Source organism: Cyrtonyx montezumae, unplaced genomic scaffold (genome assembly GCF_038088225.1).
Source record: "Cyrtonyx montezumae isolate F1298 unplaced genomic scaffold, pur_monq_1.0 scaffold_4, whole genome shotgun sequence".
In the NCBI taxonomy this organism is placed as follows: Eukaryota; Metazoa; Chordata; class Aves; order Galliformes; family Odontophoridae; genus Cyrtonyx; species Cyrtonyx montezumae.
The window spans coordinates 5285306-5357001 of NW_027072045.1; the positions used below are offsets into that span (position 1 = coordinate 5285306).

Here is a 71696-nt window from a genome sequence, read left to right on the forward strand (position 1 = left end):
CTCACCACAGTCAGTACTGCAGTAATGGACACGCTTCTTGGAAGTATTTTCTCTTTTCATACAGTGTTTATGACCGGAGCTATAAATCTGGGAGACACTTTACATGCTGCCTTAGGACTTGATTAAAATTCTATTTAACTCATTGAAAGCTTTCTTATTGACCTCAGTGGGGTGGGTGCTTGTGAAATAAGGAAAACCCAGTCTATTTTAAAATAAGAATTGTATGTATGTCATCGTGTTTAGCAGGAAATAAAACAGCCTGCATATTGTTCACCAGCAAGTTTCACAGACCACTCAGCTGCTGCCTCCATGCACCCAGCTCTCACAGAGTGCAGAAACAGCTGCTCAGGGATACCTACTCATCCCAGTGGTGTTTAGAAACACAAGTATATGAGGAAGAAAAAAATATCTACACTTGAGTGATGTGACTATTCGCATAAAATGGAAATTACACAAAAGTTTTAAACAGCCAGCAGGAGCAAACATCACAGCCTGCTTCTGAAAGCCTAGATGGAGAAGCTCCCTTGCAGCCTTATTTCTTCACATTTCTGCATAGAAAATACTAATTTTTTTTAATGACTCACGCTTTCTATGGATACTGTTAGGAAACCTTGATCTTCCTTTTTAAACTGTAATACAGCCTGTGGCTGTGACCTGATTATCAAAAGCACTCAGTCAAAAAGAAAAAAAAAGGTTATGAAGATTTAACAATGACACTTGTCTAGATAATTAAATATGATTCAAGAGTCTGAAACTAAAGTACCGCTGCAGGTCTGACATCTGCATGTTACTTTGTGGGCTGAAGCACTAGAGTCTACTGACTGCAAGCCTTAAGTCTCCAAGGGTTTTATGGAGATGTGAGGACATTCAAGAAGCTCTTGTCAGAACCACGCGTGGAATTGCCAATTAATACTGAAAATAATTACAGCTGTGCTACTGCAAAATATTATTTTGCAAAGACTGTGTTTCAACATAATTCAGATTTCCACATGCTGACGAGGAAAAGAGGAAACAGTGCGGGCGAGCCTGTGAAGTGCATGCAGAAACAAGTGCTTCATTAATGATGAAATATTTGATAGTGCCTTTATCGGCACGCAGTCATGTGTTTAAATAGTGTGAGCTGCAGATGACTGTTTCAGCTTCTCATTTGCCTTATGGGAGGCAAGAAAGGACTCTTTGTTTGATTTGTAAGATGAGACAGCTTGTTGCACAAGGCAACAGAGGACACTGTATAGAGAATGCCACAGCCAAGTGTTTCTTGAGCTGCTTTGGACTCCTGCCACAAGGAAGTGCAGTGGGTGCAGCCACCGTGCAGGGAATGTTGTGAAAGGGGTTAGAAAGGAAACATAACTCTAAAAGAGTGCTGCAAAGAAAAGGAACGACCCCACCTGGTCAGTAAACTACAGAGGTGGTAACATGATGGATGTCTCTTACTTTTTTTCTTTCTTTTTTTTTGGCTGCTCTTAGATGTTAAGGTAAGAGTTTCTGAAATGAATCAAGCACAGATAAATCCCTACTGATAAGTTCCTGATTTCTTCTCAGGTCACAGTGTTCCTAAATGCTGGCAAACAATCTGAGAGCTGCTCCGGGGGCCATGGGAGCAGTGAGTGGGAGGCACAGGGGAGCTGCTCAGCAGGTGGAGAGCACAAACATGTTATCTTTCTGGAAGCTGAGATATGCAAACCTTATTTATGTTTCTTCGCGATTATCAGAAAATTGCAACACCCAGCCAAACCCAACCCCAATGTTTGAGAGCATTGTCTGAACGCACCCTGAGCTCCAGCATTGAAGCTGTGCCCACTGCCCTGGGCAGCTCTTCTGTGCCCACCGCCCTCTGGGGCAGACTCTTTCCCCAACCCCCAGCTGCCCCTGCCCTGGCTCAGCTCCACTCCGCTCCCTCAGGCCCTGGCACTGAGTGCCATGTGAGGAGCCATGGGCTGCCATAAGAGCTGCCCTCAGCCTGCTCTGCTCCAGGCCCAGCAGACCGAGGGAGCTCAGTGCTCCTCACACCCCTCTTGCTCTCCGGACCCTCCACCATCTTTGCTACCCTCCTTTGGGCACTCTGTAGCCGTTTTCTGCCCTCTTTGTATTGTGGCACTGAAAACTGCACTGAGTACTTGAGGTGAGGCCACAGCAGTGCAGTGGGGACAGGACAGCCCCTCCAACGACCGTAGGGGCAATCTGACGGAACAGCGCCTGACGTGGACATGAGGCAAAAGTGCATCAGTGAATTCCTCCATGTGGGAAAAAAAATGGCACACACTGATGTTCATTGGTTCATTGACCAAAAAGCACAGTGAGGCAGCAGGTGGTGCGCTTCAATTTCTTATTTATTTTCCAAGTAGCAAAACCCACAACGTAGAAACCTACACCTCCCCCGCCCCAGGCGCCCTCAGCCCCTCCCATCGCCGCGGCGGCGGCGCCGCGCTCCGCCCGGCCATGTGCCGCGCGCCACGTGAGTGCGTCCCCGCCCACTTCCGCTCCGCGGCCCAATCACCGCGCGGCTCCACCGGACTACGTTTCCCGGCGTGCCCTGCGCCGCGGCCCCCGCGCCTCCTTCCGCCTGCCGCAAAGTGTCGCGCCGCGGCTCTCAGGCTGTACCGGTGGCCGCGGGCCGTGCCCGGAGCGAGCCGCGGCGGCGGAGTGCGGGCGGCATGGGCGGCGGGCGTTGACACCGTCCCGCGCAGCCGGCGGTGGCGGCGGCATGGAGGAGGAGAGCATGGAGGAGGAGGGCGGCGGTGGCGGCTGCGAGGCCATGATGGACGACCAGAACCACAACAACTGGGGCGCCGGCGGTTACGGGCGGCACCTGCTGGACCCCGCCACCGCCGCCCCTCTCGGTGACCGCCTCCTGCGCGGCCCCGCGGGGCCCTCGGCCGGACCGCTGCTGCCCGTGGAGCCCGACGCCAACGGCGTGCTGAGGGGATGCGACCCGGCGGGCGCTGCGGGCAAAGGGGGGCCCGGAGCCATCGCCGCCGCCATCAACATCAACGCCTCCACCTCCAAGTTCCGTGAGTGAGCCCTGGGTTGGGCCGCCGGCCTCCCTTCTCCTTCCCATTGCTCGTGGCCGAGCTTCGGGGCTGGGCTGACCGTGGGGGGGAGGCCGGAGCCTTCGTGAGGCGCTTTGTGGAGGGAGTTCTGTGCTCAGCACTCTGTTAGGAGGGAGAAGTGCCTTCCTTGTGCCTTCCCGAGCAGTGCCGTGGCTGCTGAGCGGTGTCACGGGCCCGTGGGTCAGCAGTGCGGGGTTCCCGTGGCTTGGCCTGGAGCTCGTGGCTTGGGGAGTGCCTTCCTACAGGCTTTCTGGCTGGGGGATTGAGCCCTGCAGCAGGGGATGGTACAGGCTGGTGTGAAACACGTTGGTTTAGCAGTGAGGAAATTCGTGCAGACCTGTCCCCAAAAGGTTATGTATTTCTGTAGAGGTTCGGGGAGAGAAACAGGGAGCTTCTACCGCAGAGGTAGATTGATTGATGCAAAACTGACTTTTTATCAAGCTTTTAGCAGCAGTGGCAAATGTAGACGTTTTTCTGCCTGTTGGCTAAGCTAAGGCTGAGGGAAGGGAAGGGAAGGTCATTCTGTGCTTTTCAATTCCACTTTTGTTCCTAGCAGTCATATCTCTGGGCAAAGCATGCCCTTTTCTGTGATGTTTTTCTCTGATGGCTTTCACAAACCTTGATTTGGCGAATAAATTCCTAGAACTGTAGCAGTGTAATTGCCATGATGAAACTTCGATGGGAAGTGCACTTTTTTTTTTTTCTTCATCCCTGTGCCAGCTCACCTGCATAGCTCCCCAGCAGCTCAGAAGCCAGAAGTTCAGGCTCCTGGATCCCTGCAGCCCCAGCTCCGTGGCTCTCGGCACACTGCCAGGGCTGGCTGCTTTGAAGCCAAGGCTCCCAGACTCCCCAACCTTGTTGGCTCACTGCCTGCCCAGCTGTCAGGGCCCCAGGTACCTCAGGGTGGCTCATAAATGCTTGGGAAGGCTGCAGAGAAACGGCACTTGGCCTCACTAAACCAAGCCCTTCAATTCCCAATTCAGAAGTTGAGAACCAGAGTTTTTCTTTCTATTTCAGAATGAAAGTACTTGCAAAATTTGGATCTTACCCAAGTGGGAAGGACGTTGCCTAGCTAGTCCACAGTGTGTATATGAGGGGGAGGAGAGGCAGCTCTGCATGATTTTGCTTAGCATGTGGTTTTTGACTTCTTCAGTTTGCTTCTCCAGCATTAGTATCCCAAGACAATAATTATCGTACTGATATTCAGATACTTCTAAAAAGAAAATCAGGAGTTCTGTAAAATATAAAACTGTGAAATATTTCATTCAGTAAAATTTTTCTGCACCTTTACATATTGTTGGTGATGTATGTATATGAACAGCAAAAATCCAATGAAGTAGTGGGGCTGGAGAAAGTAGAGGAGCTGAGTAGACGTCCTGGTGTCCTGCATGTTCCATTCCTCATGCTGATAGAGGACTCTTTGATCTTTTCTGCTTAATTCTCATGTATGGATAAAGGAAGAGAGGTTTCTTCAAAGGTAAACGTGCAGTGAATAGGGAGGCAGCATGTACTCGTTCCCCTCCTGTCTGCTGTGTCTTTGCAGGGGCAGAGCACGTGTGCAAAACTGCTTGTCAGTCCTGAGCTTGATAAGGAAGCTGTGTGCTCTCTGCTGCATGAAGAGGTTCTTCAGGGAAGGGCTGTTCTGTCATGAGACTCAGACTTCCTTTTGGACAGGTTGTCCTGCAGTGACATGAGTGGCTTACGGATTCCCGCAGTGCTGTGGTATTGGTCTCTTCTTCTGGATTCTTTCTTCCAAAACAAAACAAAAAATCATCACCTGTGTTTTAGTGTGTAATTACTTGTAGCTTATTGCTTTTGTTCATGTTTTTATTTGCAGACTAATGTGGTCTAGAAGGCCCTTTTTGGACTAATTCATCTTGTAGAGTAATGGAGGAAGAAGATCACACTTAGAAGTTTCTGTTTAGAGGTTGCAAGTAAAATTCTCCCTCCTTGAGATTCAGATAAGGCTGAGAACTTAGATGTAGTAATACACATCTCCTTCAATACCTTTTATTCAACTTAGAGCCATATTAGAGAATTTTCCTTGTCGTGGTAAACTTAGAAGTAAACCTATTTCCAGTTGATTAGATTCAATCCTAGCTAATGATTTGTAAAGCAATACTGCTATAAAAATGTTTTCTAAAGGTCATAAAGGAGGAAGTAAGAACTTCTATTGCTTTAAGAGAAACTTCTTCCACACTGGTACCTGGGACATACCCTAGTTGTGGGAATAATGTACAGTTTTTCTTGTTCATATTCACACTTGTTTGAAAAGAATGAAAATATTTAATCCCAGTCCCATTTTGGATGGGCACGTGGGGCTGTGAGTGTCAGCATATCCAGTAAGCCTCTGCCTGCCTTGTTGCATAATGTAGTTTAACACAGCACTTTGCACATGGCTGCACAGATAATAGTGTGATGAGGGGGGAAAAAAGGAGTTTAAGGTTACATTTACTGACCAGTCTTAGTGCAGTCAGAGAAACCTATCATGAAAAACAAATTAATTGAAAGCTGCTGTGATGCAGATCCATGCACTTGCTTTATCCCCTGCCCAAACTGTTGTGCTCTAGAGCAGCAAGTCTCTTGACATGCTGTGTGAGTACATAGAAAAAGAAAGGTGTGGGTCTACAGCAGTAGCTGCAGGTCCACCCATCGCTCTCAGGCATCTATCTGACATTTCTACTCTTGCACAAAGTGTTTAGGGTTGTAGTGAGCATTGCTGATTAAGTGGTAAAGCTTAATGTATTTCACTTCTGAGATGAAATAATCAAAGCTTCTTAGAGACATCTTGCTTCTTTCTTGCTTACATTTTTATTTACCAAGTAATTGACAGATGATAGACAGACCAAGATCTGCTTAACTGGCAGCAGGTTGGACTCCCTTACACCTTCATCCCCTCCTTTTTCAGCCATAGCTTTAAAAGAAGTTTGGCTTTTCTCTGTTATTATAATAAACTTTTGGAGTGGTTTTCAGATAAAGTTGCCATGCCTAAGTAACAGTCAACATCATCCATCATTACTAATATTGTTCTCTCTTTTCTGTACCTATGACCTTTCTAACACCCTTCTTGGGCTATGCAGAAAGTGTTTTTGTTATCACTTGGGAAGGTAATGTGTGTCTACTCCTGGATTTTCTTTTTTTTTTTTTTGTAACTATTTTAATGGCGTTTTGCCATCCTTCTGATAGTTTGGGGAAGGCTATGTTTCAGTTTTGGCTGTGGTACTGAAGTATCTAGGTTATGCTGTGAAGCTCATGCATATTCTTTTTCAGTTATGTGATTTCACTGCTGCATTTGACTTGCACAGTTTTTCTTTTGAACTTCCCAGTGTGTGGAAAAGCAGCAGTTGCTTTTCTAGCTTTACTTGTGAAATATAATTTGTTGGAGAGTATGGACATCCTTTTCACTGAGTCAGACTCAGGTAGGATAGGGAGAGAAATCAAGAATCCACCACTTCCCACAGACTTACCCAACCTCAAGGAAATCAAGCTCATCTTCTAGAATAGCCCTTTCCCTGCAGATTGGAAATGGAGGCTGTTGGATGCATGTTCTTTGAAGTCTTAGATACCCAGTGTAGGGATAAACCGTTAAGAATGGCATCCCAAAAAGATAGGGTTAAAGATAGCTTCAAAGGGGTTGTTGTAGTTTTCTTTTGGTGAATGCAGCTCCTTTCCTTCCTGGTCCTGAAGTTGTTCTTACAGAGTTTGCAGAAGTAGGATAGTACCTTCCAAAAAGGCTGATGCTCACTTGTGACAGTTACTGAAACCTGAAAGTGATTTGTTTTCTGCATTGGAAGAACAAAAAATAGTGAATGTTTGATGGGTTGGCCTTGGGCTCTTAGTGATGTAAATATTATGGCTGGCCTGTCTTCAGAACTGAAGGAAGTTAGGAAGTCAGTTGGAACCTATGAATTTTTCCTATGCAGTTCTGACGGGGCTTTTTTAGAAAGCTTTTTGTGCTCTACCTGTGTAGAGCTTCTAATGGGTGGGCCTCACTGCTGCTGCTTTCTCCTATGCGTATGTATCTATGGGATACATACAGGAAGTAGATTAGGAACATACATTAGGAAAGGATCCTAACTACAACTGAAGGCAAAGAGAATTGCATGATGCTTTAGGCCAGGTGAGCTGCTGTACTCATCTGAGAGTTGTAACATGGACACAGCTCCTGGGAAGGGCGTTGGAAGAGGCAATGTGTCCAAGCGTTGTTCGGCAGATTTGTTATCTTGATAAAAATTAAAATATGGGCTTTATTTTTAGGTAAGGTTATCCTAGAAGAAGTGGATTGTTCCTTTTTTTTCCTTTCTGACAGCTTAACAGTGTGATTTGAAACTGCACCTCACTCATTTGCTTCCAATCTTTAGCTAATGTCACTAAATGTAGTTTTCTTCTTTTTCTTGTAGTAATGAATGTTATAACGATTGAAGACTATAAGAGCACATATTGGCCAAAGTTGGACAGTGCCATAGATCAGCTTTTAACTCAGAGTCCTGGTGACTACATCCCTATCTCCTATGAACAAATATACAGGTAAGGAAATCTTTCCAGTGTTTCATGACTTCCTTTTTATATGCAAATGTTCTGTCTTGTGGCTGATGCATGTGTCGTATTCTGTATTTATGTGAAAGGAAGGGAAAGTTATGTAAAGTAGAACATTGTTTGAATCATTAGAATGGGTAAATATCAGGTAAACACCTTGATATCCCATGTTATCAGAAGTAAATACTGAAGGGTTAAGAAAAAAAAGAAGTGTGGAATGTCAACGTGAGGATAATCTCCAGCACAGTTGCTTAGCATAATATGTTATGAAATGTATTGCAGACTCAACATCCCTCTCCTCACAGGGGAGGAAGAGAAGGACATGGTAGGTGTCTGACCTAGTATTTCAAAAGGATTTTTTGTCATAGCTAGCAGGAGTCAAACTGGTGCAGTAGAAGAACAGGAGTAAACTGAAGCAATTGGTGCTGAGGTCCTTTCGTATAAGTTGTCATTTATGTGTTTTACATGAGATAGGTTGGGTCTGCTTCCTTTTTGACAAACCATCTTGCTGCTTGTGTGGTAGAGACTGACATGGTTCAGTCAGTCCCTTGCATCTGCTTTCCTGTCTGGAGAGCACCTGACTTGTGCCTGGTCTGGAGATTTGTCTTGCTTTGCTTAGCAAGGAAGCTCATCATTCACCGGTGCTTTTGACACAGCTAATGCATGGCTGGTTATAGTGGTTCGCTTTGAAGCTGTGCTAGTGCTCCAGACAAAAATACTAAATGCTTCTGTGACCTGTCAGTTTCTTAGGAGATTGACTAAAGAGGGCATTTTTGTTCTGTAGGTGGAAAGTATCCAATGTGTAGGTAAATGGGGCAGAAATTGGAGGGCTGCTGCTGTTTGCAGGTCCTTGCCTGCAGCACAAGCAGTAGCATAATGTTGCATGCTGAGAAATAATGCAGGTGTTTCAGTCACTGCTTGCTCTTTTCAGGAGGTTTCAGCTCTGTCTCCAGTCCATTTGTTCTTAGCTGTTTGGCCTGCTAGTTTGGAACTTTGGATTTAAGAGCCAGGTACAAGATTGGCAGATCTTCACTTTTCCCTCTTAGCTCCAGTTAAGAACTTCAGTTAAATTCCTCTGTCCTCTTCAAGCTTTTGGAGCTGCTTTTGTCAGGATTTAGACATCAGCACGTGTATAAATAATAATGACAGTCAATTTGACTTGGAGTGTGTTTTGCAACTTTAGTGTGGATAATGAAGCTTGAGATTGCATATGTGCAAACAGCCATCAGAAACAGTGAAATCATCATCTACTGTCAGTTCTCCTTAATTGACATGATCTATACCTATTTAAGATTCCTTTAAAATTATATATTAAAGGGATAATAGGTTTTAAATTGATCCTAGTTCACTCTTAGACATCAGAGTAAAGCTTATTGCAGTATTTTAGTGGTACACAGATATCTGAAGCATGTATTTTTGGCATTATCAAAACAAGATTGTACCTTCTCATTACTGAGAGAGCTGGCATGCTGCTTGTGGAGTTTTCTTTTAAAGTTTTCTGTAGATGTTATTACACTGACACAGCCTTTTCCAGCCTGGAGATTTATTTATTGTGGTGTTCCTTTGCCTGATTTACAATCTGGAGAAGATAGATGGAGGGTGGAAGGAAGCTCCTTTCTGTTGAATTTATTGATAATGCTTCATTGGGGTATCGTAGAAAGTAAGTGACAAACTAAGGATGTAGATCCTCTCTGCTTCCCTATGGTAGTTCTTTACTGTGAAAATTGAGGTGTTTTCTAATCTCAAGTAGCTACATTTATTTATTTATTTATTTTTACAGTGAAATTGAGCTGAAAATAGGCTGTTTTGCTCATCTTTGTGCTGAATTGAGGTTTCTACTTTGTGAGCTTGAGATGTCTTATTAGATACACCAGCTAGAGTATGTGGTATGGTCAGTAACTGTAGGTGACTGCTCCACAGCAGTGAAAGCTGGGAGATAACTCCAGAGGTGTGTATGCAGATATTTGCTGTGGATCGATTCACACGAGCTGCTGCAGAATGGTTAATGACTGTTCTCATCTTTGAGACTAAAGCTTGCCTGTTTATAGTTGCTTCCTCTTAAAGGAGTGAAGTTAAATACCAGTAGAGTTGTTACAGTGAGATGAGGAAAACGTGGGCAGTGAAGTTGTGCTTCTGACAATCATTACAAGTGTTTCTTAAGGCTAATGCAAGTGGATCACTGTTCTTCAAGAAGACTTGAGCTTGTAAGGTGTCATTCCTCCCACTAACTGTCCTACTTGAGTGGTGCTGAGCTATGCTAACAGACTAACAAGTCCATCACTTCTTTGGGGGTAATAGCAGGGCAAGGATGATTCACAGAGTCAGCCTGCAATCGGGAAGTGAAAACAGGATCTGCAAATGGGGAAGTAACATCTAAATATAAATGTTCAAATAAAGTATAAACATGTCCTACACATACTTGTAAGAACTGGTGTTTGTGTACAGGATATGTTGCAGAAGTGCAGTGATAGTGCATGTAGCAATAAGCAGACCTGCTATAATAGTCAGTTTAGTTCCAGAGTTACAAAAGAAGCTGTCAGCTTGAGGAGGCAGCTGTATACCCATGGGTGATACAGCAAACAAACATCAGATTGTTGCTGCTGTTGATGTGGTGGCTGCTTTCTAAGAGATCACAGAAGTCATTCTGGCTTTTCTTACCAGTGTTTATTTCTTTGATATGAATTAAATTGATACGTTTGCTGTTACAGCACCAAAATGAAGAACCTTCTGCTCTTGATTTTTCCAGAATAGGCCCTGCTTCTGTAGGCTTCCTGTGAAAGAATTTGTATTTTTTGACTATTTTTTTAAACAATACTGAACTACATATACTCAGTTGTTTTCAAAATATAAGAGAGGGAGTGGTATTGGCAGTCTATTTCTTTAAAAACAAACAGTGGCTTGCCAAATTAGAGGACTTTACAAAAGGGTGAACAAAGTATTTTTGGTGCTTTTGAAGTTGTCAAAGGGAGTAAGTATAAAATTGTAAAGGATAAAGGAGTATTAAACCTGTAACTGGTAATCTGCTTGTCGAACCTTCTTCCAGAAGGATTTGAGAGTGGCAGTTACTGAAGTAGAGTGCTCTCTTGGCCTCTGAAGTCCCATAGTTGGTGCTTTACCTCTCCCTCATGTCATAGAAATCAGAATAGCCCGGTGCTGTGTCAATGACACCTTTTCAGGTATTTTTTTTTCCTTTGAATCACTTGCTCAGTAAGGAATCACGATGTAATTATTCCCTTAGAGGGACACAGTGCTGCTGTACTTTTTCTTTAGTCTGTACATACCATTAAAAACATACCAGAATTATAATCGAGGATCTGGATTTCTCTGGATTTGTTTATCTGTGCACGGTCTAAGGAGCAGTCTCTGGCCTAAACTGCTTGTTCTCACAGTACTCCATGTGGTCAGGGAGAGATGGGTGGGATAGAGACATGGGGTGGAGGTTTGGCCTGCTGAGATCCAAGATGAAGGCTTACTGTGCCTTTCAGTTTTTGGCAGCTAGCTTTCAGGGAGCTGACTTCAAAGAATGCAAACACTGTATTGTAGCAGAAACTCCTTGTTGCTGCAGTGCCCTGAAGACATCTACCATAATGTTACTTGCTGCTTTAAATAGTGTGTGTATGTATGTATACATGTCTTACAACCATTGTAAATGTGCTTTGTGTACTTAGACTTTTTGCAGATAAGCTGTTATTACAGCATGAGACGAGTAAAATGTTCTTGAAAAGCAAAAGTGACAATGAAGAGCAGAATTAACACAGCCAGCCCATGAAATGGAGAGTAAAAGTTGCTTTGTTCTTTGCACTTTTTTTTGGTGTGTGTGAAGTACAGTTGTTTGTTGTTTTTTCTTTTTAGATTTTAAGTATCTGAAGGTAGAATGACATGCATAGGTCTTTATTTTTAGAACTTGTGCCTGTTTGGAAGTGCAGTGTTGCAGGAGTTCATTGTAAGTTAAGGTGTAGTTAGGTGGGGGTGAAAGGTGATGAAGACAGGAATGACTTGAGTCTAATGGAGTTCATATCAAGTGTAGGGCTGAATTTAGAAGTTCAGCAGTCATTCAGTTAAATCAGTTAGCATCTGAATTGAGACTTGAACAAAATATTTTGAAGTCTGTTGCCCTTCATTGCAAACTGTTGTAAGTTCATTGTTTGTTCCTATATTTGTTTCTGCAGTTGTGTGTATAAATGTGTATGCCAGCAGCATTCGGAACAGATGTATAGTGACCTAATAAAAAAGATAACTAACCACTTAGAGAGAGTCTCAAAGGAGCTGCAGGTAAGAAGCTGCACAATCTAATTCTATCTTTCCTGAGATCTGTGCTTATATTGGAGCAGTGTGTAGATGGCCTATAGAGGGTGTTGCTGTTAATTCTAACTTACACTAGCTCACTAAATTGTGGACTGCTTCACTCACTGTCTGACAGAAAACCAACTGCTAGGTCTGGTTATATGGCACCAATAAATCTTATAGATACTATGTGGACAGCAATGCCTAAAACTTTATTATATACAATCAAAGACTTGAGAAGGGGAAATTTGAAGCATAATCTGATGTGTAAACACTTCAATCATCAGAGCACAACACTGATATCTGCCATTGCTTTGTTAATCTTTATAAACTGCTCATGGTCTTTGTGCTTCGTAAGCAGCACAAAAATAAATCTAAATAAAGAAATTTAAGCGAATTAAGTATGCAGTAATTAATAACTGGTATTTTGTAATTCTTGTGAAGATTGTGTGCTACAGTTTATTCTGCATTTTTCTTGTCTATCTCTAGATGTCAGTGGTTTACAGCAGTCCTAATACAACTTGTATATACCCATCTCCTTTACATCTTATCTGTGCATCCATGTTTGTTTTCATGTCAGTTCCTCATTGAAAATCCCTTTCGGGTTAGAGTCTCCACACACATGCTTGACATTGTCATCACTAGTGGCAACACTAACTTATTTTCCTAGCTTTTGTCATTTTCAAAACTGATTTTTGAGTTCTGTACCGACTTGTGTTTAGTCAAGGAGAGATACCAAATGCATAGGAACCCTAAACTACAGCAGCTCTTTCAGTGCTTCTGAGATCTGATAGCTAATTCTAGTCAGTCAGAAGCGGTCTTACTGCTGACTGCATCTGGTCCTTCTGGCTAAGCTTGCATGTCCATCAAAACATACTTCACTGTAATCATTCTGATATTCTTTTCTCATGTCGTGCTTTTCCTCTTGTTTCCTGTTTTTAAGGAAAACAACAGAAACAAGAAACAACAATGCCATCCCATATTGTAGTGGATGTGATGTCTAGGACCGTCTTCAACTATGAAATATCTAGGTCATCTTGAGCTAGATTCCTTGCTGCTTTTCTATTTTATGATTTCCTTATACTTCATACAGTGACAGCCTCAGCTGTTCTGTAACTGCTTATCAATGCAGATAAACATAATGTTTGGAATGGAGTCCCTTGGGTCCCGCTGAACTGGTGCAGCCTGTACATTTTTCCTCTGATTGTGAGAAGTAAAAATCATTGCAGCTGTACAGGTTTGGCCAGTTCTTCTGATAACATTCTGTAGTAGAGTACTCCATTGCTTTGAATTTGGAAATACCCTGAATTCTTTTCTCTGTAGTAGTCCTTGATGGCTTCCTCAGTTCTGAAACTGCGGTTTTTGAAGTCTCTCCTTTGGCACATACATGCATTCAGTTCTGCCTAAAAACAAGGTTGTCTTCTGATCCTGAGTTGTTGAAGGAGTAATTGACAACAATATAATGCAACCTTTGTCTTGCAAAAGTTTTCATACGTAGTGTAGACACACCTTATGGCAGGTGACAGGAGAGTGGTAATATAACACCAGACCATTTTCAGGTGACTGTTTTTGGATAAATGGTAAATCCATCTTTTTGTGCTGCTTGAAGAAAAATGTGTATGCCTTAAACTGTTCCATAAAGAAACTGTTTTAGTTGTGGATTGTGAAATTACTACAGTCCGTTTTATTGTCTTTGTCTTTGCTCTTTGTACTTTTCAGTGCCATGTAGTCACATGGATTTAAGACTGAAGCATGGTGCTGGATCTTTACCCTACCGTCACCAACAAAAAACTACTTTGTAAATGTTGGTCACTTGGAAGTTTCCTGTTCACGCAATATAAATAGGATGTGTGCAAATCCTTTTAATGCACAGTATGTGACATTTCATGTTCTCTGACATAAACTCATTTCACCTGGCAACAGTGTTTAATCGGATTGTGGAGTTCTGTTGAGTTGGCAAGGTGTGACTTAATGTGAGATAATATTTTTACATATAGAGAGGCAGAGGTAGCTCTGAACCAGCCAGAGTACTGTTTTTGTGTGAGAAAGCAGATCATCGTGGAAACTGAAATGGTGGTCAGTTACGATGTCTTGTTCTGCAGAGTAGTTCAGCTTGTCCATAGTGCAGTGGTTTCATGGCAGGTGGATTGTCTTTGTGTAACCAGCTTGCCAGAGCAAGCCATTCTCTACTAGGAGTGCTTATCCAGAAAAAGCAGTAAAACTGTCAGTTACCAAATGATAGAAGTGGGACATTGAAGAGGAGCAGTCTGACCTGCTTTTGCTAGCTTCTCACCACACTGGATTTTGTCCTCTGTGGTGTTCATTGCAGGAACATCTTATGTGGTCTTTTTTCCTCTGCTTGTCTAGCAAGCCCACCTTTGGCTGAAGTTGGTGAAAGGATGGAGGTGGGCAGGGTGGGCCTGGGTGCCCCAGGTATGGCTGGGGATGCACTGGGATGGGCACACATTCCCTGCCCGTCTCCTGCTGGCTTCTGCTCTTGCTGGCTGGATGTCATGTGGAGTGACACTGGTGTTTGTTACCCTGAGCACTCCTGAAGGGCTGCCCCACTAATTGTCAACACAGCAAATTAATTGGTTGCGGAGAGGGAGGAGTTAGGAAAATATGAGTGGGCTGATGCATGCTCAGTGTGCTCAGCATTGGGTGAAAAGCCATGAATGTTACCTGCTGAGGAGTGCATTGAAATGAGATGAATTGCTTGTTGTTACATCATTGCTCCTTTGAGATGGAGCCTTTTGTATCAAGATGTTTCTAGCTCCCTCCTGGCTGTGCAGGTTGATGATCAGGCTCAGGCTGTTTCACTTAGGTAGAGGCTAAGAGCAAGGGTTGCCTTCCTTTCTCCCAGTGGACATTGGACCAGCTTTTCTGCATTAGTATGATTGAGTTTTGCTTCATGGAACTTCCAGTAATTAAGAAAATGAAGATTCCCTGACTCTTGAGTTGGTCAGAATTCTGGATTACTTGTGCTCTAAAGAGAGTGACTGCAGAACGCACAAATGAATATGCTTGCTATTGTCCTGAGGCCTATTACACCTGTATGCATACTGATGATTTTTTTTTTCCAAGGTCCTTTATTTGGAAACTTTTCATTGGTAATGGACATAACCCATTATGCTGTGGTTTAAAATAATGACAGCTGTTTTTGTGGGTATGTGCTGAATCATTCAGATGTATGAGATAGGGTGAATATGCAGACATACTTTCATTGTAAATACATTTCCTTTTAAAAATAGTAAAACTATTAGACAGTATTTGCATTAACGATGGGTGTTTGGCCAGAACATGTCTCTTGTTCTTTGGAGAAGTCATTTGAAATTAACTGCTCTGTCCATTACCTATCTCTTTAGGAAGTGACTCTGGGAAGTGTTTTGAGAATTGCCAGTCAAAAGGCAGGCCCATGACAAAGTGCAAGTAGTTAACTATGATTGGTTTAGTTAGGAAAATCTCAGTTTTCCTTTAGGACTGTGAGGTGAAAAGCAATAGAGTGTGTTTGATTCTAAGTCTATCAGAAACAGTTCAGTTCATTGACTAATTCTTAGGTTCAGCAAAGTTAATGGCTTTCTCTAAGTAAATAAACACTAGTTTGCTGGCATGGTGCTTATCTTAAACCAAGTAGAGCTACAGTGGCAGAATTTCTTGCTTAGTTTCCATCTGCTTACTGTATTGAGTTTGGAGCCAGTTGCTGATAGCCTGTTGACCCCCTTGAATGCCCTAGAAAGCTTGGGGTTTTTCTTCTGTTAGATGTTGTGTGGAGTGTGTGTTTTATTATGAACAACACTTGTTTTTATTATGAACATGCTGGTGGATAATATGCACAATTGTTGTGTAGACCTGCAGGTTGAGTCTTTGCTGTGCAATGGCAGGGAGTTTTCCTGCCTAATATTATTATTATCATGATCAACCTGGTCTAGAGGGAGGTGTCCCTGCCTACAGCAGGGGGATTGAAACTAGGTTATCTTAAAGGTCCCTTCCAGCCCAAAGCATTCTATCATTAATCCTTATAGCTTCTGAGCCTTCTTTGTTGCCAGCTTTCAAAGCAACTGGGTCTGTGTATGAAAAAATCACTCACCTTCAGTCTGTTGATTACTTGGAAGAATATGTTTTAGCATCTGGTTACTGTCAGAGTCATTCTGCTATCTTAAGGACTGTCATACCTTTAGGAACTGAGTGCCTTGTATTGTGCTGTTGTCTGTCATCTCCTGCCCTTAGGAATGTGCCTGCAGTATCCTTTGTGGACAGCCTGTTCCTTCCTTGCCTTTTCCTTTCTGTAACATGTTTATCTCCTGCTTGTTCCCTGTGATTTTAGGGGATTTTGCCTTCCAGTGATGAGTGGGCTGTTGTTTCCTTCCCCATTTTTTTTTTTCTGAAATACTAAACTGATGATTACTAATCTGATAAACATGGCAAGGCTGTCTGATGCCTGATTTGGAACTTCAGATTATGTTCTGAACTTTGTTTTTGTTTTAAAAACTGTTGTGTATCTTTCAATATTTCTGCTGACTACAGGAGCAGAGCAGGCTTTAGGTGGCTTGTTGTGTTTAGCTTGTGAGCTTTATATACAATCAATCATGGTGTTCTAAAATGCAACGAGGTAGTGCTTTGAGTGCATAGTGAAACTGAACTGGGCACTGTTAGGTACAACACAACTGTTCTTATTATTATTCCTTAAGTTTTAGCCCAAACTTGTATAGATGCTTAGTTTTCCTTCCAAGGCATGTTGAAAGTTACACGTGCCAGGCTGTATGATGGAACTTCTGACAATACCATCTCTGGCTACTTTTTGTATGTAGGGTCAGGCCATGCACACCACCCATGTGAAGAATCCCACTATTATTTCTTTGTATGGTTACTACTTGGCTTGCTGGCTAAATGTAGCAAGCCTTTGTGGTTGCTACAAGAGATGTAGCGTCAGAGAAGTAACACTCAAAGTAACTCATTAATTTAAAGTTGTTTGATTCCTTGAAATGCTTACCCTGGTTACTGTTGTTTCTCGACCACTGATTTAGGAAAAGTGCCAGAAAAAAAACATAAGTTGTGCTAGAAAACAGCAAGAACTTGCTTTTCTTAACTCTTCTTACCAAGTATACTAAATTGTTAGTGTTTCTCATCATCCTTCTGGGACAGATGTTAATATGTACAGCATATTTTTAAGAGGAAACTCAAACTGGCCTTTTATCTGATCAGTAGTATTTAAAGAGGGAGAAGAATACTATTCTGGTGCTGTAGGTGTGGTGTTCATCCATCAGTTTTACCGAGGGAACGTTGCTTAATTGCCTGTAAAACAGATTTTTAATGCTCTGATCACACAGAACGGAATCAGATCAAATGAATGGTATTAAAACCTTGTCAGAAACCAGATGTGGTAGAAATATGTGCATCTTGGTGTGTGGATCTGAAAAAAGATGAGGAGAGTTGCTAGTATTTCATGATGTATAGCTTGAGGGCGGACTTTTTAATAGGATGACAGTCAGTCTTTGAATTAATTGTACTTTGGCTTGATAAGTGTTTTTCATAAGAAGTTTTGATGGTGTGTTTGGCTGGTGAGGTAGACCTGGGAATCACCTATCTTCTCTGCAGGGCAAAGTCAACAAATGATGCTTTGCTGAGGTAGAACAAAAGCTGCTTTAGAAGAGTCAGGGCTCTTACACAAATAACAAGTTTGTTTGTGTAGTTATAGCTGCTTTCCCTTCTCACTTGGCAGGCGTGGGAGAGATGCTGTGGCACGTATGCTGGCATCCTGGCAGTGAGCATGTTCCCAGGAAAATGGAGCTGTGCATCAGTATAAGGATGCAAGCTTTACTGAGTGCGTTACTGATTGTGCCAGATGAGTATTCATAAACAGATTAGCTTTGTGTTCTCAAACAAAGACCTGTTGTCATTATTCCTCTCTTGTGAGCCAGTTTTGTCTTGAGCTGGCAGCCTGACTTCTGCTGCTTGTTCTTTCATGCATTCAGTTAAAGTATGATATTCAGATTGGGGGGGAAAAAATAACCCATATTTTTCATGAATATGCAAGTTCATTGAAATGACTAGATATGAGATTAGATGTCAGATTTTTAGGAAAGGGCACTTTAGTATAACTGGATCTCATTGCTTGTTAAAGATGTCTATATCTTAAATGTCATCCTTACTCAAACATTTTCTAATTCTCAAATCTCTTTGGTGCTGAGAGGTCTGTGATGTGGAAGGAGATTTAACGATGTCCTTACCATCAATCCTTAACAACAGCCACAGTGTTTTATGCTAGGGAAGTCATAAAAACAAGTTGAAGACATTAAATGACTGCAATGCTATCACAGTTTGAGAAATCTGACCTCATTTAGCATTTTCAACTTGTTTTTGATTGCAACTCAATCACAATTTGAGAAATCTGACTTTGCTTTCTCCTGTGAGCAGACACATTAAATGACTGTTGCTGGTAAGTGTTCTTAACTATGCGAGTGGTAGATGAGACCTTTTGTAGGAGAGGATTTAAGCTGTTTTTCTTTATATAGCCCCTTGAAAGAGGAAATGAGTTGTCAGATTGATGGGTTTCAGAATGTGGAGTGGAAGAATGAGGGTTCCTCTTTTGGGAAATCCTTAGGTTAGCAGTACATTTTTCTTTATATGAGTAGCTGCTTTAATAACATCCCTCAGGTATGATAAGAATGGTTTTTAAAGACTTAGTATTTTCTAGGGAGTTGTAAGGAATAAATGTCATTCTTATCTTTTTTTCTCCCTCAGTAATTAAAGCAGCTCAGTGGATGTGTTACTTTTTCTGGACTAAAACCAAGAGTAAAAAGTCATAGTTCAAGCGGTTTCTTTTTTCTTCATGAAATCACAGCAGATGATAGATCTTTAAGCACACATCTACTGTAATGTTGGCCATTTAATAGAAGAATCTTAGCAATGCTCATTTACTCACAAAAGCTCATATTCAGTTGACTAATTGCGTGCTTTTTTTTTTAATATAAATGAAATTCTCGTCCCATTACAGTTATTGTCATACTGATGTGACTGTAACTACATGGAGAAAGTTCTTATGCTCACACAAATAATTGCTATCAGTGTGGCTGCTGGGAGCAGCCATGCAGTAACGTGCAGTGAGCAGAAGGTGCAGAGCTGGTTGTGTTTTCCCCACACGGGTTACAGTGACTCATAGGTGACCTGTGGAAATACTGTTCTTGAGTTCTTTGGCGTGTTCTTGTGAGTGGTTTTCTTTAAGTTTACAAATCAAGTAATAATTGAGGAGACTTTGGTTGTTGAGCTCTTTGTTTGGAAACAAGTGGAATCAGGTTGTTGCTGCCCTTCTGTTAGTGCCTCCAGTGCTGAGCTGGCCTGAAATGATACCCCGAGAATAAGATTCAATGATAATGAGATGTTACTGTCATGATTTTGCTTTCTAGAGGTTAAGAACAAGGCTGAATGATTACCTAGTGCTTCCCATGAAGCTCATAGGGTTTCTCACACCCTCCTTTTGTTCTGACCTAGAGCGCTTATTTTTGCTTGGGTGGTGGTAGCCAACAAGGCAACAGCTTCCAGGTATTCTCTGATTGAAGACTTGAGGTTGTTCTCTGAAGGCAGTTGGGTATGCATTTGTTATTGTTAAATCTTTTTTACCTCTTAAAACTGCTCTCTGTGTGACACAGGTTTTGTGCGGTGAGCAAAAGGTGTTTTCTTCTTCAGTGCAGCAAAAAGATGTCAAGCCTTGACAGCACCTTTAAACAGGAGTGGCAAAATGTCCAAGCACCTTCCCTGTTTTCTTTCCGTGGAAAGTGTGGACTGTCAGTGTGAGAAGAGCAGTACACTGTGTCAGGCTGTTGTTTGCTGCTTGACGTGCTCTTTGAAGTAGAATTTTCCTTTTTCTTTAATCTTAGGAGTTGCTATACCAAGCCTTTATGAACCACGGAGTATAACCATATTTAAAGTTGAGGTTAAAAGGGACTGAAGCAGGAATATGTTTTGCTTAGAAATGCAGATTTCATTGCATGTTATTTGCAACAAATTATATATCTCCTTATATATATATATTATATATGAAGGAGTCCCTTGGGGTTTGTAGGCACTTCTGTACATTGTTGGCATTTTGCACTAAAATTTGTTTGGCTGCCTCTGAGAACAGCATCTGTAATAAGATTAAAAACTTATGATCAAAATGAGGAATAATGATACACAACCTTTGGCAACAGTGTATAGAATAGCACTCTTTATTCCTTTGCCAGGTTTACTTTACTTTCTGAAATGTCTGTTCTGTATCAGGGTTAGCTGTGAAAATTACCCATGTGTTCATTAAGCATCTAAAGAAGGGGAGCTAAAGGAAGCTAGCGCGGAGCCAAAAAGTTTTGTAAATGGAGAATACGTAAAAGCAAAACACCAGTGTGAATTCTAACTGTTCTTTGGGGCTACTGCTGAATGTCCGTGCAAAGGTTGAAAAATCTGCTGCTTAAAGATAAGAGCTGTAAGCTGTGATAAGTTAGTTGAGGTGCAGTCAGCCTTGAGCATTTCTAATGTCATGCAGGCTTTGTGAAAGATATTTGAGCTTGTTTTCTTGCAAGCTTTTTGTTGCTGCTGCATTTTTCACCCTCTTACATAGAGCTGTAGGAGAAGAAAATGGTGCAGGATTAAAAAAGCTGAGCTTCTTTAAGTGAACAATGCTTTGTCCTTGGGTGTGTGCTGGGGTGCGTGGCAGCACAAGCTCAGGGAGCCAGCCTTGCTCTTCTGAAGGGAGTGCAGGAGAGCAAGATGTGGCCAGTGGTGGGGCACTGGGTTTGGATGGAGTGGGGATGAGTGGAGGAATGCTTTGCCCCGGCTGTGCATGGCCAAGTGTGTCTGACCTTGGCTAGGTGCACTCTGGTGTGGCTCCCTGAGTCTCCTCAAATATTTATAAAGCAGGCAGTGGTTCCTATTTTCCCACTTCCTCTCACAACTTAACTTAGCTTTAAAAAAAAAAACCACAAAAAACTATTCTGCAATGAGCTTCCATATTTTTCCTTAGAGAAAGATGGTGTTTTGCACAGAAAATAGCAGCACTGTCACTGGTGCTGCAAGGCCTGTCGGGGAGATGGCACTTCCAGCTTCTGTGTGGCAGTTTTGCTTGGGGCTACAAGGTCGTGCAGTAGATTTTTGTGTAGGATCCAGATGCAGATCTCTCTGAAGATACTACTTCACAGTCCTACTGACTCAATGGTGTGAATATTTGCCTTGCTGTGTGACCCAGCTGAAACATAAAAATGCTTTCAGGGAAGGACAGTGCTTACTGAAGCTGGAGGATGTGCCCCATGCCCACTCAGGCACCAGGAGCTGCTCCTCACTTTTGTGTTTTGGAGCAATGGGATCAGTGCACACGCAGCAATGCTATGAAATCTGGTTATGGATCCTAGACCTGATGAGAGCTTTTTCAAAAAGAATATCTACACTTTCATGAGTGCTTTTATGTGCATATGCTAAATATTAGTTTGGCACAGACATAAGGTATTTCTTATTGAATGTGCCTGTTCTGACACACAGTCCTAAGCAAAATCACTTACAGGTGAAAACCCTTCTTGTTGGAGGGAGTGATAGTAGAAACTCTGGAAATATGCATGGCTTTCTTTGTATGGATTTAGTGAATCAAATACTTTGTAGTTTTTGAGTTTGCTTTGAAAGCTGTTTCAGATCTTTCTCTTGTTCAAATTACAACCTGACTTCTACGGTTTCTTGCAGGCCAGCCCTCCAGATCTCTATATTGAAAGATTTAACGTAGCTCTTGGACAGTATATGGGAGCATTGCAGAGCATTGTGCCTCTTTTCATATATATGGTAAGTTTTAGAAAATTATTTTCAAATAAGGTATGTCCATACACAGTATTCTGACTAAAAGTGTTAAAGGAGTAAAATGCAGCTGTAATGATTTTTCGTGTAGAACTCACTATTCATTTTTCAGGCCTGGTTTTGTGACCTGTATAGCAGTTCTAATAAGGGTGTGGGGAAAAGGAGGGGAAGCTGTGCTTCTAAATGCAGACTTAGAGAGTTGATTTTCTGCCTTAATATCCCATTATTGAAAATAGAAGGAGTTACTTTTATTTTGACTTGAAAATAGCCTTACCAAATAGGCTGTTATTTATATATTTTTGTGATGGTTTACTGACTTACTATGTGTTGGCATGGTAGTTTGGGCAGGTTTGCTTTTAAATTGCTTTTAAATTGCACAAATTAAGATAAGGTAGACATTTTCTGTCAAATACCTCTTTGAAATGTATTTATTGGTTGATAAAGCAATTGAGTATTGACTGAATGTATGTAAACTTACCTTCATGGCTACGCTAGGCATACTTGCAGAGATTCAGAAGGCACTGACTGTTGTGCAGATAATGTACTTTATGAAGTCTTCTGTATTTCTGAAAAAATCTGTAAATTGCATAACTGGTCTCAATGCCACATTTCTTATTGCTTTTTTAACTGAGAATGAATAATTAAAGCTTGGGTTACCTTCCTCCCAGAAATTATCCTTACACTGACATAGCTTAGAAATAAAAATCTAAATTAAAGGTTTTAGCAAATAAATTCTTAAGAAAAAAAAAAAGTGCTTTTGATTATGTAATGTAACCTCAACTTCTCAAAACTTATTTGTGATTGGCAGCATCCCAATGTTTGAGAAGCAGTCTCTTTCAGGATGACCTATGTTTCAGTGGGTATACCTGAAACCAAGTATTTTGCTACAGTCCTCTGGCATGGTTTCACTGTATAGATTTGTTGCATTAAAGAGAAAGCTGTTTTTCTTGAACAGCATTTCTTCTAATCTACTCTTGCTGTAGTTAATGCAAAACAAAATCCAGTTGCTGCAGCATCTTGTGTAAGCTAAGGGATGTGTTCATGGTGATAATTATCCTGTCGTGATTTAATACCTCATTGTAGTATATGCTTACAAATGGAGATAGGATGCTCAGGTATGTACTTTATTGAATGCTCACCTCTGTCTCAGCATCTCCTTCAAAATTAAGACTACAGTACCTATAACATCCAAAAACGTTTGCGGTAGACATACACTGTCTTCATCATTGTATGCCTTGCCTGTATAGATAGACAAGGTATAATTGAATAGATTTCCATATCCTTCTTTGTCCACAGCTTAGATGGCTTCCAATGAGAAGTGTTTATTTTCTAACTTATTAACTTTTAGAGTTTGAGTCTAACTGATACATGAATATAGTCAAAGTTGTTAGAGTAATAAACAGATCTGTAAAATGAGTACTTGCATGATAATTGTAAAATAGAATTCTTACAAAAAGCATTATAAGTACACTGACATTTTAAAGGAGCAATATCTGTAAAGAGAGAGTAGTGATTTGTTCAGGCAGTAAAACCATTCCTGCAAATGAGAGTAGGTCAGAGAGTGACTTCTGTGCTAGTTCCTCTATATTCCAAATGCAGTGCTGATTTGTCTCGGCTATATAGTTGCTTTTGAAGGATAATATCAAGTTAAGATTCAAACATTTTCCCAGGTATATTTTATTAAGCAGTTGCACGTGACGTGGAAGATGCTGCTGGAAAAGAAGGGATGCAAGTTGTTTTCTTTGTTCATTTGAGTATATTAGGAAGTATTTCTACATACAGCTAGTTCTGCAGTTTTGCATTATTGCATCTAATTGATTTTTTTTTCTCATGCAGCAGCAGTTTCCTTTATTCAGACAAGAAAATAAAATTACAGAACAATTGCAGGAGCTGAAAGCCTAGTTATTCTCCAGTATAAATTACAGCTTTGCAGTTTGTTTAATAGATACTTCCAAGAAGTATTTAATGGAAGTGGACTAAATTTTTGGACTCTGGCTTTTTATTGAAAACATTGGCATTTGACTTATTTGGTGGTGATGTCATTGTTTTAATTGAGATTTGGAATAATAAACTTTGTTCTGAAGGGATGGTTATATTAATGCTTTGGAAAACTTTAGACATGCGTTACATGTTTAAAAATCAAGGAAAATATAAAGGTTTTCAGTACAACTGGAATATATTTTTGCCTTTTGTTGGCCACAGGAGATGTAATTAGCCTTAGGACTCTGTTCTGTGCTTTTGAAATCAGCAGCAGTGCTTTTCTTCTCTTAGCTGGTCTGCACCAAACCATATTCTTGTGTGAATGGTGGAAACATAGGATGGGGGTTTTCTTAACCTGCTTTTTTTGATGACCAAGCCAGGGGTGACAATTAAGAGGTCTTTCTTTGCTAGAAGCTACTGGTTTTCTTTTCTCTAATGGTAATGCTACATTTGTTGCTACACTGAACTTTTCAAGAAGAGACCATGGAGAACCAGATCACTCTTTTCACTCTAAATTCAGTGGGTTTAAACTGTTTCAAACCTTCTGCTACAGGAATGCAGATGAAGGAAATGAAGCTAGAAGTCAGCTTAGCACAGGAGTCTTTATGCCCAAGAGTAATACCAAGTAAATAATTGTATTCCATATGCTCAGTAAGTCTAAATCATGCTATTCTAGATGCTTACAGCCTGTACATATGACAGCCTACTGCGCATATGAATGAATAAAGATCACGTACTTAAAGAAAAATTAAAATCAGTGTTCAGAAGATAAGTTCTTGATTGCTAATTGTAGTTGGGTAGATAAAAATCTGTTATTCTGTGGTATGAGGTGGGCCTAATTCTTGTGAACCCTGTGGATTTAGGTTAGTTGAGATTAGACCTTTTTTTTTGTCATTGCCTCTAGAATGTTCTTACTGAGTGGCTTTGCACTTGCTTATTAGCTAGGGGGCATTTTGTGTGTGTGCATGCACAGGGATATGTTTGTATACACGAGTGAAGGAGGTAATAAACACTCATGTTCTGTTGGTTTGTTCTCTCTGAAGTGTGTTTTCCTCTCCTTTTAATGATATTAACAGCATCATGTCTTCTGATGTTAGTCAAGATGGTTTGTAGAAGAAAAGCTTGTGTCATATCCAATTCTCAGGTGTTGGTATCTATTTACTATTTCTTTACCTGTCTGCTAAATCTTGCAGTTAACTTACTTTTTGAGCAATACTGATAGAGCCAAGGCAGTGACATTTTATGTGAAAAGTGTTCCTGGCTTTCCACTGACAAAAATGAGACACTTATTCTGCTGTCTCCTTTCAGCACTCTGGACTGGAAATGAATTACTTGCTGTAGGTTTTGTCAAGTCTCTAGCAAGAAAATAGCATCACTTTTTTGCACGCCTCTGTCAGCTGCATTTAATGTAAGAAGGTTTTGAGGCTATGAAAATAAAGAAGGTAGTGTCTCCTCTGTTGGCTCATAGGGTGCTGTGTTTAGCTAGATGTTGAGGTCAGTGGCTGCTGTAGAGGTGCTTTAAGAAGTCAGGCTGATGTAAGACTGAAGTACAGTGTGTAGCTTGGCGCTGCCTAGAAAACATGTAGGAGAGCTTCTTCTAGTGCTGTGAATTTTTGTTGCAGTGGCAGTTAACCATTGGTGGGAAAAAAGGCCATTCCTTACAAGGCAGATTATTCTGTGTGCAAAACCTTTGTTTTCATTTTTTCTTTAGAGCTTAAGTTTGTTGTCTTTTGCTGCAACGAAAACCTGAACATCATCAGGGGAATAAATTGACCATAGGTTTCTCTTTCTTCTAATACCCCCAAATGGGGTGGGGAGCGTTGACCTAACTCAAACCAAAGGCTGTTGCTGATGCAGAATTAAGTTGTTAAAAACATTTCTCCCTTAAGATATTCCCTCTTCCAATATATTTATCACTTAAATATTCTTGTACATAATTTTAGATGAAGTTGATTTTTGCAGTAGCATGGCTATGTAGTACTTTGCAAGTTGTTCAGATGGGTTTAGTTGGCCTATTTCCAAGTTGGTACTGAAGTGACAGGAGATTTTTCTTGAAAAAAAAACCCTACACTTTCAAGTGTTTAATGCCTACAAGTAAAATATGGTCAGGAAATCTTGCTAATAATTGAAGACCTGGAACTGGGGAGTAATGCCAAGTAGTGCATGGGGTTTAAAGTCTCTCATGGAACTCATGAATAGAATTTCTTATGAAAGTTGAGGAGACAAATTTATTAGTGCTGAATGAGTCAATATAATTGAATTCTAAAATTTTTAATGTAATTTAGTTTAATATAGGTTTGTATATATTGCTTATTTCCACAGTACATTAATTTTGAGTATCTGTCCTCTCAGATTATCAATGAGCCCCAAGAGTGGATAGCTCTACTGGTAATTTATTATCGTCATATACCTATTTTAATGGCTTAATCACTATATTTTAAATGTGATATCCAGCCCAATTTTGCTTTTTATAGCATTTATAATGTTCTAGAATGCTCTGGTTTGTTTTTTTTCTACAGATTCTCATGTGGAGCAATACTTAGATGTATCGGTAGATACGTTAAAACAAACATCTGTAGATAATTAACTTCATTAATGTTGCAGTACCACATGTAGTCTTAATTTTAAATACGTATTTGTTTGTTGTGCAGGACTGTTCTATGTAATATAAAAGCAGGCACCAAGGAAGCATTTTGCATTTTATATATTCTACAGCTTTAAAAATAAGCTCATTTATTCAGGAGTAAAAAGGTTAACTTCATTTCCTGTTATGAAAACCAACCATTAATATTTCTGTCTTATTTTCCAGAATAAATTTTACATAGAAACCAAGCTTAACAGAGACTTAAAAGATGACCTTATAAAGCTGTTTACGGAACATGTTGCAGAAAAGCACATTTACAACCTAATGCGTAAGTACCCTTATTGACTTTTTCTTATTATGACTGTCTGGAAAACTTCAGTGCTTTCAGATACTGCAGAAATCCACAGCAAATAGAGAATGGCAAATAGTTGAGAGGGCTCAAGCATCAATTCCTTTGGAAGGCATAGAAAGGAGTGTTGTTTCTTCCATGTCATTTTTCATTACCATTTGAAAATTAAGTGTATTAAACTTGGGTCTCTGTTACAAAATTTGTAATTTCTGATATACCACATCAAGGAATAAATGGCATGTCAACAGTTATTTTTAAAAGGTTTTTTGTATGAAGTCACAATTGCTCTATTATTTGGAGGAGTCCTGTTGTCGTGTCAGTGTTTTCATTACCCTCTTCTTTTATCTTGCAGCAGTCACTGTGTGTATGCTGCACCCAGATGATATGTGCTAAGTGTTGGCTTTTCTTTCTTATTTCGTGGTCAGTAATGTCCTTCTTCTTTGACTGAAGGGTTTAGGGAAACCTAGGAAATTCACATTTTCACCTAGATAATGTGAGGTCAGTGAGGAAGGTCCATCCATCACCTAATGTTTTACTTTGGACCAAAGGCATCTAGTGATACATGGCATGATGATTCTTCCAACAAGATCACGGACAATTCAGCTGACATTAGATTTAAGTGTGTGGTGTTCCTGGCAATGAAAATATTAATGATTTTTTTTTTTCTGTGAGAAAGTAAAGGTCAGACTTTTAATCAAATCTCCAGAATGTAAGTAATGTCAGATGTGTTGCTTTGTATTTAGTTTTCTGTGAACTGTCATAAGAGAATCAAATAGAAGCTACAGATAATGTGTTGCAATGAAAGGGGAAAAAAAGAAGTACTCTTCCACATCTGTCATAATTACAGAAGTAAAATTGAAGGAAAACCTTGAAAAATAATGTCAGCTGTCTTGCTGCTCTATATATAGAGTGTTGTTTAAACAAGGACCTTTCTTGGATTTCATTGCAGTCTACTTTCAGCTTATTAAAGTTACTTCATTATTGTTTTCCTCCTCAGATTTGCATAAACTCTTAACTGTGACCTGACTTGGTTAAACCTTGAATGGTGGGATCTTTATGCTGAGATAAAGTAGGCTAAATAAAATGCCAAACTTGTGAGCAAGTTGCAAGGAAATTACTGAATATGCACAGTGTGTATAATGCTGTTGAGGCACAGAGAAATTCTAGTGATGTATTGTTTTCTCAGCTGTTGTAGCTTGTTGATACTCGTACCAGAAAGGTTAATATTTCCTTAATTTTCAGGAATGTGAGAGCTCTATGAAAATAGAATATATATGTGTAGTTTTTATTACTTTCGTATGTCATTTTCAATGTGTCATACTGTTTTCTTACATTTTATACGGATTTGGTTCAACAGGAAAGTGTTTGTGTCTTATGAAGGAGAGAAATAACATAGGAACCATATATAGGAAGTAACATAGGAGCATAGTAGGAAATCAATTTCCATGATCTGTAATCTATACGCAAATTGAGTTCTGGGTGTGCTTAGCATAAGGAAGTCTGTCCTGCAGAAAAGCACGAAAACATTTGTTGAATCAGCTCGTGATCTAGATACAAAGGAAATAGTAACTCCTGCTCTTGAATTTGTTGCTGTTTCTCCCAGGTGTTTTGGTAGCTCCTTGTTAGGAGCCTGGCAGCAGAGGCTGTTCAGGGAGGGACTGTGAGGAGACTTCAGTTCCATTTACAAGTTCCTTCTCTATTTCAGATTAAAAGAGAGAAGTAAGTTATGCTTCTTCCCTGACACTTCAACTGTTTCCTAGTGTTTGGTACTGCTCAGGCTGCCAGGGCATCCGAGTCCTTGTGCTGCATGGTTGAAAGCAGGAGAGGAGCTCCTGACAGAATGCAGAATGTGTCTGAGTGCTTAGTTGCAGAAATTAGATCACCTCTGATGGAAGAGAGAATTCTGTATTTGCAGAAGAAAAATGTGGTGTAAGTGGACAGATCTTCTGTGCAAAGCTTGGTTCTCTCTTCTTTTTTTTATTTTCCATGGAGGAAAGAGAGGCTTCAGAGCACTTCTGAGCAGCTATTGTCAGTATGTAAATTACATAAACACATGGTTGTGTTTTTTGTGAAGTATGTTTACATTCACATGTTTATCAAGTCAGTGCTCTTCAAATTTAAGTGGATGCATACCAAGTATGTGAAAATAACCTGGTGATTTTCCTGATGAGGCCTAAAGCTGGCTCTTTTTGATAAGGGTGCTCTATGAAATCTCTTGGGAGAAGTCGTGATGTGCAGAACTACTCAAATGAATAGAACAAAGATAAAGCATCCTATTTACAAGAAGCCTCAGAAGTTAAAATAAATAATGCAGATGGTATCTACTATGGCTCACAACTCCTGATGTTTGCCTAATTTTAGCACTTGAAATTTGTAAAAGTCAGAGGTGGAGGTTGGTTTTAACTGTTATTTGCTTATATATAATTTAATGTAACTTATTCTTCCACTTAAAGAGTTCATAAACTTGGTGCCAAAAGCAAGGTTGCTCCATAATAGCTCTTTCATTTTGTTCTGTTAGCAGTTTCTGTTGTTTCTGCTTGGTGGATAGAGCAGTTGGTTTGAATTACCCCTGTTGTCTTAACAGAACCTAAAGGAAGGGAGTGTTGGGATGGAGTCCTGCTCTGGAAGTTGACCAGGTCTCAGCTTCTCAGTGTTAAGAGGAAAAGAAATGGGTAGCTTTCATAAAGAGAAAAGTAGCTTTAGGAAGAGATCTGTCACTTGGATTCAGCTTAGGTGAAGAGATTTTGCTGTTTCATCTCCCACATTTATTTTTTGGTTGTGGAGAAACACTTCAAGAGAAGGGTAATTTATGTTGGAAAAGATTCTTCCTTTAAAGTGTCAGGAAAGATATTTCTGCTGTGGGTGGTTTCTGAAAGGTACCAGAATAGTTCACCTGGGAGCTGAAAAGAGCTGCTAACAGCTTCTGATGATGAGCTTGTGCAGTGTGCTTCTTGCAGCAGGTGCAAATGTAATAGAAAATTACAGAAAATGAATGAAGCTGTGGCTGTTGTTCCCTGCTGCAATTATTGGTGTCTGTTTGCCTTGCAGAGGTGTGTGTTTAGGCTGTGGTTAAGCTGGGAAGGTGTGCTGGCACGTACAGCCCTATGTAGCTAGCAAATGAGTATTACTGTCTCCAGAAACACCATAATGGCAGTGAAGCAAGGGACCCTCATCTATTTGGCTGCTTACTGCTATGGCATAAGTTCTGTAGTGTCATGACTCTAGATGAAGCTTTTGTTTGTGAATACTCCAGAAGAATGGTGGTACAGAAGGTTGAGATAAGGACTGGCTGAGCCAGGTTCGTAGCCTGGAGTCCAGCTATGACAGATAACGTGGGCTTCAGGTTTGTGTGCTGGTTTTTCATTTACTCTCCATGCCTTCTCCCTTTGGCAGTTGGACAAGAAGGTGATGCATCAGCTCATTTCCTTCCTTCAGCTGGTGTATTTTTTCCATTCTGACATTGATCTCAAAAAACCTGCTTAAAAGAAGCAGCCTATCATCACCTCAACTCCAGACAGAGGAGAAAATTCCCTGCAAAGAGAGAAGTGCTCTACTTTTCTGCTTTTTCAGAAAGCTTTGCCCTCAGCTTTTTACATGCTGTGTGTACTTACTCTGAAGAAATTTATCTTCTTTTACAGTTTCAGCTATGAATGTATTGTCAAGTGATTAGATCTGGAGTGCAAACAGCCAATCTTCTGCTGTTGGGGACCCAGTGTTGGTTTACATTGATGTGCATTTTGGGGAGTTTTACTTCACACTTGGTTATGCCTGTTCCCATGGATGGAATGTTATTTGAGGGTTTGAGCACAACTGGTTCAATTTTACACCAAAAGAATTAAATTATTGTGCTCCAAGGCACCTCTGTCGTATGAACCAAAGTGCAGTAAATGGGGTGATCAGTGAGTTTGCTTCAAAAGTATGCTTCTAATCTGAACTAAAGCATTAATGTAGAATGTGCCCTTAAGCATTTGAAATCACTTATTTTTCATAGAGACACAACAGCTGTAATGGCAGAAGCAGTGTGGTATAAAAAGAAAAAAGTACCACTCAGTTGCTGAAGCACTTTCCTTCTGTAACATATTGCATGCTTCTCTGCCCCATACACTGCTTTGCTTTCCCTTTGTGTGCAAAATCAACAGCAGAAGAGAATCTGTGCAATTTTATTCTCCTTCATAAAAGTATTTCTTATTTTTTAAGTTTGATATGGAAACATATGGTAGGTTTCCTTAAAAGGAAATTGGAAAAAAGGAAAAAGGGAGAATAACTCCCTTGTGGAGAGACTTTCTGTGTCTGAAGAGTGAGCGTGGGTATGTAGATAGGTTAAATGAGATAAAAAGATTCCTTTCCAAAGGTTTTAAAAATAAAGCAAGGTAACAGTTAGAAGGAGGAAACACTGACCCATCCCAGTGTACCTGACAGTAAATTTTACGAGAATTGTAGGGCTTCTGTTATATTATAAATAATAATAATATAAAACATAGTAAAAATAAAAATTTATAATGTGAAACATAATAATGAAACAAAGTCCTTCTCAAGATGTGGGGAAAGAATGCATGTATTGTCAAGTTCTTTGCTGGAAGTCAAAGAATTGTGATTTGGTTCAGTGTTTAATTTCTGGGTTAAGGTATGTAGGCAAATAGTATAATTCCATTGCATCAATTTCAAATTTCCATTCCAAACCATAAAACAGTACTTTTTTGTTCAGAGGCAATCTATTTTTGAGTTTGTCATTAAAAATCTCTGCTCTTCTTTCCAAATATTGGAAGACACAGGCGATTGGTAATGACCACTAATTGCAGTTATGTTCCATTTCTTTTCCAAGTGTGCTCTGCTATTGCAGGATAATCAGCCATTCCTTCTTTAAGACATTGAAGTGACATATTTATGTCAGTTTGTTCTTAGACCTCAGAGTGCACTTCTGCACTCTCAGGGGCAATACAGAATAACTTCTTCAGCTACCAATCTTCTTTGTGCTCCACAGACCTGATGAAATAATCAAGAGGAATACCCACCAGTTTAAGAGTGATAACAGTGCTGGAGTGGTAGCTGTGATTTGGTAACTGTAGTGTAACCATACTGGTAGCAGTACTGTTAGCAGGTACTCTGTACTCGTGTTCTTTAAATAACACTACATGCATTTTGTCACTGAAGTAAACTTTTAATTAAAAAGAACTAAGTTTCATTGAGAAGCTGCAGTTGTGTTTCTTATTTTTCTTGTTTCATGTTGCAGCACCACAAAGCAAGGAAATTTTTTGATCAGAAACGTTATTCTCAAGTAATGGCTGTTGTGTTTAACCTGGCTCCTTGGAAAAGGAACAGCAAAAATGTTCCAGTTTCTCTAAGCCTTCATAAAACTGTAAACACGAAAACATCACTTCTCCAATTACAGAAATCCAAAAGTCCACATTTCTCCATTTATAGCTTTGTTTTTCATATTTATTTTTTAAGAGCACTGAATATTTTCCGTGTGATTAAGACTTGAAAGCTTTAGTTTGTAGTGTTTTCATTAGTTATTTAATAAAGCTTTTGGGCTATACTGTGAATATTTTTAGGTAATCTGTGGCTTTGTTAAAATGCCTAGTGGCAAATGCTTAGTAATAGATCCAGCTTTTTCATGTTTTTCTCTAACCTATGATTTAACTCATTTCAGACTTCTAATGAATTTAAATGAACAAAAACTATTTCTGTTTGATTTAAGGAAATACGAATGCAGCATCGTGAGGGATTTGGTGTAACTGCCAAAGTGAGGGTTAAGCCAGAGGAAAGGTCGCTTTCACGCAGAATGCTTTTGAAGGTCTAAATCAGTGATTAATGTGTAGAAATACTGAGAGATGATAATGCCCTAATATGATCATAAGGGCACATGAGAATGCCCTTAATCACAGGTGTTATGTTTGGTTAGCCATGAAGAGGTCAGTCAGATTGTCTTTGTTGGGCTGTCTGTCTATTCTATTCGATTGTATCTGGGTTAAGGTAATGGAAAAGTAATACATGATCAAGCTTTGTAAGTTCATTTAATAGCAAAACAGGCAGCGGGCTTGTGAAACAGAACTAAAAGTCCAATCAACCAGTAACAAAACAACCAAGCGACCTACATCCACGTTTTGTGGACTCCATTCATAGCAATTCTCTTCCTGTTTTGTTGCCTTTAGCGGGATGCTTTGCATGGACTGGGTTTGGGAGTAAGGACTGTGATTTGAAACCAAGATGAATCTTGACATCATGAAGGAGAAGTAGAAGGGTGGATGGGATCAGGTGAATCCAGTGTGATTCAACTGAGAGAGAAGTAATTTATTATACTATTGATTTGATTGTGTGTGACCTGATGATATTTAAAAAGGGCAGAAGTGCCAGGTAAGCCTCTGCTAGTAAGCTTTGTTTAAACTGCACTGGCAGTAACTCCCTTTCTATTGCTCTATATCTCTGCTTTTCTCATTTATTCCTCACTTAGAGCAGTGGGAGGGATCCAATTCCACGGGAATGTCAGTTGTTATTCTGCCAAGTACTATAAATATTGTATACATTACTAAATTTAAGTACTAAAGAGTACACTTTGCATGGTAGAATAAGAACCTCATTAATACATTTATTTTGTAGCTTAGTTAAGCACTCAGTTCTGTTCCTGTTAAGAATTGATGATTTTAAAGCACTGCTGAACGCATCTACTTAAGCCAGGCTTAAGCATGATTTGTTAGAATGTTTTATTTTAAAGATCTTGTGAGCTGATATACAAAGCTGCACTGTTTTCCTAGAAAAATTACATTTGCCAAGCAGAGAAACTATTTCGAAGAAATGCTGAAGGACACAAAGATTTTTTCTGAATAGTTAACTCTTAGCTTTTTGCTAGTAAGTCTTGAGTTATATGCAGTTGAGTGTGGACTTGCAATGTATCATCTACTACTCATTTCATCATTGGGTCCTTGGCCTTGCCCCGGGTGCCCCTGTAATTAGGAAGTAACTTAGCCCATTCATTAACAAAGGTTTATGTGAGCACTTCTATGGAGTGGTGGAAAAACTTGGTCACCGCAGAGTGTCTGAAGGGCTGCAGGATCCTTGACAAAAATCCTGAGGCCCTTATGGGTATCAGCTTCCCTCAGGTTAGCAGTGTTCCAGAGCATCTCATATCTCTCCCTGCACTCAAGGCGTTTCATCATGGGAACCCACGCTCCTCTTCTTTGAATCTGCCGTGAGTTATTTTCAAGTCTATTTGCAGCTTAATTAACTTCTTTACATACTGGTTACTGAGTCTGTAAGATGCAATATTAGTTCAAAAGCACTGCGGAGGTGGTCAGATAGTATCATGGAGTCATTACTGCTGTCACTCACCCAAGGCTTTGCCTCGCCCTGCTCTCTGTGCATGCTGCCTCCTGGCACTGGGTCATCGAATCACAGATTGGCTTTGGTTAGAAGGGACCTTAAAGATCATTGAGCTCCAACCCAACTTTCTGTGGGCTGATTGTCCCCACCAGATCAGCTGCGCAGGGCCCCACGCAACCTGGCTTTGAGCACCTCCAGGGATGGGGGGATCCACGCTTCTCTGGGCAGACAGTGCCAAGGGTTGAAGGAGCCCATGCAGCTTTGGTATTTTGGATTCTCATTAACTGCTCTACAAAGCAGGAATTGAAGTCTACATATCCGAAGATTTCTTGTAAGGTCAAGATTGTAAAATAACAGCATAGCATCTTCGGTGTGACTGGCACAACTGTTTCTCATCCTTAGGTATAAGCAGTGCTCTTAAGAGGTAATAAAGGATTAAAAGTTTGGGTAAGAAGTGGTTAGGTTCCGTTGCAGAGCTGAAGGTGAGTTTCTGTGCAAAGCACAGATGTTGATGTACTTAAATTTTTGTCTATAAATCTGCATTAAGATTTTCAGACCTGTCTGGAAGCATTTGGAGTCTTAACTCATTCTTATGGAAATCACTCTGAAAATATCTGTTCTTATGCTTGTGTTGTTCATCCTTCAGGTATTGATATCTTTGCATATTGGAAATGGTGTGGGCTGGGTGGTGACCTTACCCTTCTGTCTGAGGGGGTGCAATAAAAAAGGAGCCAGGCTTTTGTCAGTGGTGACAAAAGAGGCAGTGGGCACCAGCAGGTTGCAGAGCCCAGGCTGCCCCATACACACTGCATGGATTGTCTATGACTGTCTATCTATGTATCTTTTTTTTTTTTTTTACAGAGGATTAGCCAGTTTTAACATAACAACTTGTAGCTTTCTTGGCTGCCAGGAGACTGTTTGATGAGTAGGAAATAGGCTGTAAATATGTCATTACAAAGCAAATCACATGCCCTCACCACCTCAAGGCTTCAGCTGGAAGGAACAAGCACTTAGAAGATAGTTCTGAGTAAAATAAATTCATCTGTAACAGTTCTATTTAACAACTTTGATTACTTGGAATGAGAGGTTAGAAAAAAAAACAAAAAAACCACTTTCTTCAGTAATCTTTCTCTTTGAGCCACTTACACAGGTTCAGAAAGAGCAGAACATGGTATCAGAGGTTTTTCTTCTGTTAAGTACTATAGTGACGGGTACAGAAGTTAGAACGGGAGAAGCAAAGATGTTTGAAAGCCAGAGACTGCAGTGTGTGTAGGTGTGAGCATATGCCCTTTAGGTAGAGTTGTAACCATCACTTCTCTTCTGTGAGGGTTTATGTACTGTTCAGGTGCTTCGTAGAAGCACAAAACCTGAGAGGCAGCAGCTGGTTGAAACCATAGCGTTATTATTATTATTATTTGTTATTTTTGTAACTCAAATGTAAGTACAAACCTCAAAGAAATGCAGTGCAGGCTTCAGGTCTGGCTTTGCACGAGTGATCCAGATCTGCTACTGACAGTTATTTCTCCTAGAAGAATGTGCAGTTATTGCAGTGTTTACTACAGAGCGTAGGTATCAAGAATGAAATAGCAATGTTTCCTTTGGCTTAAAAGGACAAATGACTCATTTAATTTCTAGTTTATTTTTGCTGCACTGCTTCATTCATGGGTTTCCAATACAGCCTTAGTTTTATAGGCAAGGTGCTAAATAATATGAAAGAATTTGTAACTCTCCAGGTGTTCACTGCAGTGGGTGGGAGAGAGGGCTTTTTTTTTTTATTTTTTACCTCTCAGCTCCAAATGCCTCTCTAAGAAGGGAAAAATAACTTTTCATGTGTTCATCTTACCTAATTTGGGCAGAATACTTCTACAGACATATGAGGTTTTAATAAGATTAAGTTCAGGTAGGTGGCTGTTTCCTTTGAGGACACCTTATAACAAAAAGGGCATAATTACTGTATTTCTTGCAGACTAAAGTATGAGAGTAAAACCCTCCTTTTTAAATTAGGAACATGGATAATTATGCTTCTCTTAATTTTTTTTCAGCTTTACTTTTGGAAGCTCAGTCAACACCCTTTCAGATAACTCCATCAACCATGGCAAATATTGTGAAAGGCCTGTATACACTAAGACCAGGTAAAAAGAGAAATGCTCGAGTCTCTCAGTACTGTTGTTCTGATATATTTCACTGAACATCTGACATGTATTTACCATACAACTGCATGTTGTGTCCTGTCAGTCATAATTGCACTGTGTAAGGAGTCCAAGGACCTGGTGGTTTTTGCTGTCTGTCTCTGTGACCTGCACAAAGCGGAATGGTAACTGTGTGGGTACCAGGGTTGTTTTGTGGTGGTGTTTTGTTTGTTTTATTTTTTACCCACATAACACAGTGGCATACTCTCTGAAGACTGCAGGAAGATCTTTTTCTTCTGTTCTGTAGGGATAGAAGGTTTTTTAATGAGTCAGTTATGAAAGAGGTTTCGAAGGCGATGTATTGAAATGATGAGAGTTATTGTCAGCAGCCTGCTAAAGGTCAGATCTTTGACATAAAATGAATGACAGTGTATCCTCTGAAGCCATTATTTAAATGATACTATTTCCTGCAGGACCTTAAATTATCTCCTGAGTACCTCTGGTACCTTTACGGAGTACTTTGCTAGTACCAGCTAGTAAAAGAAATACATAGTTCTAGCAATGTTAAAATGTATTTTTATTCTCCAATGATGTACTGTGGTTTTGCTGTCAAGTCCTATCTGTTTCTGGGAGCAGGAAAGGAAATGGTTTGGTTGCCTTCTGAAACTTGAAATGTACAAGATGCTTTCTAAGATCTCTTCCAATTCAAACACTCATTCTGAAATAGAATGGCTTATGTTATTTTTCTACACCTATAAAGAAAATCAAAGAAACAAACAGAAAAACAGCCAAAATGAACAAATCAGATCTTCTTCTCTTTCTTTCTTTCTTCTTTCAGTAGTACTGTAGTGTTCCAACTTCAGTTCATTTTTGCCTTGGAGTACCTTTTTATAGAAATAGGAGCGTGGAATATTTTACAGAAAAGCTCTGTTTTTATAGTGCAATGTTTGGTGTTTATGCAAGCCAGGAATGTATTGGATCCTCCATTTACAAGATGTGTGGATAAATCACTTTTAGGAAGCAAGATTTATTTTTATGACAACAGAATTATCATGACATTTTAAAAATGAAGAGCATCATTTTAATGAACTGTTCAATACCACAGAAAGGAAGGGTATATATGTTAATATTAAAGTGAATTATTTTTTAAACAGTCCCATGTGGTTTTGTTGTTTTATGCTTAATATTATAGATGTTGAGCTTGTGATTTCCTCACAATCCATTTCAGTTGTTTCCTGTGTTGCCTGTTTACTTCTCAGTTTGAGTGGTATCATGGCCCTCACCAGATTTTGAGTAGTTGTCTTATATCTGTATGGCTCTTCCTACAACTTGTGAAATTTCCTCTCCACAACTGGGTAGGAAGACCCAGTTAAAAGATACAATAATCCCTGAGATGCAACAGGAACTGAATTTCGTTCTGATTGTGCAGCTGATGACAAAAAAAAATCCTTTATCTACGTACAAGCATCTGTTTTTGAGTGTGAATATTTATTCTAAGGCTTTGTTTTTTAAATCCAAAATACTAGAAGCTGTTTACATATGTGTTAAGTCTGCCGTTAACTTCCAAAAAGTAAAAATTTGACAAATGATCCCAACTGTATATTATTTTTTCTTTCTTCTTACAGAATGGGTACAGATGGCACCAGCTTTATTTTCTAAGTTCATCCCGAACATTCTGCCCCCTGCTGTGGAATCTGAGCTTCAGGAATATGCTGCTCAAGACCAGAAACTTCAAAGAGAACTTATGCAGAATGGGTTTACTAGGTAATGATTACTAGTCTTTTGTAGTAATTGTGACAGACCATAAAGATGGTCATAAAGAGGTATAAGTAAAGTATTGAAGAATTTATTTGAGAGTTAATAAAGAGCCTTCCAAACTCAGTATCTAAAATGTGGCCTAAATTTGCATGTTTTGAGGCCCACTGACCCTGCAGGTGGAGCAAAAAACCAGAAGATTGGAAATCTTAAAATATTGTCAAGAAACAGATCAGTTGTAGTTTGTGCCTCATGTTCTTATTCAGTCTTTTATGTTGGTCCTTTATTTTCTATAAGCTGACATTTTTTTCCGTGGTGTTCCTGAAAATGTCATTTAGTGACTTCTCCTTATTCCACTTCCAGAGCTATTTATACCACTAAGGTATTTATTTTAAATGAGAGATTCCCTTCTGACTGAGCCTTGAGCTGAGGTGAAGGGGTGAGCAAACAGTAGATGAGACAGTGGAAAATTTTCCTTTCTTCTTGTTCAGTCTGGGCTGTGCCAGTTGCTCTGTGCTATTGAGCTGCTTTGGTGGAAGTCACAGAGGGAGCACTGATGTATATTTTGTGGCTCTACAAAATTCCACTAGCCTGTGCTCTTTTGATGTAGATTGCTTTCAATTTTAATAAATAAAAAGTGCAAAATACAACTTTGCAGTGGCATAACTGACTGACAGCATTTAGTCTCTGGAGAAAATGTTTTGCAAAATATTCTTTATAGGGTTGCATTGTCAGGGAGTTGGTTATTCTAGTAAGCATGCACGATGCTTAAGTTACAGTCTGTCATTAAAAGGTAGAATAAAAACTCGAGTACAGTTGATGTATTTGCTCCATTACATTTTGCATTGATATTTGAAATGCACTTTGCCATGAAACACTTTTCAAGATGTAATATGCTTCTTCCTCTGTACAGGAATATCAAATAATTCTGAAAGGTTATAAATGATAAGGTTATATTCCTATATATAGCTATATGTTTATATAGGTACAAAAAGATGGTTGTGTTTTTTTTGTGATGAAGGGGCATGTCAAGTCTGTTCTACTCTGAGTTCTCAGCTCTCCTCTAGTTACATCAAAAAATGTCTTGCTGCTGCACTTCCTCAGCAGTCACTGAGAAATGCAGTACAACAAAGTGTCCTGAGCAGTGTTAATGGCCTGCCAGGCTGCAGTTGAAGTTGTCAGGTGATTAGCACTATTATAGGCTGTTGCTGCAAAAGTGGGAAGGCAAGTCAATTGCCCAGTGGTATTTCTCTTGTGAAAGACCTTAATCAAGGTATATGCAGCAGGTCTATCACCCCAAGGCTGGTTGTAGAGGAATAACACTTTGTATTATTAGAGCTCCGAATATCAACCAGTTTCCAGCAGTTGTGTGAAATCATAACTACTCTGATGAAAATATGTTGGAGTCTCTCATCCGTACACAACAGTTTCAACAGCAAGTCTAATGTGAAAACAAAGGTTTTCCAGCATTAAAGAGTTTGTGTGCATAAGAACAAAAGGAGGCTTTGGGGGGATTGTGGTTTGTTTTTTTTTTTCTCACATGAGTAGGAATTTTGTTTTGGGTTTTCAGGAGGAATGTTGTCGACCTGTCCATGGAACTCTATGGTTATTTCAGTATTCTGCTTGCAGAGGAAGTGCTGTCAGCTTGGACTGACTTAGTCTGTTTGTTGTGCTTCCAGGCACCCCTTAGTATTTTAGATTGACAGGGTATTTTAGGTTCTCAAATTTATAAGATTTCTCAACCAGACCTTATAGAACTGAGGAAAGTAGCTCAGCTTTATACATGACTTGAGGAAAGTGCTTATATACACCATGGTATTATCTTCATTTTGTTAAAATATTATCCTATAAAGTAGAACTTCTTATTTTTACTGATTAAGTAAATAAGTTAATATCACTATTTCAGTGATCTGAGTATCTAGGAGTCATTTTGTTCGTGGTTTGTTTATATAAGTCAATAAGAATTTGATTGTGCTGAGGTTTTTTTTGTTTTCCTTTTGGCAATCAAACATACCTCTCTTGTTCCTCTTTCCTAGAGGTGACCAGTCACGGAAGAGAGCTGGAGAAGAGTTATCGTACAGTAAGTATGGATCTTCAGCTCCAATGGCAGTATTGAGCTGGGTATAGTTCCTCCCAACCTGCAAGAATATTTATCTGTGCGTCTGTCCCAACTATTCCTTTTGAACTGTGCTGTTTTGTGCTTTATAACAAATCTAATTTCCTTTTATGATAGATTAGCAGGCTTTATAGGTAGTTTAAGAGGTGGTAGTCATGGCTTTATTTCTTGGCTTCATTGAGGGTTGACTGTATTGCCCAACAGTCCTGTGTCTCAGGGAAACTTGGGTTCAGCTGGATCTACAGAGCTGCTGAGTGCTCTGGAGTATTCTCTGAGCAGTAAGCTGTGGTTTGCTGTCAAATCAAGGGATGTCCAATGGGTCTCTGCCAGATGTAGTTCTGCAGAGGTCTGCTCTGGGTGCTGTGAAGTTCTGAACAAACAGGGAATAGAACAGTGTTATTGTGACTTGTAAGTGTGCTCTCCAATGTACTGCAAATGTCTTGCAGCGTGGGTTCCTGGGGAGCAGCGAGGTGTCAGGGGTGGCACCTCAGCACGTAGCTATCTGACCATCTAACCTCTAGCGTTCAAAGTAATAATACAAACCTAGTGACTCCAGAAGCTGGCTAACAGTCAGAGTCCCACAGCTACCTTTAACGTACACTAGGTACCAAGGCAAAGATGATTCTTTTTCATGTAAGTTTACAGTTCAAGTCTTAAGGAAAAGTCTTGCAATGTGGACAGGATAAAACATGACAACCAATGAAGTGATGAGCCAATCCATCTCTGATTAGAAAATACTCTTTGGTGATAAATGTTTTTGTTTGCTGATATAATAGGAAGTTTGGTGAGGTTGTGCTTTTCAACCTGCAATCCTCCGTTATGTGTCTCATGCAACCTGGGATCACTGAGGTATTGAAAGCAGTATTTGCCTGCAGATGTTCAAATCATGTAGCAGGGAAATCGCGTTATGTTTGTAGATGAAGTCTCTTGCTGCATGCTTAACTGTGAAATTTTTCACTTTGTTCCTCCCTTAACTTCCTCAGTATAGATTTAAGAAATGGGAGAAAGAGGTACAGGGAAGAGCTCTATTTCCGTTCACAGTCAGTGGTTCTACTGCAGACATCCATCCCTAATCTGGGTATAGTTAGTCAAATATTCTGTATTTTGTGCTGTGTAAATATTTTGCCAGGAGATAATCTAGCCCCATATACTCTAGATTAGGATTTAAGTATGGGATCCTGACTGCTTGTTAAATAGCCTTGGAGTTTGGATGATAGTATCTATTTCTGGTGCTGTTGTTAACTGAAGTTCGTTTTATTGCATTCTTTCCACTCAGTTTCTCCCTGTCCTTTCAGCAGAGCATGTTCATTTCCTTTCTGACCATAAAATGTCATACAGTTCTATTTTGAATGCTGATTACTAACTGAAATGCATTGAGTCTTTACTTGGAATATCATCTTCAGGTTACACTGTTAATGTTTTGCAGGCAGTTCTGTTTTTAGGATTATTGTGGAAAGAGGGCAAAGGGCTTAAGATGGAATCTTAATGAGAGAATATCTTGTACTTTTTTCTTTTTATGATTTCAGATGGCTCATCAGCTTGTGCAAGCTCCAGGGGGTACAGATAGTGAATATACTGGATCAGCTTCTATTCCTAGCCACAACAGACACTGGAGGAGCACAAGTGATATCCGGAGCCTTCTTTGGCAACTGATGATACTTGGAGCTCTGACACGAACTATGCCTCGAAGAAGAATTTTGGACTCTCTTCTTCATATAATGTCAGTTGCTGCTACGATTGGGATGACTTTGAAAGACATATCTCCTTGGTCTAGTCTCTCAACAAGTTCTTGCTCTACAATTATTGTGAGGAACGCACCTTGAAAAATAATCCTTTCAGAGTGGGAATGGGCAGCCGAAATCAGCAGCTTCCAAAAGCATTAGAATGGAAGAACCTTTTTTGCACTCTTTTCTTAATATTAAGGACGTTCTTAAACCTAGTTAACATGTCAGTGTATTAGTTTTTAAACTTCAAGGTATTTTCTGGAGCTTTTGATTAAATAATAGGAATAAATTTTCATTATTTTGCAGTATTTGTTCATTAGTATAAAAATTGTCACCTTTTAAGAGTTGGTCCCATATAAGTGTATCTTCTGTCAGGGAGTCTTAAATTCCAGGGTTTTTTTTTCTTGTTATTTTGAACTCTGCTTTCCTATGTGTTTGTACTCTGTGCCTTCAGCTTGTGCACTTTGCAACTTTATAGACCATATTTTGTTACCGCAAAATGTGCTCTTGAGGAAAAACTTGATGTGAACAGACATGCTGCAAAGTTGCACTTTTCTCTTGCATCGATAGGAGGTGTGAATTTAAAGAGGAAGAAAGAAAAGTTGAACCTGTTGCCATCACTAATTGTGACTTGGAAGTTTGTCCCTTTTCTTTTTTTGTACGTATTAGTGTTCAGTGCTGGGACCAACTCTTGTAGAACCCCTCTCTAACTCTTCATTGGCCTCTGTAATTGCAGTTGTTTGAGATGTGAGTTCCAGACTGAAGGAAATACTACGATGTGTTTTAGGCTGTCACGTGGAAACGTTATTTGCCACGGCTAAAATTCTTAGGGTGGGCTGTGGAAAAATTTTCCACCGTAGTAGGTCTGTAAGGTGCATCTCTGTCAGCACAGATCAGATTTGCACCTGGTTGCTCAGTCAGTGCCACCTGTCCGAGATCACTTTGTGTCTCCTGTGTGTTTCTCCTGGTGTGGGGATGTGATGGGGGTGTGACAGTGGATGTAGTCAGAGTCAGGGAGTTCAGGAGTGGGGTAACGCGTGCGTGTGTGCCTGCTTCCAGTCCTGTGGGCTCAGCGGGTCTGGCTGAGTCCAGTTCTGGGAGGTCAGGGCCTATGGTCTGAATCCTAATGATTGTGACATGAGCTTTTATCTGTTTAGGGCTAATGTAATTCCTTTGAGGGGAAAAACATACTTGAAAGAGCAGTTAGACTGAGTTGTTTGGTTTTTTTTATTACTATGGATTTATTTTTATCACGTTCAGTTATAAAGATAAATGAGTAGGTAATATAAGATCTTTCTGAAATGAAACAAAAGTTTATTCAGTTATGTCTTGCACAACTTTTTTTCCTGTTTAAAAAAAAAAAAGACAACAAAACCAACAAAACAGAAACCCCTGTATGCTTGCATGTGTTCATTCTGAAATGCAGGAAAAAGACTTAATAATAATATATGCGGCAGGGATAAACTTTTTTCTTTATGCTTTGTAGCCAGACTTCATGTAACTGAGTGTAATGGTATCAGTTTCTCATCAACCATTTGGGCAATACCTTTGATTTGGAGGGGGGGGGGGGGGCGGGAAGGGAGAAGAAGAAAGGACACAGTGATGGGCAGATTGCAGTCTGATTATACCAAAGTACTGCTTTGCATGCTTTCAAAGAAAATCTAATTTGGAAGAAATTCTGAAATTGAAAATGAATGCATCAGTGCTTTGTTTTCCAGGGAGAACAATGGCAGCAGTCAGACCCTGTACCTGATAGTGGAAGAGCAGGCAAACCACCCCAGAGAGGGAGTTTCAGATGCTCATTTGTCTCAACTTTCTACCAGCCACTTATGTTGAAGCAGCGTTAAACAGAATCAGGTATTTAGAACAGTGCTGCTGGTGTACAGTGGAGAAGTTAATATGTGCTAATAGGGAACAAAAAAGATTTGCCAGCTTCCAGATTTTTATCAATTTTGGCTTTAAACAAAAATAAAACCTCTGATAGTGTCCTTAGCTTTAATATTCACTCTGTGCTCAAATTCAGAGTAGATGCATTAACCTTACCTGGTTACAGTCTGTTTACAGCTTCAATCTTACTCACGCAGTGCAGTAAGTGAGCTCTGTCAGCTTGGTCAACCGATTACAACTTCTGTTTTCCAGATGTTTTGCTGGTTTAAGTTTGTAAATGGCATAGCGCTTTTGCTTCACTTTGGAGGCAAGAGTTTTAATGTTCATTTTATGTCGCATTATGCTTGGGGCACAAACTTCTAGGACAAGAATTCCTTCAGAAGGTAAAGCATTCCTGTCGGCGTGGTTTACTTCATACGCACTACGAGCAGTGGTTGGATGCTTCTGGGTCCTGTGCAGCATTACTCAGCCAACATACACAAAAATCTGTTTGTTAAGCACTGTATTACGTTGTAAATTTGGCATTAAAATTTGTGTGTTTTGGCATTATTAACATAATGCTGAAATAGTGTTTGTCTAAGAGTTCATCATTGTGACTGGGCATGAAACGGAATACAGCATACTATACGAAATGATTTTTCTCTGTAAACTTGCATTTTACAGCAAAATTAACTCAGCCACCTCGAGCATTGGTACTGTAAAGCCACAACAACTCTGAACAGCATGATCCTAACTGCAGTATTTAATTTAACCAAATAACTTGTGGTAAATCCGTTGCATCTGTAGCTTAACTCTGTTAAGATTAAGCAGTAAAGTTGGTTATGCGATGGGTGTCCTCTATGTTGCACTGGTTCTATAGCCACACTTACTACATTAAAATATTTTTAGATGAATTTCAGCTCTTGATTTTTGACCATTGAAATATTGATGATCATGATGACTGTGATGGTAGGAGATAGCCAGTATATCTGTTTATGATGGACTCTGATACAAATGGTGAAAGGGAGTCCACGTGGATAAATATTAATCTCTTCTATAGTTGCATTTCCATGATGCCTTTCTGCAGTTATTGAGAAGTAAAATGAATGGTTTCAAGCAACAGTATTTTGACCTCAAGTTTAAAAACAAAATAACCAGTGACACAAAGATCATGCTCTGGGTGACAGACAAATATCTTCCATGTGTACTGTGGGAGCCCTGGGGAAAGATGTTTTGTAGAACTATGAAATGGAGGGAAAAAAAAATCTCTATTCTTGTTATGACCTCAGCTCCTGCTGAGGGTGAACCAAAGGTGTTTTGACATCTTGAAATGCACTAGGTATCATGTAGGAGAGCTCACAATATGTTAGTACCTTTAGGATCAGTACAAGTTCTGACCACAGCCGAGAAATACTGCTAGTGAGAAATGATCACTGCTTGGGTTGTGAAACTTCCTTATTTGTTCTGGGATGGTGTGTGTAGTGAAAGTGCTAAGAAACAGCCTTGAAACAGTGATTGAGCACCTGGTGGGAAGGCAGGGCCAGCCCAGGGGAGCTCAGGTGCATGCAGTGTACCTGAGTGACCAGAAGAGCTGGAGCCAGGATCCCCCTTCCCAGACCTCATTTGAGGGCTGGCTATGGAAGCAAAGGTGTCTTGCTGGATATCCCTACATATCTGAGGCCTTCCAAGGGTAAGTGTGTTTTATTATTATTATTTTGCTTTGTTTCTCATCCATAGCTGCTGCATTTGGGCATATCAAGCTATGGAACCATTTCCTCAAAGCACAGAGATGCATTGTGCTTAGTGGTTATTTGATTATGATATAAATAAAACAATCGTCCTATTTGTTCCCTGAGCTACAATGTCTGCAAGCAAGCACATTCAAGTGACTGTCTGCTTTCTGGTTATGGTTGCAGCCTTCTCCTTCAGAGGATGTCAGAATTAAGTACACATAAGCAGGAGATACCCATGAATTAAAATGAGATCCTTGAGCTGTGCTTCTGTTCTGAGTCTCCCCCCAGGGAGGTGTCGTGAATTGAAAAACTGCTCTCACTATTGATATAAATCCTTTGTCTGATTCATGCTTTTGTATGAAAATCTTTCCTAATAATTCCCAGCATAAAATTTGTTGTTTCTTAGTAAGTGTTGTATGTGGTCCTAATGCTTCTTAGAGCTGTCACAGCCCCAAGATCTCATTTGTGGGTAACTGTAACTCAGAGCTCCTGCTTGTGAAAGGAAAATTAGGCTTGGGTTTTTCTAATGCATCATTTTGACATTTGATATGACTGATTAATCTGGATTGCTTACCCTGTTGCTTAGTGTAATGCTGTCCTATAGCTCTTGGTAGCCAATCTTTTTTTACTCCCCTGGGTGCTGGGACCACTGTTTCCCTCTTTTTCATTTTTTTGGTGAGCACAGCAGTTGGCGTAGCACCATGGTGCTCTGCTGGTCACCTCTCTCTTGTGGGAGCTGCCAGTGCCTACTGCCTAGCTTTTAAATGGCAGTTTATTAAGATAAGCTTCCCCATTATCACTGTCAAAGGCTTTTGCCACATGCTTGCTGAATGATTTGCCCTAATGTAACCCAGCTGTGCTTATTGCCCCATGAATGTGTGTCCGTTCTGTAAGCTGTGGAATCAAGTCTCCATCATCCATGCTTTGTAGTGCCCCATTTTAGCATGTAGGTGTTGCTGGGCAGACTCATGTCTGAGCTCTGATTTTGGAGATGAGTAATTCAAATGGGAATTTGTGATGCTGTGCCCTGATCCTGCTGGTGAACTGGGGATTGCCGAATAGATTTTCTTTAGTAAAATTAAATAAGAAAGACTTCTAGCATGAGAATACTTCATTCATTTTATTTAGCAAAGAGTTGCTACAATGGAAATTGCACCGACTGCTGCAGATTCTGAGATCAGACTGACTGATCATCTGGACTCCATGATTTCCCATTATAGGATAGCATGCAAGCTTTTAATTTGCCAAGCCCTCTTGTCAGCTTGCCAGCACAGCAACTCATCTTCTAAGCATCTGTTTGCAGCTGAAGATCCAAACCGAGCAGTGATCCTCAAGGTCCCTTCCAACCTAAACTGTTCTGTAAGCAGCACAGTTCAGCAGCAGCTCAGCTGCTGTGGCTGAGGTTGGGCTGTGCAGTTGTTGCTGCAGAATGATCTCTTTCATCTACAGAGCACTTCAGTTCCTCGTTACTGAAATTGTCTATCACCACACTTGCACCTTTGTTTGTTAAATTAAACCACAGTTGATGTTCAAGTTTCAGGAGTTGCCTTTGAGGTGGATTTATTTGCCAGAGCTGCTGTGTCATCCTGAAGCGTGTCATCTCTGGGCTTTGCTGTGTGAAATGAAGCCGTGGCTTTCTGCTTCTGAAACACCAGCACAGCTGCTCTGAGCTCTGTGCGCAGCGTGGGAGGGCAGGGTGAGCAGTGGGACCCACAGCCCTGGTGCTGAGCTCTTAATTAATGGGGAAATGACAGTGGGCTCATTTGCCCATGGCTAACCTTTGGGTTTAGGAGCTCCTCTGCCTTACAAACAGGGAAACAAGATTGTCCTTTGCCCTTGGATTTGCTAACTAAGTAGGCAGGTGTGTGCTTGGCAGCAGAGGACATTATTAGTGGTACCATCGAATGGTGCTTGTGTTTCAGTTCAGCAATTCCCAAGGCAGAACAAACCTCTGCTCTTAAATTGGTTTAGCTTCTTGGCAGCAAATCTCTGGTTGTATTTAAAACGTTTCAAGAGCTTTATTGATTTTTATTTTATTTTTTTGAAAGCATTCTGGAAGATAATGCATGTGAAGCTTGTTCTCACTGGAGCTAATTTAACTTTGGTTTGGGCTGCGTCCTCAGTGCGAGTGACTTCAACCTAGCTTAATCTGATGAATTCCTCTTGTGTTAGGTACAAATGCTTTAGCAATTATTAAGTTACTTTCTTCCTCTACAAGCTATCTGTGCACAGGGAAAAAGTCAGATCTGGCTGCTTTTAACTGAGTGAATGTGGCTTTAGTGATATGTCAGTCAAATTGAGGCTAATGAACAGAATTTTAAACCACAGGACACAGCTGGCTCCCTCATGGATACTGATCTCTGAGAATGTGAGGAATCTCAGAGCTGAAAATACAGCTGCCAGGTCATGTGGGATGTGACAGCTCATGAACAGAGAGGAGGGAGTGTTTGTGTTTGTGCAAAAGGTGTGTGCCTTCACGTGTGTTGCCAACACATTCATAGGCCCAATTTCAGCATCCATTGTCTTCTCCAAAGCGTTGCCTGAACGGAGTCCAAAGCTCATGGTTTTCCACATAGTGTCAGGTGCCAAGACTATTTCAGTTCTGCAGCACCTCCTGAGTTGCAGCTGCAGAGCACCTTCAAAAAGGTGCTGAAGGCCATTTTGTATGGGGCCCTGTGCTGTCTGGTCCTAGTGGGTGGCAGCCTTGCCTGCAGGAGGGCACTGAAACTGGAAAGGCTTTGAGGTCCCTCCCAGCACCAAGCTGTTCTATGAAATCCTGCTCCCCTCCTGGGCTCGCTGGAGTGGCTGCTTGGGGAAAGATGGCAATGCAAATAGTAGAGCTCTGTCCCTTTCTGAGGAGAAAGATTATGACCTGAATTCCCCTAGGCTTAGTAATCTCCCTGCAGCTGCCAGAGCAGGTTTGATTGCTGTCTTCTGTGTGGATGATGTACTGGCAATCATTTAGCAGAGTGGCATTTTAATTCCCCTAAATAGTCATGTCGCAGAGAGGATTAAAATGCTGGTAGCTTGATGTTCCAAAACAGATAGAAATCTCTTCTGAAGAGTGTTGGAAGTGCTGCCCGTGCTGTCCCTGGGAGGAATTGCCCTGTGAGATCCCAAAGGCTGTGGGTTTCACTCCAGGTGTGTTCAGTTAAGTGCTCAAGTGTGTGACTGCACCCACTGGTGTGTGAAGACAGAAACAGCATTCATCTGTTCCTTGAGTGATACAACTGAACAGGGATGCTGTGTGAAACTGTGGCTTAAGTGAAGGGTTCAGCCATACTGAAACTGGTTTGAAAGTAAATTAGGCAAGGTAATGGAGTTTGCCAGAATTGTGGGCCTCAGAATTCATGGCAGATCACTTTCTTCAGCAAGAAAGGGTGGTGGAGGTGATACAGGCTCTGAAAGTGGGTGTGAGGTGGAAGAAACCAAGAGAGACTTTGTGTCCCAGTTACAACATCATTTCCTTTGCTAAAATGAGAATTTTCTTGTATTTCATTAAGCTCCATAAAGCACAACTATTCATGAGCATCAAAACTGATGTAAATGGATAAAGTAATGCAGTTTATAAACAGTTTTTAAAAATACTCAAATTTATGACGAAATAATGAGTTTAAGGAAACCGTGTAGCTCTGCTTTTCCTCACTCAGATTGCTGGTACGACAGCTGGCACAGCACTTCCACACATGCTCCTGGAAAAAGGCAAATAGCCTGGTTTTTGTTTTGTTTTTGCAATGATTACATATGTACCTTATGCTCTGTTCATCTCTTTGGCCATTGAGAGAGCCTGGGGGTATCTCCATGCCCCATAATTTTGAGTCTGCCCTGACTATGGGGATTTGAATGAATTTTTTTTTTTTTTTTTTGAATTAACATTATGAAATGACAGCATGATGAGGAGGAGTATGATGGTGATTCAGGGAGTTTGTGTTTCGCTTCTTGATGTACCTCAGAGAGCACCTGTACTGGCCAGAGCCAGTCCCTTTGGTATCTGCTTCAACTTGAGGAAAGAGCGTGCTGGTATGGAGATGTCACTGTGCCTGGTATTGGATTTTGTTAGTTCTCTTTGGTCTAGTAGTCTAGATGCTTTTCCATGTATTGAGGTATTTAACTTTAAAAATATGTTTCTTGGTCATACTGTGCCTCCGTTCCTTGCTCGTGAAGAGACTATTATTGCATTTCTTCATCTCCATTTTGGATGTTTTTCTGACCAGGGTAAAAGCTCACTCTTACCGGCTCAGCTTGCCTGCAAGTGATGCTGCACAGGTGATAAATCTCTTCTTGCCTCATTATTTTACAAGCTTGAAGCCTTCCATCTTCCACTGCCTTGCTGCCCACCCATTGTCTGACACAGTCAGGATGTTCTCTGATGCACAGCAGGGTTTTGGTGTGGACTGTACCCTGCAGCATGGGTCTGGGGCTGCTTGGTCTCCAGAAATGACATTTTTGGTAATGAGAGATTACCTATTTCTTTCAAAAGAGCAGTTCTGTAGCATGTAAAATAGTATTTTCTGTCTGTTAAAAATAGTTTTCTGTCTGTTAAAATAGTATTTTCTGTACAATTCTGTAGCATAGTAAAATCCCTCTCTCAGACCCTAAGCCTGTGTTTGCCATGATGCCTTGGTATTAGACGTGCTCTCTGAAGGCTGGTGGAGCAAAAAAAGAGTTATGAAACACATCGCTATAAATACTGTCCTTAATAAATGTACAGCTTTGTCTTGGATGTGTAGCTATTGCCCTCTACGAATGGAGGCAGATGAGAATCACCTGGCAGGTGTTTTTGTTTGATCAAACAAGTGGAACGCTGCAGTGAAAATTCAGATACTATGGAGCAGAGCAGTGTTCAAATTTGTGCCTGAATTGGCAGCTTAAATAGGTGTAGCAGGGAACTGAAGGCCATTAAGTTCTTCATGATTCAGAAATGTACTGGTCTGCTTTAGAGATTTCACAATGAACAGTCATTAGTAATTTCCATGGACTGTCTTTGGTGCAAACATCGTTCCAGTTCAGTGTTCCTGATTTTTGTGGTGCTGACTACAAATTCTTCCTCTCTATTTTTGGCATTTAGTTGGTATTAACAAACTTCCTGGTCCCATGCTTCTCACTAAAGACATACTTAAAAAGAGTGACACAAATTGCTATTAGTTTCCCATTGGACATGAAATAGCTTTTAATTAGTAGTTGCCACAAAAGCAGTGCTTGCTTTAATCAACTCTAGTCTCATTGTTTGGAAAGGCTTGCAAGGTTGACTGGCTTTCTCTACTTGATCTGTGTTCACAGTAATGAGGCATCAGGCTAATGAGACCACTACCATTACAATTACTATCTTATTAAACCCTAATTAAGGACCCAATTCTGCTAGGTGCTCAGTGCTGTTTGTAAGTAGCTGACTATCTTTGTGTACCCATTTTGAGATCGCTGGTTGAAAGCGATACTTGGTGAGGATTGAAGCTCTGGTAGTGCGTAAAGAATCTGTGGTTTGTTTCAGTGCTAATGGGGTAATTGACCCTAATGATGTTGGCTGCTGTGTAATGGGCAGAGCTGCATTTCCTTCCTCCTAGCAGCCTAGCATCGATGTCACTGTTAAATGGGCTGTGATCTGCATGGCAGAAGGCTGCGTGTAGCTGGATAGCAGTATTTCCTATAAAATGCTCAATGGTAGATCGCCTTCTGCACGTTCTTGCGCTAGCGAAATGAGTTTGCAACTTTATTGTTCATCAGAGCCAATTACATGCGAGCTCTACATTAGCCAGACCTGCTGCGTTCTGAATAAATAACTCAATTCCGTCCCCCTGAGCATGGAAAAAGTTGGCTGTTGTGTCTCTTTCAGAATTCAATTTCAAAATGACCTTTCTGCTGCCTGTTCTGTGTGCACGCTGTTGAGCTGGGCACCCTTCCAGAAGAACATTAAGGAGAATCTCTCCTTTTTGTCTCGGGTTGGTGGTTTTCTCTTGTTTCTGTCAGGGGGAATTTTGTATGATCTCTTCTTGATCCTCTTCTTGTGGAGGGTTTTAGGCCTGCCCTTGCTTGCCAGAGGAATTGTTCTGTTCACAGTGATGGGAGACAAAAACTGCTTGGCAGGACCGGGGGACTCCTGTAGTTGTGGCCTTCTCCCTACAGCAGCACTGCTTTTGTGTTACAGATGAGAGCTGTTTTCCTGAGTTTGATCTTGATATCTCTCTTATCGGGCACCCTATGGCTCTGAAGAGGTCTGAGGGCCTGAGGTGCCTGGAAACCTGTCCTTGGTTGTGGAGGGCCGTTAACATCGGATATTAGAGCATTCCAACACTTGGTGTTAATCACTGGTTCTTTTCTTTCCATGTTAGTTGGAATTTGTGCTGGGTGAGTGATGAATGCTGACTGTCAGAGCCAGCTTGCATTGCTGCTGCTGAGGTTTACAGATTCACAACTTTGGTCAGCTCACGCAGTTCTTGGCATTTCTTTTGGTACACTCTGTGACCTTCAGAGGCAGAAAACTCCTGCTGGTTGCCTGTTAGCTGTACGCTCTGCACTTAGTCCTGCAGGATCTGAAGTTGGGTGGGCCAATGTTTCACTTCTCAACCTTGCTAATGAGAAACAAGATCAAAGCTGAGTGAGCATTTTCCTTCCTGAGGACAACTCATCAACCAAAACTCCCTATAGAAAGCAATGAAAGCTGTTCTGGACTCCTACCAGACCTGGAGGAAACTGCCTGGCTTCTGTTAAGAGAATATTTTAGAAGGGTACACTACACCTTCACATCCTTGGCCTTACAGGATGGCAACGTTGCTTTTCTTCTTTTTCACTTACACTTTTGTTTTTTTACTATTTCAAACTGGCTCTAATCTTATCTACTCTGCACTTGTGTAAAGCCAAAGTGAGAGTAACTGGACTTGATGTACTCATGCTCAGTCCAGATTGTTCTGTATGCTTGTCTAAGATCTTGTTACTGTGTCTGCATTTGGGCCTGTCTTTTTGCTAACGATATATTCTTGAGTTTGAAGGAATCTGCTTGATTTGAAAGAGAGTGGACACGAAACAAAAACTTTTGGTGTACCAGGGTGAGTTCTGCTAGCCACACATGTCCTTGCCCTGATCAATGGGATGAACTCTGTGCTCAGGTGGGAGACTGTGAGACCCTGCTTGGTTAAGAGAATATTTACAGGTTATTTAAGGCAGGTAGGTTTAAGTTTAGTGTAAAGTAGTCTAAGTTTCACCTGCACCCTTCTCTTTTGAAAACGGAATGGATGCTGCTTGGGCAATGCTATGGCATCCTGCTGGTACTGCTGATAGGGCTGCCTGGGCAGCACTGGCTTGGCAAGGTTGCTTCTCTTTAGGCCATCAGTACTCCCATTACATGAAACTTGGCCATTTCTCGCATAAATCCTTTGCCTCCACCTGTAAGTCCAACTGTTCCTTACCACGCTATCTGTAATGCTCATCAGTCTGTTGTATGCTCATCTATCAGAGATGTCTCATGTTCACATTTTTCTACATCTTTCCGAGTTACCTTGTTTCTCAGGAAATTAGCTTTCATCTGTAACGCAATAGCAATGCAAAAAACTTATGACTGCAATTGAACCTGTGAAACAAGCCTCATTCTTATCTTTTGGAAAGTGATTAGGGCAGCTTTGGAGTAACGGAGTGGCAGGCTCAGGGCCTCATCATTACCCAGTGCTGGCAAGGGTACAGGAGTGATAAGTCTATGACAAGGGACCAAGCCAGTTTCCCAACTGATGTTGAAAGAATTGACTCCATATCTACTCAGCTTTTAGTATCAGAATTCTTTATGCGCCATTCACTTGTGTTGGTTATAAAGCTGAAAAATCAGCATTAGCATGGCTTGGATTCAAACCATCCTTAAAGATCACCCAGTTGCAATGTCCCAGCTGTGGGCAGGTTGCCACTCACCAGATCAGCTTGCCCAGGGGACAGCTGTCCTGTTGGGCATTGAACAAATCTCTGGGAGACGTGAATCTGTGATATCAACTTTTTAATTACGGTTGTTTCATCTCTTGATACCTTTATTCTCTAACATCGGTTTGTTAGAAGATCTTGGTGGCAATTGACCTTTAAATGCAGTTGTAATGACTGCTGAATCCACTTAGTGCATTAAGAGATTAAGGATGCCTTTTGATGATGGGAATTCACCTTCTGGGCTGTCTGGGATGGATCATTTTCATTGTCTCTCTCATATTTAGATTTTCTGCTGTGTGCAGCTCCTTTGTACCTATTAATTTTCCTCCAAGTCTCTGCTGTCACACGTTTGTCCATGCCCCTGGGCTTGTTGCTGCAGCCAAGGTAAAGCTGTTTAAAATCATGCATGAGTGGGTGCTGTCCAGGATGTGCTTTAGGAAAACCTGTGGGTTTGTTTTTGTTGCTGGGAAGCCTCCACAGGTAAAGGGCTATTTCTGGGCTCCTAGACAAAGCACTGAACTGGAGACTGCCAGGTTTATGCTTCCCTTTCTATTTGCCTGACGTGTGACACACTACAAACCGTGTCTTTTCCATGCTCTTAAGTTGATAAAAGAACCCGCTTATGACTTGAAAGAAAGCTATTTGCAGTCTGGCAAGTTGCAGTTTTCAGGGACACAATTCATCAAAATTAAAATTCCTGAAGTCTTCCAGTTTTCCAGCAATTTGACTGCAGCAACTATCCCAACCTGGTCTAGGGAGCTGCTTTGGCAGGGGGTTGGACTCGATGATCTCAAGAGGTCCCTTCCAACCCCTACAATTCTGTGATTCTGTGATCCCAGTAACGTATTTTCTGCACAAGAGCATGGCACAGGTGATCCACTAATCAAGGACAGATGTCCTCAGGTTTATCTGTTGCTGGAATGACATGTTCCGACTTTTCATACCTCTTTGTGCATCTCTTCTTTTTGAAAACAATTTTCACTATTTTTCACTATCTTGCTTTTAAGCTGTGGGTCTTAACTTATTGCTGAAATTTATCTGGAATGAATGTGCACTAGCTTGTTGTATGGCTGGTAAATAGGTAGCTCTGCTCTCTAACACTTTGAATGCAAAGTGTCGGTGCCTTCGTGGAAATGATTCCTGTGTCAAAAGGGCTTTGTATGTAGCAGCAAAAATAATGTAAGAGGGGCTGGTTAGAAGTGATGCTGGACAAACTGGGACTGGGTTCTGAGGCTGGAATGAACTGCTGAGAAGTGTTGAGTTCTCCATACCTAGGCCTCTCCTTATCCAGACTGGTTCCTTTTTAAGAACTTAACTTTTTTTTTTTTTTTCAAATATGTATGTCAGCTCATTGTACTTTAAAGCATCTCCTTAGGAAAAGATCCTTGTGGACCCAAGTCAGGCTCAGCAGGAATCACCTGTGGCTGAGTTTTGTTCTGCTCACAGAATCTGCCGAAGGAACAAAAATACCTCCATGAGGAGTTGTAGATGTTTTAGTGAGAAATTCTGTGATTTCCCTTTCTTCTGCTTTAAATAGTATGGCAAGTTATGGGGGTAGGTGGACAGGTTGATACTTTTAGTGCAATACCTTTAGTAATCCTGGGAACTGTGCTTATTGAGCTGTGCCTTGCAGGTGAGGTGTCTGAGGCTGGCACTGAGTCTGGCTGGCAATGCTTTCAGGTGACTTTCAGAGAATCATAGCATGGCATGTGCTGGAAAGGACCTCGAGGATCATCTAGCTTCAAACCCAGAGTTGCCAGGCACTAGATCAGGTTGGAATTTCCTGTCACTGATGTTGATGCTGATGATGTCTGAAGGCAGAGCAGATGAACTGAGCTCAGCCAAGGGCAGCTGGCTGCTGCTGTGAATGGTGGCTGTGATGAGTTGTGCTGGGGTCAGGTCAGATTGGCAGAGTCTGTATGTGCAAAACACTAGGATGACTGTGTTGAGGGAGTCTAGCTTGGGTAAAATGGATTTGAAAGTAAATAGCCTAAGGAATGAAGACCATGTTAGTATGATACCTATGCTATCAATGAGGTCAATGTGAATAGTCACACACCCTGGGTGAGGTCCTGTTTCCTGCCCTGAGGAATTCCTCCAAGGTGTGGGCAGTATCCTTGAGTCCTGGCACTTGGAGTCAAGCTGTAATCTGACCTCTTTTCTGTGGGTTAAGAGTGGCAGCTTGGTCCCAGCTCTGCCTAGTTGTGGACACATGGGTATGCTTGGTGGCTTCAGCAAGGGATGGGAACTGGCCTGTAACTGGTGTACCCTTGGCTCTGCTGGAATGGGTTTGGTCACCCTCATTCTAGTGGGGATTCACAAAGGGAAAATAGTACTTATTGAAGAGAAAAAAAGAGTGAAGAGTTGGGGTGAGGAGGGGAAGGAAGTCAGCTTTGACAGCTGTTTGCCTGGCGTTTTGCTTTGAGGCCTTCAGCACACGCTACAAGGGAACACAGATGGGCAAAAGATGCAGGTCGGGCCCCACGTCTCAGGAGCTGGTGCTCTGTGTTTGAGCAGATATTCTGCTTGGTTGCCCTCATTGAGAAGGCATCGCTTTGACCCAAGTGGATTTCACACTTCAGAAACTGAAGAGCGGCCCAATATCAGTGTTGCGTGCTTCTCCACGGCAAGCAGTGCCAGTGGGGACTGGAGGGCCCCAGAGCGTTGGTTCCAGGTGCTGGGTTTGGCTGCTGCCCTCAGGTGTGAGGGGACACGGTGTCAGGTGGGAAGCACTGGGTGCTGAGCTGCTCCCTGGTTCTGAGGTGGCCAGGCTCACAAAGTCTGGTAGAAGTCTGGCTTGGAAGTTAAGCACTTCATGCACATGTGTGTCAGCACTGAGAAAACAGACAAAAACAAACATGTACAACCTTTGGCAGGAAGAAGTTTTGGGAAGAACAGGAGACAAACGTGATACTTCTGTAAATCCTACAAGGAGAAAAAGCTGTGCAGGTTTATTCTTTTGTTTTGTACTTCCTTTTAGTCTCTCATTCCTTCTAAAAAGCCAGCATCTGGTTTCCTGTATGCTAGACTGTGTGTCCACAGGGGTACCTGGTTGAGATCTGATTTGATATCTGTGTGGATCAATTCTCCCAGATGCATCCTGTTGCTTGTGCCTACATGCTGTGCTCTCTGGCTTGCACACACAACCTGGGGGACCCTGTATGCCAAGTCCCTTTTTCCCCAGTTATGACCCCAGAGCCACGATGAAGCCATGCAAATTAAGTTGTGCAACGGTGCATAACCACCAAGGTGTTTTTCCTGTCCTCTGCAGATGGACAATCATCCACGCCCCAGCACAACGTTCCCCTGTGGGTGTTGTCCCCGTGCCCATGCTGGGAGCACCTGGCAGTGGCACAGAGCTGTGGGAGCTCAGGAGGAACAGTTCCTCCTTGGGGCCATCGGGTGTGTGTGATGGGCACTCCCCAGGCCTGCGGGGCTGTTGCACAACGGGTGTGCACAGAGATGGGCTGCCCCACGAGCATCCTCTGTGAGCTCTGTAGGCACAGCCAGCACACACTGCCCTTATTCTATCCCGTCTCAAAGCAGGAAGCCAGGAGAACAACCTGAGGATGATGGATGGCCCACAGCTCTGTGTTCTTGCTGTGACTGGCTCCTGGTGGGGAGGTGGGAAGGCTCGGGATTTGGAAACAGCCAGCTAGCAGTGAATGTTGATGAGCAACATGACTTTCCAGATACTGTTTTGTTTCTAATCCTGTGTGGTTCTGGATGGCACTGATGACATCAGTCTTGTCTGAACTGGAATTTACAAGGAATCTTGCTTCACAGAGCAAGCTGGAAATCCCAAGACTCCATTAGACAAATTCAGTGCAAGATTTGTTTTAGTTTTTATACTATCACTATTTGCATATGTCCTTCTGTGGCCTTGGGCTGTCACAGGGACAAAGCACATTTTCACCCAGCATGTGGATGTGGATCCAGTTTTCACTGTGGCAGAAGACTAGCCAGGGCTTGTCTGGCTGCTGGGAGCATCTTTGCTGGGAAGCAGGGCACGCTGCTGAGAATCAGGCCCAGGGTCAGGCTCAAACCAGTCCTGAGATGGCTGTGCAGAACGAGGCCTGTGCTCTGTTCTGTTGCCCCCAGTCCCCTCACCAGCCAGGAACAAGCTTGTTTCCCCAAGGGACTTTGGCTCTGTTCCCATCCAGGCTGACTTAAGACAAAAGATGTCAGTACTCTTCCTTTTAGGCTGAAAATACAATTCCAGAAGATATTTAAGTGCAGCCTTATTCCAGTTGCAGTGTACATTTCCCATACGTATTTGCAAAATCATTCCAAATATATGCATTTATTTTTACTAGCTACTTGTCATCACATAAGCACTGACAAGCAACAGTACACCCCTGTAGACCATCTCTGTAGAAATCTCCTGAGCAGCCTAATGACTTTACAGCCCAATTAAGGCCTGCAGGAAACTCATCTGATTTCTTTCAGTTGTGAAGGATGCTGATGGAGACCAGCCTCCATTTAAGGGCAGAGCCCTTTGGCTCTTGGCTCTTTCTTCTGCCTCTGGTTTCCTTACCCCTGCTGTAGGGAACGTCTCAGATAATGCTCAGCCAAACTCTGGGTTCTGTTGTTGAATGAGAAACACGCTGGAGTTTGGTAGACATACTTTAAGTGACCTTACAAGTCAAACATTTTTGTAGACTGACTCCAAGCAAACTATTCTTCTTTGCTTGTCACAATGACAACTGGAAAAGTCTCAAGTTGTATTTATCTGGAAGCAAACTATTTTCCTAAGTTCCTCCCCGAAATCCATTATTTATCAAGTTTTAGTCATCCTTTGGAGAACAATGTTATTTTAATTTGATTAATTTATTGGAGGAGCAATGAAGAAGAAATTACAAATCAACCCTGGGTAATTTTTACAATTCAATCCAGTTTATAGTGATATTTTGTTTGTGCCATGCAGTTTCCTTTAAGATTACCTTATCGCATATGTTGAAACCAGACCTGTGCATTTCATATATATATATATATGTTTTGTTTCTAGCACAGGCTGACAAATATGTCAACATCTTTCAGTGACCTTTATGACTTGAAGCTTTCCAGTACTGTCTTAATGAAAGATGAGATCTAATCAAAGTGAATTAAAAATAAATAAATAAATAAAAGCCTGGTTTATAATTCTCTATTAAAATACTCTTGAATTACTCAGCTGTCAGAGATGGAATGGAATTTACTGTTAAATTATTCACTAAAATAATATCCTGTGGCTTTAGCTAAAGTGAAAGAAAGGTTTCCTGGTGGACTTGTTTGGGATTATTTGCTTGTTCACCCTTTGAGGAGGGTCTGTTGACTTTACTCTTTGGATGTTTTAACTCTATGGTAGATTCTGAACACTGCTCTGTGATGAGGAATCTTATCCCTGGCTTCCTGCCTTGCTGTGCACTGAGAACGTTTTTGTGAAGGCCACTTATTGGGTTTCTGTTGCTGTGCCTGATGGCCTTTGAGTTGCAAGAGTCCTGTTGTAGAGAGTGTATGGTCAGCATCGGGCACTTGGAAACCAGAGGGCATGGCTGAATGGAGGCATACACTGTTCAGATTTATTTTCACTACACTCACTGGATCTGTTCTAAAAAAAATATTGTGAAATGTGAGGAAAGCCAAACTATAGAAAACTGTGGTTGGTAAGAGAATGAGAAGCTTTCAGTGCTAAGCCTGAACCTTGAGATACCTTGTCCATTAGTGATTTAGCAAATTCTACATGAAATAGCTGAATTGCTTTCACCCACCAGTGTTAAACTTTCACCACTTTGGCTTTTTTAGATGGCTGCAAATTACGTGCTATGTAAGAAATCTGAATCTGCTTACATTGGGGTGATTTTGAAATGATGTGATCTTTCTTTTAATTAACAGGACTTGTGAAAACAGAAGCTCGTAAATTCAGGGCTCTCACAGGGCATTAGCGATTGAATGCAGTGGTGGTTTCAAACCTCGGTGGCTGTTCTGCTGCACCTGGCAATCCTTAGATACTGGTTTTCTTGGCTGACCATGTTATTATTGTATCAGAGAGTACTGTCTGTACCAACAGTGCACGCAAATAAGACATGTGGATGTGTCCAACAGACCTTGCCCTTCACTGGGGCTGCTCTGAACACAAAGGTGGAACAGTCCTGCTGAGACATTTCCTAGATATTCAAGCCTGGACTTTCCAAAGCCAAAAGTTGATCTCTGGATTTCTCCGATAACTTCTGTCTCTCTCCTGTATTTAGCAGTATAGAGGTAAAAATAGATATATTCTTTTAAGTGTTTGTTGTGACAGAATTAACTTCTAGGAAGAAATTTTTGGGAAGGTGTTTGCTGCACAGTTTGAAATCTGTCCAGGAACAGAACGATTTTAATTACTGAGGAAACAAATTAATAAAGTCATGGATGTTTATGATGAGTTTTTATTTACATTACCACATACGTCCCCAGCCAGGTCTGTGTTTTAGGCATTTAGAAAGCAGCACTTTGTGTGTTCTAAGCAAAAACAAGACAAGCCCCAATGTCTGTAAAGGAATGAGATTCACTCCTGTGAGGGAAATGATAGCAGTGCATAGTAATACAGTGATTCCCTTTGGTTATAGCACAAAAGATTATTCAAATTACAGGGGCTGCTCGTATACAAAATGTGCATAACAACATTTAATGCAAATCACTCTTTTGTTGCCTAATTGAGAGAAAATAGGCATCTCCATTAGCTTGCTTTTGTTCTCACAGTAGTCAGAATTTACTCTTACATAAGGTGCTGTGGCCTGTGTGTGCACAGGAACTTGTGCTGATCAGCCTAAGGCAGTTCCAGGTGTGTTCTTGGGGCTGCTGTGGTATTTTAGGGCTCTGAGGTGCTCAAGTACAGTGCTATGAGAACAGTGAAATCACAGTTTGTTCACTGCTTTGTTCTAATTCCAGATTTTCCCCTGTTAAATCAGGCCTCCAGTTTTCTCTCAGCAGAAATCCTTCATCCTGATGCACACATGCTGTGAAACTGTGACATTCACTGACCTCTGGTGACAGCAGCCAGTCCTCTGACTGTGCAGTGCCATCTGGGTGCCATCCCAGCATGTCTGCTGCCCCACTGGGTGGCATTCGTGCCTTGGCCAAAGGGGCTCATAGGGTGCACCAGCTACGGTGGGTGAGCTGCCCCAGCCTGTGGATGCCAGGAATTTCATGATGGAAAACCATGACAGGAACACCTTATTGGGGACAGAGATGGGCATCTGGGAGTGGAGTTGAAGAGTAAGCATTAACAGTGCACTGTGGTTTTGCCAGACTCAAATTCAAGTTGCTGTCAGGGGACTGAGCTCAGAAAATGGGGCAGTTATGCCATCAAGGTGTTACTCTGTGCTGCTGCTCCTCCCATTGGCCCTTTGCTTTTAATCAATATAGAACATTTATGTGCGAAAGTGAGGCCTGTGATCTCTTCTTGCTTCTCCTCTGCAAGTCTTCATGAAGAAGCTACTCTCACAGCACCTGCACTGTTTGCAAGTCCTTATTTTCAAAGTAACAGAAAATATTAGGGGTTACTGGTTGTCTAGAGAGGCTGTGGATGCTCTGTCCCTGGAGGTGTTCGAGACCAGGTTGGATGGAGCCCTGGGCAAGCTGGTCTAGTACCAAGTTTGAAGATTGGTGGCCCTGCCTGAGGCAGGTGATGATCCTTGGGGTCCCATCCAACCCAAGCCATTCTATGATTCTTTGTTCTCCTTAGATAAAGAGGTTCATTGCAAATCTGTTACTATTATCACCTTTCTTAGTAAGAGGTACTGATCTCTGCTGTTACTGCCTGAGGTTCTCTGTGAGTGTCTACTATTCCATTTGAGAGTGTTCTTGGCTTGCAGCAGATGCATGGAAATGCAAACCTGTTATACTTACAACCTCTTAGTTACATGAGAATGCCTAGATTGAGATTGCTCAATCTGATTACATAAATATGTGTATACAGGCAAACAAAAAGACTCCAATGCTCTTTGCATCAACCAAGGAAGACAATGATTGCTGTACTGGTTCAACTCTTCGCTGTTTATTCAGATGAATTCACTGTGTTCTTTGAAGTCAAAAATGGCAATGTCATCTGCTACCAGTCATCAATGTACTGAACAGCTGAGTTGGTGTATGGTCCTCCCCCACGTACGTCTGCCAGTTTGACTATTTTTCAGTAATAAATAGGTGCAAAGTCGATTTTTGTGAATGATAAAGGGGTTCTCCAGCTCCTACAGTCAGTGCAGGATGTTGTGCTCCAGCCAGCTCATTGCGACTGATGATTGTATTAGCTGCATTGACTCAAACCATTATATTCTGCTTAATGGGACAGGTTGGAAACTGGATTGTCTCTTCAGTGGGTTATCTGCAAATCTGACAACATGTGAAAGTTTCTGGTAGAAACAAATTCTTCAGGTAAATTTCAAATTAATGGAAGCTTTTAGGCAAAATTGGAAAGTTTGTTTGTTTATTTATTTATTTTTCCATGGGGTTGAATTATGTTTTCTTTGATTTGTTCCTGTTAGGCCTAATAGAACTTTTAATGAAAATGGTAATAAAAATCAGAGTTCTGTTACACTGAAGAAGTGGTCTGTGGGAAGTGTAACCGTGGCAAGGCTTGTGGTGTGGATGTGATTTAGCAGAAAGTCTGCCTTTCTACATAGATCCTTTAGGTGTTTCAATGTGCTTCTTGAGCTACTTAACGGCCACTAATTCCAGCACTTTCCATTTGCTGCAGAACCAAAGAGCACGCTTTGTTCTGAGATTTGTATGACATTTATACCTCAAATATATGAAAAACAATTTGAATGCTTTTGAAATAACTGTTTATTATCTTCTTTCAATTTCAGCCCTCCTCACTTTGGTATAAACTCCCGGAAAGTTGGAATACAGGCTCACAACAGAGACAATTCCCTGTCAGTGGTATTTTACAAGGTGCTCTTTGACTTTGATATCTAAGTTTATCTTCCCCACAGACCCTTATATAGATAAGATGCTGAGATGCTTTGGGGAGGCAAGTGATGGAGACTCCATAACATATCTGAGTAACATATTTGTACCCTCCCTTCAGATGTTTACAGACCTCAATGTGACAACCCCCCCCCCCCCATGCCTCCTCCAGCCTCTTGAGTCTCTCCTTATGTGAGAGATGGTTAATTTTTCATTAAAAAGCTGCTGCTTTCTTGGTGGGAATGACTCACAGTGGGTTTTCTGATGTTATGTGGGAGATGATAAACTAAGTGCCAAAGGTACTTCTATGGAAAAATACGTAAATTTAAAAATGATTATTTTTAGCTGTCAGATATCCTTATAATAGTTTGTGCTGATTTCAGGTGGCACAGACAAGGTGAAGTGGTCTTCAGCACGCGAAGGATAGGAGCAGATTGATTAGTATAGGAAGGTTACATTCCTGCTGATCAAAGGAAGCTGCATGGAAGGAAATATGGGGATTTAATTTTGGTATCAAGAAGAGAACCAGCAGGGTAGAGTGAGTTAGCAATTGGATAGCTGGGAAGTCAGAATCTTTCTGGTTCTTCTCGGTATTACCTCTTTAATGTCCCTTCCAACCTGAGGCATTCTGTGATTCCTTACAAATACTGACAGCTAAAGAACTTTTATGGTGAAATAGCAGCAAGACAAAGCTTTTGGACTCCTGCAATGAGGAATGTGGTTGTTATGGTTATTAGGTTAGCTGTCTTGCTACCCTATCTGTATTTATTCAGTCTCATCCCCATAAACACTGGAGGATGTGGAGTTCCACTGTGGGAGATGCACCTAGGTGTACCGGTCCATCTATTTGTCTTCATTCAGAAACAGAAAGGAGCCACAATAATCTCTTTTGTCGTGATTGCTTCAGGGTCTCTAGCTGTGTCTGTGAGCTCCAAGTGTGTTACTGTTATGACAGTTGATTTAAACAACTCAGAAATAATACTTTCCAGAACAGAGACCCATTTCTTTATACCTTTACATTTCATATTCTATTCTAGGATTTAACTATAAATCCTACATAAATATTAGCTTAGGAAAACATTTTCTCATTATTTAGTGAAGAAGATCAGCGTGTTTCTGAGCTGAACTTTTATTAGCTCATAGCTCAGAGCTTTTAGCATCATCAATTGGGCTGTGAGTTCACAGGTTAAATGACTAGAAACTGGAGCTTTAGGTACAAAGATACTTGCTCAAGAAAGATCTCCAGAGAAACATGCTTGTAACTAAAAGATCCTTCTTAGCTTCAGCTGGGAATGAAGGAAACTGTCTGCACAAAAATGGCCTATGTAAAAACCACATGCATAACAGGAGACCTTGAACTGTAATGTAAATCCCCAAATGCTTTAAAGCAGGGAGGAACTGAGGCATAGAATTATATCCAGTATATCCAGGATTTCTGTTGCTTTCTTTTTCCTATTACTTGCCTAACTTATGAAAATCCTCCTTCTCTTCTCTGTGGAATTGTTCTGTTGGTAAAATCAATATCCTTTGATCTCTTTAAAGTAAGCCTTGTTAATTCAGTCCTGATATGCAAGGCTTGACTGGGTTTCTCTGCCTACATGTGTAAGATTTCTTCATATCTGGAGTATTTTATCTCTGGAGCATCATTTCTCCTCCAGCAATTGCTTTGCTTGAGGTGATTTGGCTCTGTCTCCTGACAAGCAGCATTTCAGTGGTTTAACTTCTGTCTAAGTATTGATCATTCCAGGTGTTATCCCTAAACACAAAGCTCAGCCGTGCTGGTTCTGTGGGCTTTTCTGGTAGCTTCCTGTGGGTGTTAAATGCAGTATTTACTGATTCGATGCGAAAATATGGAGTGGTACCTGTGATAGCTGATTTGTTCTGCATCAGCCTCACTTTTCTGTTTGCACCTATACCTCTGTACTAAAAGCTTTCAGTAGGAAATTGATGCTTATGGTATAATATAAAGGAGAATTGGGACTTAACAGTGTTTGAAGAGGGGCGATGAGTGAGTTGAGAGATTAACTATTTGTGTCAAAATACTTTGCTGCAAACCAAATAGCAATCAAACCATTTCATTTGGTCATCTGTGTTGGCTTTCAGCAGATTCCGAGTTTGTTCTAGACTAGCACTGAACATTTCTTGTAAAGCTGATTGCAGAACAAGTGATGAGAGAAGCCCAGCTCAAAGGCTTTCCTCTTAATAAGAGTTGCTCAGAAAGCTGAGGTGCTGGGATGCTTTTCTGAAGAGAGAGAAAAATCAGTGAGGCCCATAAAAGGAGGGAAGCTGAGGATCAACAGTTTTGCTCAGCTGAAGGAAGAACAAAGGAGAGCAACCAATTCCATGCACAGAAACGCGACTGAACTGAGAATGATGGTGAGGAGCCAGAGCTTCAGCTCTTAACAAAGAAGCATTGTCTTTGGAAGCGCAGGCACTCTCTGGCCATGAAATCATTGAAAAATGATAGCTTAGTTTTGGTGAGGGACAGCCCCTACTGATTGTAGCCTCTTCTCTGCTGTATAAGTCATACAACAATATTGACTGGTACTTTTTTTTTTTTTTGTCTAACCCCTTTGGGCAGTGAGATCAAGATAGAGAATGAAGAAATTAGAGGAGTGTATTGAAGATGGAAGACTTTGCTTTTCCATCTTATTCTTTTACCTTGACCCGCCCTTCTAAATTTATTCATGCCTCTATTACACTTCGTGCAACTCAGTCTTGAAGGAGGGAGTTAGGTGTATGCATAATTTTGCCCCCAGCACGGAATCCCTATAGATGGAAAATGCTATATTACGTGCTTCCCGTGAAATCACATTAAGTGAAGGATTTGGGAATCTGCAGCACAAACAACTGTAAACTCAAACTCTTGAGTCTGGTTTTAGAAAAGTAGTTTGTTGTGTATGCCTTTTCCCACCCCCTAGAATCTGCTGTGATGTTTTGGAAAGAGTTGCTTTGTGTATAAATGTGCTTCACCCACTCTTTATGGTTTCTAATGCTGTTTTGTTATGGTTATGCTTGTATTGTTTATGATCCATCCACATTTCCATTCAAAAAGCTATTATAACCTAACTATAAAATAACACAAGAAGTTGAAACTGCTGCAGTGTCTGTTTAGAAATGCATTCCCCATATGCAGAAGGAAGTGCCTGTCTGCATGAATTATGAATATGTACATAAACCAAAGGGCAAACTTTCTTTCTTGTTTTATTTGCATCACAGGTCACTGGGCTTTGAGATGAGTTACCCTCTTGAGTGAATATCAATAGAGTTGACACTGAACTTCCATGTGGTTGGTGATGCACCAGACATAATTTATTGGACTAGTGTTATCTTCTTCAATGCAAGGCCAGCTTCTGGCATAGGCAATGGCTAATTTCTCCCCTTCATGATTTGGAGGAGAGTACATTGGCTCAAATATGTACATTAAAATTGATTTTGTATGAGTTATTTATGGTCTTGGTATTCTGAGGCTGCACAGTCTGTAGTGAGCTGTCAGACAATGCTTAGTTCAGGCAAACCTGAAGCTGATAAACTTTGCCTTGAGGAGGATTATTTTACTGATTTATGGCATTCTCCTAGCAGCCTTGATCACTCAGATTGACCGAGCTGCCTGACCACAAGCATAGCTTTAACATCTCTGGCAGCAGGCATAGGTAACAGTCTCAGTATGTCATATCTGTTTCAGGGTGTGCTGGCGAGACAAATCAATTCCCTGGACTCCAGGTGTTTCTTGTATATTATGCATATAATTTTAAAATGTTTGTTTACTACTTGTTAAAGTGCCTTGATATGTAGTCGATGCAGGAGGCACAACGAACTGCAGGGTGTCCTATCTATCTATTCTCCTTTCTCTAAATTTCTGTTTTGCCATGGATATCCCTCTCAAGTTCTGCACTTTTTAACAGCTATATATTTACCCTATTGCAGGTGGGAAGAAGGGAAACTTAGATAGACAAGAAGTTAGAGAATGGAATGAACCATGAGCTGCATGTAGTTTATCTCCCAGGCAGGATTTGTTTAGCTGTTAGTATTCATAGAATCAGTAAGATTGGAAAAGATCTCTAAGATCATCAAGTTCAGTTGTCAGCACATCACCACCATGCCCATATTATATACAAGTATGTATGTATCTCTGCATGCATGTACACGTGAAGCCTTTCATGCCTTCCTTGCCACTCATCTCACAGGTAGTGTGCCATGAGCTCTGTGTGGGTTCTTGAGTCACCTGGAAGTGCACGTTAATTACAATTAAGGCATCCTGTGGTTTGGACTAGATTGCTCAGATAGTCAGGTAACTGTTACTGCAATGCATGTTGCTTATTTAATGTTAGCACTTCAATTAGAAGTGAATTAGCATGTCTTTCACGCAAGATTTCTCATTTAAACAAGGGTTTGGCTTTTCTTTAAAGCATAACTGTTGCTTCCAGAACAGGGTATTTTTCAGTGAAATAAGAGAGAAAGCCTTGGATGACAAAGCAGTCAATGAAATCTATCAGAAGAGGTGGCTCCTGGTGTGTGTTCTGATGTAGTTGACAGCACTCAGATCTCCAGGGACACAATTCACCTTCAGATATTAGAACTATTTTTTGGGGTTTCATCAGCTCAGAAGTGACTTCTCTCATCCTCTTTTAAAAATTTCCCATTTTTCAATTATTACTGTAATATAGGTGAGGATTTTCTGGTCCTTCCTTTATTCTCATAGATTTTTCAGTTTCTCTAAATCTAGCTAAAGTGCAAGGATGACCTGCCTTTGTGGGTTTCTCTAGGAGCTACATTTGTTTTTGTTGCTGGGAGAGTGGAATTATAAAGAAGATAAGGTTCAATCCTCATGCAGCACCAAAGCAATGTTTCTTTCATTAAATTATTTCACTTTTATCTTGAAATGATTGTTTATTCCTGGAAGTGCTGACTCTAAATGCTTCCATTTAATGATTTTTCATGTTGATAACAGAGACCTTTTAGGCCTCTTATGCAGTAACTTCTTCTACGTGGTTATAACAATTAGGTCTTAATTCTTTTGCTGACATAAAGGGGTATAATGTCCTTTTGTGTAACTTCCTTGGAACCCAACTGTGGCTCCAAGAAGGTGTGGGTCACCCTTGGTCTTGAATGCTATCTTCCAGCCCCGTGTGTGTCCTGAATACTCTAAAGTGTTTAAATGCACCTAGGAGCCTATGTTTAGACATCTGGATGGGTCTGTTACTGCCATATAACACTAGCTTATTAATCTTTCTATCATATAGCCCTTAGGTGATCACAATTACCAGCTCTGAGTTGTTACCATCTGCAGTTCTGTGAGGCAGGAAATGATTACGTGCAAAGAAAGGGAGATTAGCTTAAATCACCTCATTCTGGCCTGCTGTTAGGAAGTTATCTGCAACCCTTAGAAACAAATGATTTTCTTCTAGCACCTAAGATCTTCAATGTGAAACTGAAAAATTCTCTATTACCAGAGAGGCAATATCACTTTGTGCGTATTTGGGCAATGTACGGAAGGAGCAGCACTCCCTGCTCTCCTATTGAATGTAGTGGGCGGTCTATAGGACATGATTTTCCTGTTCCTGTCATACTCTGTTCTTCTGTGGTCATTGTTTTGTTCTGTAGTAATGCCATTAGCATCGACTATTTAGGACTGCGATCTCTTGAATTCAGTGGAGACACTGTGATCCGTTTCAGTGAATTTGAAGCAGAGTCATAAAGACTGGCTGAGACAACTGCTATCTTTTATGGAAAACCACAAGTTATGTAGCTGAGTCTTTGCAGTGTGTAATTAATTACTGGAATTCAGTACCATATTGCACAATCTTTGACTCTTTTTAAAAAATGTTTCTGTACTCCATTGCAAGACACATTTTAAGTCATTGACATGAAGCAGAAGAATGTCTTTCATTATATTCAGAATTGACTGGTTTTGTATCCGCATCAGAGAATAATGAAAACAGTTGGAGTTAAATTATTATAATTTAAAACCATTCCTTGGCATATTCTTCTCTTAATGTACACACTGCTGTCTTGTGGAAATTTTATAGAGTATAGTGAAGACAAAAAGGGAGATGGAAAATCCCTGACCTCCTCTGGTCATGCAGTTTGTTTCCAAACCTCTATAATGTACCCTATTCAATATAGTATTTAAAGTCAGCACATTAAAAAAAATTTCCATGAAAATCCCCTGTTCACTGTTTTAATGAGCCCTCAGTAGATAGACAGGATTTCTGTTTGATAATCAGACTAATAAGCTTTCAAAACCAAAATTACTTCAACTCCTTGAAAAACTCTTGTCTAATGGATTTAGCAACATGAATGCTTGAGTGGCAACTCATGAGAGCAACAGCAAATCTGGTTTATGGCTTGCAGTTGCTCCAAAATATAAAATCATAACATATTCTGAGGAGATTGGCCTTTTGATCTGCTAAATCTTGGCTTAGTGATTTAAGCAACAATGTTTTGAGGCTTATGCAGTATATAACAATCAATTGTCCCCTGAGAGTTTTCTTTGTTTTCCTCTAACAGTCATACATTCATACTGTCACAGTTGCTTGAATTTCATGAAGAATCTTGACTTTACCATTCACTGTCTAGATGCTCGTCTGCCGAAGGCAGGATAATAAAACCATTTGTAGTTTATGATATAATGAGACTGAAGTGGGAGAAAAAGAAATATAAGAGAACTGTTGTGGTGTTGTTTCTCATAGGCACCTACTTCTGTCTTTCAGTTTTATTCTTTAGGGCACTCTCAGAACAATGCTTTTTATCTAATCTACCGTCAAGTGTTGAATGAATCTCAGTTGCCTCTTGTTGTACAATTAAGTGTGCATTAGACTTCTTCCACTGAGTGAAATATTATTAAGTGCTGGAGAAGAAAGTAGGATATAGTAGGATAGTGCAGCATTTATTTTCAGGCAGGAAAGAGGTAAATGTTGACTTTTTTCACATAAAACCTTTAAACTCAGGGTTTTTTAAAATACAGTTCCTGATCCATACATCTCAGCTTGGATAGTTACAAAACTAGGCATGCACTCCTGCGAAGGTTGAGGATGTTGGTCCTTCAGCATGATGTGCTTATTCCTCTGTGATTGCCTCAAGCCCTATCAATCCATGCTTTGTGATTTTTCCACAGTAACATCTTTCTCCAATATCCTTGCTGAAAAGCAGTGAATGAAGTGGGGGAAGTAGCTGTCTCCCATTCAGAGTTAGCAATATTTCCAGACTGTCAGACCAGTTTCTTGGACTGAAATTTTTATGATGTGACCTTCGCCTAATTGTTCACATATTTATCTTCTCTTGTTAGCTCGTGGGAGGTTTGGTTTTGTTTTATTTGTGTTGTTTTGTTTCATAGAATCATGGAGTCCTCAGAGTTGGAAGGGACCTTCAAGGGTCAAGGCTGCAATGAACAAGGACACCACAGCTAGATCAGGTTGCCTAGGGCCTGATCCTGCCTCACCTTGGAATTCTCCAGGCGTGGGGCATCAACCACACCTCTGGGCAACCTGTTCCAGTGCCTCCCCATCCTTACTGTAAAAGACTTTTCCCTTATATCTAACCTAAATCTATGCTCTTTAAGCTTGATGCCATCTCCCCTTGTTCTATCACTGCAGACCCTGCAAAAAGAGTCTGTCCCCTTCTTTCCTCCAGCTCCCCTTTAGATACTGAAAGGCTGCTATCAGGTTTATTTGTTTCTTGTGTGTTTCTTTCTTTTTTTTTTTTGTCATTTGTTTTGTTTAGACTGCAACCTGCTTTTAGTTTTACAGCAACAAGTGCTGGATCATGGGATCATCCCAGCCTTGGAAGGTCAGTTCCAGCCATTAATTAATGTTCCTCCGCACGTGGTACTTTGCAAGTGTAAAACAACATTCTTGTCTTCGTGTCGGTCTGATCTGAGCCAGTATTGAAGTTAATAGATTTGCCTTCTGGACTGGTTACTCAAATCTTTCAAAAATAGCCAACAGGTTTGCTGTAACTAAGTCACGAAATCAATACACCTTGCTTTCCTTGGTGAATGGAAAATATAAGAGAATCTACACAGAATTCTTATCTCCATGCTCAGCCACCTCTCCACCCACATCTAAAATGAAATATTTTTTTTGTTTGGTAAGGAAAACAAAGGTGTGAAAAACTCTTTGACTACATGATAAATTGCTGAGGAGGTGTTGGGGAGGGAATGGAAGAGAAGGGATGGGTAAGGATTGAAAAGATGTACTGACTCTGATCCATGGTAATAAATGCATCTGAATGCACAGCGAACAATAGCAAGCTGGAGTAACTGATAACAAAGCAAAATGGATCAGATGAAAATAAGACAGATGAAGGGAAAAACAATTTATTTAGATCTGAATTGTAGACTGAAATGTGTTTTTTGCCAGTAGATTAAGAGTCTTACTGTTTCCAGAGCTGAAGGAAAGAGGCATGAAATCTGTTGAGTGCATACTGGGCAAGAATATTGGCTTCCTGCATGGAAATGCAAGTTCTTGTGTGTAGGTGCTGGGTCACTGAGAAGTGGTTGATTTGCAGCACCCTGGGGCTTGTCTGTTCACCTGTACTCCTGTGTTGAAGATGACTGTCTCCATGATCTATGTTCATGCAGCAGATTATTCCTGCTCAAACATAATGTTTTGTGTTCGCCATTTTTTATATCACATATTTCTCCAGTTTGACAAGCTCCTGTTGTATTCCATGCCTGAAGCCATTTTCAGCTGGTTGTTGAATGCATTTTAATATGCATCCTTTCCCATCAATCATCCAGGTCCATACCAGAAGTACTGGGTGGCAAAAGATCTATCACCTCCAAATCCTCCTATTGTAGAAGTATGTTTGACAGTGAGTATTTCTGGTTGCGCCTGAGAAGGATTTTGCAACTTTCTCATGTTTTGATCTAGAGAGGTCAGGCTTGTTAGTTTCTTTATATGAGGTCCAAAACTCCTCATGAGAATTGGTCTGTGTGATATTTCTCACTCCTCCCTGTCCTTAAGGCGGTTCTGCAGTCGGATGATGATGTTAAATTGTTTTGCTGATTTTGAAATTGATTTTAAGGAAATCCTTTGGCTTGGCTTATCTCCTGGTTTAACCATAGATCTTTACAGATAGTAAACATTTTGAAGTTATGCTGTTGGATATAATTCCTTGCTCTTCCAGTCCCCATGCATGGCTGTGGCCATTCTCCAGTGTGACAAAAAAGGTTTCTTGTTAGCATGAGTCTGATGGAACACAGTAAACAAGGCAGTAATTAAGGTCTCTTCTGAACTTTGATCTCCTCTTCTCTCTGTACTACCAGCAATGAACTGTTTAAAAATACGCTTTTTTACCAGTGATTTACAGTATAATTAACATTTTCCTGACCCGACTTTCATCTGTACCAGTGACACCTCTCACCTTCAGTCCTGTGGATGATTGCTGTCTGCTCTGAGAGTGCAGAAACTTGGAGTGGCTCATTTTTACTGAATAAATCACAAGGGTTGTCTTCACATCAGTCCTTGATGCAGTGCAATCCCTATTCTGCCTGACCTTTCCTCTATTATCTTAGCCCTTCCTCAACTTCTTTACCAACTTTTCAGCTTCCTCATTAAACTTAAGAAACTGTGCAACTCCTGAGATAAGGCTATGAATATAGACAAGTGCTTGAAACAACAGAGCTGTTTCAGAGAGAAACTG

At 40.8% G+C, this 71696-nt stretch overlaps 1 protein-coding gene across 3 annotated transcripts; it reads left to right on the forward strand.

Annotated features, from left to right (window-relative positions):
- Positions 1 to 2578: 2578 nt before the first annotated feature.
- On the forward strand, positions 2579 to 43204 carry CACUL1 (CDK2 associated cullin domain 1). Of its 3 annotated transcripts, XM_065746412.1 has the most exons (9): positions 2579 to 3011; positions 7451 to 7577; positions 11756 to 11858; positions 21570 to 21665; positions 26467 to 26569; positions 35950 to 36039; positions 37662 to 37800; positions 39828 to 39871; positions 41434 to 43204. In XM_065746412.1, exons 1-9 carry the CDS (start codon positions 2705 to 2707, stop codon positions 41472 to 41474), a joined length of 1050 nt encoding a protein of 349 aa, XP_065602484.1. In that variant the 5' UTR covers positions 2579 to 2704; the 3' UTR covers positions 41475 to 43204. The 3 variants fall into 3 exon arrangements, with proteins under 3 accessions (XP_065602484.1, XP_065602485.1, XP_065602487.1); XM_065746413.1 differs by lacking the exon at positions 35950 to 36039; XM_065746415.1 differs by lacking the exon at positions 21570 to 21665.
- Positions 43205 to 71696: the final 28492 nt, after the last annotated feature.

Excerpts from the sequence above, each read along its gene's own strand:
- CACUL1 (XM_065746412.1), top strand. The coding sequence starts at position 2,705 with ATGGAGGAGGAGAGCATGGAGGAGGAGGGCGGCGGTGGCGGCTGCGAG. Across the intron at positions 21,666-26,466 it reads TGCCTCTTTTCATATATATG|AATAAATTTTACATAGAAAC; the intron begins GTAAGTTTTAGA and ends CTTATTTTCCAG. Across the intron at positions 36,040-37,661 it reads CCTGTATACACTAAGACCAG|AATGGGTACAGATGGCACCA; the intron begins GTAAAAAGAGAA and ends TTCTTCTTACAG.